Source organism: Arachis stenosperma, chromosome 6, assembly GCF_014773155.1.
Source record: "Arachis stenosperma cultivar V10309 chromosome 6, arast.V10309.gnm1.PFL2, whole genome shotgun sequence".
In the NCBI taxonomy this organism is placed as follows: Eukaryota; Viridiplantae; Streptophyta; class Magnoliopsida; order Fabales; family Fabaceae; genus Arachis; species Arachis stenosperma.
The window spans coordinates 58,210,802-58,282,890 of record NC_080382.1 but is presented as its reverse complement, the minus strand read 5'-3'; the positions used below and the strand labels follow the sequence as shown (position 1 = coordinate 58,282,890).

The 72,089-nt window shown below is 40.0% G+C and overlaps 2 protein-coding genes and 1 non-coding gene across 3 annotated transcripts; 2 read left to right on the top strand and 1 right to left on the bottom strand.

The window, feature by feature from the left end:
• The first annotated feature begins 23,786 nt into the window (after positions 1-23,786).
• Positions 23,787-23,895, top strand: LOC130937891 (small nucleolar RNA R71). Its single transcript, XR_009069084.1, has one exon. It is a non-coding gene; the product is annotated as a small nucleolar RNA R71 (small nucleolar RNA).
• Positions 23,896-35,331: 11,436 nt separating this feature from the next.
• LOC130934085 (uncharacterized) lies at positions 35,332-35,829 on the bottom strand. The gene has a single exon (XM_057863675.1). It carries the CDS (start codon positions 35,827-35,829, stop codon positions 35,332-35,334), a length of 498 nt encoding a protein of 165 aa, XP_057719658.1.
• A 14,134-nt stretch (positions 35,830-49,963) lies between these two features.
• On the top strand, positions 49,964-50,893 carry LOC130934084 (uncharacterized). The gene is made up of 2 exons (XM_057863673.1): positions 49,964-50,287; positions 50,459-50,893. The coding sequence occupies exons 1-2, from the start codon at positions 49,964-49,966 to the stop codon at positions 50,891-50,893; spliced, it is 759 nt and encodes a 252-aa protein (XP_057719656.1).
• The last annotated feature ends 21,196 nt before the right edge of the window (positions 50,894-72,089 follow it).

Here is a 72,089-nt window from a genome sequence, read left to right as displayed (position 1 = left end):
CTTTCCGGTTCTTTCATTTCTTCATGAGTTCTCCAACTTTTCATGCTTCTTTCTTCATTCCCTTGATCCAATCTTTGCCTCCTAAACCTTAAATCACTTAACAAACATCAAGCCATCTAATGGAACCAAGGGGATTAAGTTTAGCTATTTTAAGACCTAGAAAGCATGTTTTCACTCTTAAGCACAATTAAAGGAGAAGTTATAAAACCCTATTTCAATGGATAAATGTGGGTAAAAGATGATAAAATCCCCTAAATCAAGCACAAGATAAACCCTACAAATGGGGTTTATCACGGATCCCTGAGACTCCTCTTGAAATCTTCGTAGTAACACAGAGGTGAATCCAGGAGAAGAGTGCAAGCCCATAACCATGGAGGTAGAGGCCGAATCTGAGGAGAATGGTAAGGCATTGAGCACCAGTGAAGAAGGTTTAACTGGGTGTTCAACGCCCAATCTGGCAGCAAGCCTGACGCTAAACGCCATGAGGAATCCCTCACTGGCGTTCAACACCGATCTGGGCAGCAGAGCTGCCATTGAACGCCAGCCAGGAAGCACTGGCTGGGCGTTTAATGCCCAACAAGCAGTCATCTTGGCATTCAACGCTATCCAGGGAGAGCTGGATGGGCTTCAATGCCCAAACAGGCAGGCTTTCTGGCGCTGAACGCTACTGAGAAACCCCTCATTGGGCGTTCGACGCCCAACTAGCCTGGGAAGTTGGCATTGAATGCTAGGAAGGACATCCCTGCTGGGCGTTCTATGCCCCAAAGCATAGAGGGACTGGCGTTTAACGCTAGTAAGGGTGGACAACAGGGGTTCAATGCCAGAAAGCTATCAGAGCTGGCGTTGAACACCAGTAAAGCACACCCTCTGAGTGCTCAAAACCCACTCAAGAACCCTCTATCCCAGAACCAAAAGAAACCATAAAGACCTTGAGGTCCTTTGCATGCACTTTTGCAGTGCTTGAGTTATGATGACTACTCATCCCTCTGATGAGGAGGACACTAGGGAAGAGCAAGTTTCTCGATACCTAAGAGCTCTTATGAAGCTGAATGCCATGTTATTTGGTACAAAGCCTCTAGAGGAAGAACCTCCACTGCTCAGTAAAGAACTCCATGCTTTGGTTCAGCAAAGGCTACCTCATAAGCTTGCAGATCCTGGACGCTTTTTGATCCCTTGTACCATAGGCACTATGACCTTTGACAAGGCTCTGTGTGACCTAAGGTCAAGTATCAACCTCATGCCACTCTCTGTAATGGAGAAGTCAGGGATCCTTGAGGTGCAAGCTACAAACATCTCATTAGAAGACCTTTCCTAGACACTGCCAATGCTATCATTAATGTGGCTAAGAGAACTGACCCTACAATTAGGGAGGACCACATCTTATTCATCATGTCTCATCCCAATTCTCCCTCAAAGAAAGAGAGATAACTGTGCAACACCTAGTGTTCCAACCTTCTCTTTCTGTGCTGAGCTTTATAGAGCCCCCAAACATTAATTCTAAGTTTGGTGTTGGACAGTGAAGATCGGATTTCCTATTGGTAAAGAAATATAAAAATATGATCGTGTTGTAAATATAGCTTCTAAACAAACAGAAAATCCTTTCTTACAAATGTTTGGTTGTCACAAGTAACAACCAAATAAAATTTATAAACCGAAGTATTCAAACCTCGGGTCGTCTTCTCAAGAAATTGCAGGAAGTATGATTTATTATTGGTTATGGAAAACAGTGTTTTTGGGTTTTTAAAGGGTTTGAATAAGAGAAAATAGATTGCAGGAATTAATAATCAATAGCAAAGAAAAACTCTTGGCGAAGTATGAAAACTGGAAGTCCTATCCTAGTTATCCTTATCAATGGTGATAAGAATTATATTTTTGCTCCCACTCAGTCAACCTCTAACTATGAAGGTAAGTCAAGTGGCTAAATTAATTTAACACCTAAAGTCCTAGTCAACTCCTGAGGAAAGACTAGAGTTATAGGAATCTAAATCAATCAGCAAAGATATCAATTATCAATCACGATGAGTTTCAAAACTCAAGTTTCTAATTAATCAACCAAAGCCAATGGTAAAAATCTAAATTATAAATAAGGAAAAGCAATCATGAGTCTGAAATACCTCGAATTATATTATTTAAGAAAATCCGAACATGAAAAGTTCATAAACAAATAAAAGAGAAAAATAACTAAAAAGAACATTGAACCTAAGATGAAGAAGAAATATTCTTAATCCTAATAAAATCCTAATCCTAATCCTAAGAGAGAGGAGAGACCTCTCTCTCTAAAAACTACATCTAAAATTATGAAAAGTATATTGTATCCTCTCCCTGATGAATGAATGGATTCTCCCACTTTATAGCCTCTAATCTGTGCTTTCTGGGCCAAAAACTGGGTCAGAAATAGCCCAAAAATTGCCCCCAGCATTTTCTGGTACGTACAGGTCACAGAAAAGTGACGCGGAAGCGTCGTCCACGCGTTTGCGTGGATTGAAATTTTGCAGATGCGACGCGGGCGTGTCATTCACACGTTCGCGTCATCTAACTTTGGGGAAACTAGAACCATCTTATTTTGGACCTCTATAGCTCAAGTTATGACAATTTGATGCGAAGAGGTCAGGCTGGACAGCTTAGCAATTTCTTCAACTTCTTGTATTCCTTCCACTTTTGCATGCTTCCTTTCCATCCTCTCAGCATTCCTGCCCTGTAATCTCTGAAAACACTTAACACACATATCACGACATCGGATGGTAATAAGAGAGGATTAAACATAGCAAATTTAAAGCCCAAAGAAGCATATTTCAATCATAGCATAAAATTTGGAAGGAAAAGTAAAACATGCGAATAGTATGAATAAGTGGGTAAAGAGTTGGTAAAAACCCACTCATTGAGCACAAGATAAACCATGAAATAGTAGTTTATCAACCTCCCCCACTTAAACATTAGCATGTTCTCATGCTAAGCTGAAGAGAAGCTATCAAGGAGTGAAGAGGAATGATAGAGAGTATGCAAGGCAACCTATCTATGCGGGTGCAACTACATGCAAATGTTTCTACCTACTTGGCTAAAAGCAATAAGTTCTCCAAGACAAATATGAATCAATTCCACTAATTCAAATCACACAATAAAAGACAAGTAAACTTGTAAGAGATAGCTAATGAAAGCAGGAACATAGATCAAGCATTGAACCCTCACTGGTAGTGTATATCACTTTTAACTCTCAAGTGTATAGGGTAATTCACTCTACTCTTCTCTAATCATGGTTTCTAAACTTTATTCTTCATCTAACCATCAACAAATATTTAGCATACCAATGCAAACATCATGAGGGCTTTTCAGGGTTGTAATGGGGCTGAGGTAAAGGTAAGGATGTATATATAAGCTAAGTGAGCTAACAAAGTGAATCATTGATTAGTCTAAGATCTCACCTAACATACACACTTTATATTTTCAAAGTTCTTTACCTAGCTACCCAAATTTTCCCACTTTTGTATTACATGCTCATGTATCAAACTTATTTTGAATTTTGCCCCATGTGCATTGATTCTTTTTATTTGCATTTGGGATAATTTTTTTGTATCCCCTTATTTAATTACTTAATAATAATTTTTTTATCAATGCACATGGTGATTTAATTATTTTGATTTCACATGAGCATGCTTCCCAAACCTTGAAATAACTTATTCAATTTAATTCTCTTTTTTCCTATAATCCCTTGTTCCCATAAAATTCCCCATACTTAAATTATACACAATATCTATCTTAAGCTAACCAAGGATTCAACTTGGGATTTTTAATTTGTTTTTCTGCTTAAGGCTAGTAATGTGGTTATAAAATGAAGAGGGGATTAAAAAGCTCAAAGTGGCTAACAAGGGTGACATAAAGAGTAGGCTTATTTGGGATAAGTGAGCAGAAATACAATAATGGCCTCAATCATATGCAAGCATGTAAATATACTAAACAATGGACATATAGACTGGAACAAATCTAGATTGCAGTTATAGAGAAGGAAACACACAAGAATAAAATTTATGGTTAAATAATGTAACCATGTATTTAGGCTCAAAGTTTTCACGGGTTGTGTGTTCTTTAGCTCAAAAACCATGTTTCATTACAACTTCCAAACAATTTAACACATAGAAAATTTTAATTTTTTTTAATTTAAATTAGTAAAAATTTTTCAAAATAGGGTCTTAAAAAAAAACTCATTACTTTAACCAAGCAGTAGCTAATGCATAAAATCAAAAAATATGTAATGCAACATGCAAATGCAACAATGAACTAACAAAGAAAATGAAACAATGGTGTTGAAAAGAAGAAAATAGCTAACCCATGGAGATCGGTATCGACCTCCCCACACTTAAAGATTGCACCGTCCTTGGTGCATGCTGAGATGTGCGGTGGACGGTACTGTTAAGACCAATGGAGTTGATCTCGAGGTATATAAGCTTATGCTTTTCCCTTTTGCTGTAAGAGAGAGCTAGAATTGGTTGGACTCTCAAGCTAGATAGCCTGAACTCTTGGGATAAGCTGGTCACGGCTTTCTTAGCCAAATTCTTTCCCTCCTCAAAAGCTAAGCAAGCTTAGAGTGGATGTTCAAACCTTCAGGCAGAAATAAGGTGAATCCCTCTATGAATCTTGGGAAAGATACAAGCAACTGACCAAGAAATGTCCTTCTGACATGCTCTCAAATGGACCATCCTGGATATATTCTATGATGGTCTGTCTGAATTGTCTAAGATGTCATTGGACCATTCTGCAGGTGGATCTATTCACCTGAAGAAAAGGCCTGCAGAAGCTCAGGAACTCATTAAAATGGTTGCAAATAACTTTTCATGTACACCTCTGAAAGGATCCTGTGAATAATGGGACGCCTCAAAGGAAGGGAGTTCTTGAATTGATGCTCTGAATGCCATATTGGCTAAGAACAAAATATTGACTCAGCAAGCCAATATGATTTCTTAGAGTCTGATGGTTTGCAAAATACATCCAACGTACTAAAGAAGCATCTTTTGAAGAAGAAGCTTATAATCCTGAGAACCCTGCAATGGCAGAGGTAAATTCATGGGTGAAGCCTATGGAAACACCTATAATCCATCATGGAGAAATTATCCAAAATTCTCATGGAAGGATCAACAAAAGCCTCAACAAGGCTTTAATAATGGTGGAAGAACAGGTTTAGCAATAGCAAGTGATGAGCGGATAATTTATATGCTTTTTGGCATTGTTTTTAGGTAGTTTTTAGTAGGATTTAGTTAGTTTTTAGTAATAATTATTAGTTTTTAAGAAAAATTCACATTTTTGGACTTCACTATGAGTTTTGTATTTTTCCATGATTTCAGGTATTTTCTGGCTAAAATTGAGGGACCTGAGTAAAATATGATTCAGAGGCTGAAAAAGGACTGCAGATGTTGGATTCTGACCTCCCTACACTCGAAGAATTTTTGGAGCTGCAAGAGTCTAAATGGCGCGCTCTCAATTGTGTTGGAAAGTAGACATCCAAGGCTTTCCAGCAATATATAATAGTCTATACTTTGCTCGAGTTTTGACGACGCAAACGGCGTTCAATGCCAGCTTTTTGCCCTATTCAAAAACAGGTTGCAACTGGCGTTTAACTCCAAGAAAAGCCCTATGCACGTGAAAGCTTCATTGCTCAGCCCAAACACACACCAAGTGGGCCCAGAAGTGGATTTCTGCACTATCTATCTTAGCTTACTCATTTTTTTGTAAATCTAGATTACTAGTTGAGTATAAAAACTACTTTTAGAGATTTATTTTGTATCTCATGACATTTTACATCTGAATTTGTACCTTTGATGGCATGAGTCTCTAAACCCCATGGTTGGAGGTGAGGAGCTCTGATGTGTCTCGATGAACTAATGCAATTATTTCTGTTTTCTATTCAATCATGCTTGTTTCTATTCTAAGATATTCATTCGCACTTCAACATGATGAATGTGATGATCCGTGACACTCATCACCATTCTCAACCTATGAACGTGCCTGACAACCACTCCCGTTCTACCTTAGATTAAATGTATGTCTCTTGGGTTCCTGGTTCACGAGTTTGACCGCCTCTCCTGACAATAGAGCATTCAAATTCGTGAGATCAGAGTCTTCGTGGTATAAGCTAGAATCACTTGGCAGCATTTCTGAGATCCAGAAAGTCTAAACCTTGTCTGTGGTATTCCGAGTAGGATCTGGAAGGGATGACTATGACGAGCTTCAAACTCATGAATGCTGGCGCAGTGACAGTGTGCAAAAGGATCAATAGATCCTATTCCAACATTAGTGAGAACTAATAGATGATTAGCCATGTACAAGGACCCTTTTCACTGAGAGGACGGCTGGTATCCATTGACAACGGTGATCCACCAACATACAGCTTGCCATGGAAGGAAACCTGCGTGCGTGAAGAAGAAGATAGTAGGAAAGCAGAAATTCAGAAGACAGAGCATCTCCAAAACTTCAACCTGTTCTCCATTACTGCATAACAAGTATCATTTATTCATGCTCTTCTACTTTTCACAATTAAAACTAAGAACCACTATTGATATCCTGACTAAGATAATAAGATAACCATAGCCTGCTTCAAGCTGGCAATTTCCGTGGGATCGACCCTTACTCACGTAAGGTATTACTTGGGCGACCCAGTGCACTTGCTGGTTAGTTGTGTGAAATTACAAAGTGTGATTGTAATTTTCGTGCACCAAGTTTTTGGCGCCGTTGCCAGGGATTGTTTGAGTTTGAACAACTGACGGTTTATTTTGTTACTTAGATTAGGAAAAAATTGTCTTTTTGGTTTAGAGTATTTTACTTTCTTTTCAAAATTTTTTTTTCAAAAATATTATTTCTTTATTAATTGTTAGCTTTTCATTGAGTAGTTGCATGTTTTAAGTTTGGTGTCCTTTGTGTTTTGTCATCTAAAAAAATATAATAATTAAAACCTTTTTTAAAAATAGTTTTTCTCTATTCAATCCTTGCATTTGTTGAATGTGTATCTTGGGAATACTTGCTCCTTTGAGTCTTCCTTTCTAAAATCTTTTTGAAAATAATTTCTCTTTGTTTAAATCTTGCTTCAATTTTTAAGTTTAAGTGTTTCCTTGTTTTTCTTGTGATTTTCGAAATGTTCAAAAAGATTTTTCAAGAAAATACTTTTTCTTTCATAACTCAGTTGGTTAGAGCGCTGCCTAATGTTTTTGGTATCTTCTTTTTAAAAAATTTTTCTTTGATTAAATCTTGTGTCAAATTTTAAGTTTGGTGTTCTCTTGTTAATTTTTCTTTAGTTTTCGAAAATTTTATTTTGGTTTCTAAAAATTTTAAGTTTGGTGTTCTTTCATTTTATATTCTTGAGTTCTTTGAGTCTTTAACTTTTATTCTTCGTGTTCTTGTGAATCTTCAAAGTGTTCTTGAGTCTTGTATGTGTTTGATCTTAAAATTTTTAAGTTTGGTGTTCCTTGGTGTTTTCCCTCCAAATTTTTGAAAACAAAGAGCATTAGATCTAAAGATTTTAAGTCTTGTGTCCTTTGTGTGTTTTTCTCTCTCTTCATATAATTCAAAATATCTTTTCTCTTTATTTTAATTGAATTCTCAGATTTTACTTTTAAAAATTCAGATTTTTATTTTAAAATTTTTATTCTATCTTATCTTAGTTTTTAAAATTTCAAAATTCAAATCTTTTTCAAAAATCATATATTTTTCAAAACCTTATCTTATCTTTTCTAATCTCAATTTTAAAATCATATCTTTTTCAAATCTTTTATTTTATTATTTTATTTTATCTTCTTACAGGTATCTCTAATTTTAAGACCTCTTTTTCAAAACTTCCTAACCACTTTCTCTCCTTAATTTTTGAAAATCATATCCAAAATTTTTCAAATCTTTTTAATTAATTAATTATTCTAGTTTTCAATTTTCTTTTATTTATTTTTCCAATTTTTGAATTTATTTTAATTTTTATTTATTTTACTTTAAATTCGGTATAAAAAAGAGAGAGAATAGAATTTTTTTATTTACAATTCACATCATCTCTCTTTCTCCTCATGGACCTAAGTGGAAATGAACAGTTCAGAAGGACTCTGGGGTCATATGCTAACCCTACTACTGTTTCATATGGAAGAAGTATCTGTATACCCTCCATCAGAGCTAGTAGTTTTGAGTTAAATCCTCAACCCATTATCATAGTGTAGCGAAATGGCCAATATTTCGGTCTTCCACAGGAAGAACCTACTGAGTTTCTAGCAGAATTCTTACAAATTACTGACACAGTACGTGATAAGGAAGTAGATCAGGATGTCTACAGACTATTACTATTCCATTTGTTGTGAAAGATCAAGCTAAGAGGTGGTTAAATAACCAACCCACAGTGGTGCACGAAATTGTGATCATCAATGGCGCCATCAACATGGTACGCTCAATTGCAATCTCAACTCTTTATCACAACTTCGCACAACTAACTAGCAAGTGCACTGGGTCGTCCAAGTAATAAACCTTATGCGAGTAAGGGTCGATCCCACGGAGATTGTTGGTATGAAGCAAGCTATGGTCATCTTATAAATCTCAGTCAGGCAGATTTAAATGGTTATGGATGATTTATGATAAAGCATAAAATAAGATAGAGATACTTATGTAATTCATTGGTGAGAATTTCAGATAAGCGTATGGAGATGCTTTGTCCCTTCCGTCTCTCTACTTTCCTACTGTCTTCATCCAATCCTTCTTACTCCTTTCCATGGCAAGCTGTATGTTGGGCATCACCATTGTCAATGGCTACAGTCCCTTCCTCTCAGTGAAAATGTTCAACGCGCTCTGTCACAGCACGGCTAATCATCTGTCGGTTCTCAATCAGGTTGGAATAGAATCCAGTGATTCTTTTGCGTCTGTCACTAACGTCCAGCCTTCAGGAGTTGAAACTTGTCACAGTCATTCAATCATTGAATCCTACTCAGAATACCACAGACAAGGTTTAGACCTTCCGGATTCTTTTGAATGCCGCCATCAATTCTAGCTTATACCACGAAGATTCTGATTAAGGAATCCAAGAGATAAACATTCAAGCCTTGTTTGCTTGTAGAATGGGGTTGGTTGTCAGGCACGCGTTCATAGGTGAGATGATGATGAGCGTCACATAATCATCACATTCATCATGTTCTTGGGTGCGAATGAGTATCTTAGAACAAGAATAAGCTGAATTGAATAGAAGAACAATAGTAATTGCATTAATACTCGAGGTACAGCAGAGCTCCACACCTTAATCTATGGTGTGTAGAAACTCCACCGTTGAAAATACATAAGAACAAGGTCTAGGCATGGCCGAATGGCCAACCTCCCAATGATCTAAGAACTAGATGTCCAAAGATGATCCTAAGATCTAAAGTGATCAAAAGATTCAAAGATCTAAAGATGATCCTCAGATCTAAAATGATCAAAAGATGAAAATACAATAGCACAAGGTCCTATTGTAGAGAACTAGTAGCCTAGGGTTTACAGAAATGAGTAAATGACATAAAAATCCACTTCCGGGCCCACTTGGTGTGTGCTTGGGCTGAGCATTGAAGCTTTCATGTGTAGAGACATTTCTTGGAGTTAAACGCCAGCTTTTGTGCCAGTTTGGGCGTTTAACTCCCATTCTTCTGCCAGTTCCGGCGTTTAACGCCGGACAGTTTTGAGCTGATTTGGAACGCCGGTTTGGGACATCAAATCTCGGGTAAAGTATAAACTATTATACATTGCTGGAAAGCCCAGGATGGCTACTTTTCAACGCAATTGAGAGCGCGCCAATTGGGCTTCTGTAACTCCAGAAAATCCACTTCGAGTGCAGGAGGTCAGAATCCAACAGCATCTGCAGTCCTTTTCAGCCTCTGAATCAGATATTTGCTCAGGTCCCTCAATTTCAGCCAAAAAATACCTGAAATCACAGAAAAACACAAACTCATAGTAAAGTCCAGAAAAGTGAATTTTAACTAAAACTAATAAAAATATAATAAACTAACTAAAACATACTAAAAACATACTAGAAACAATGCCAAAAAGCGTATAAATTATCCGCTCATCATAACACCAAACTTAAATTGTTGCTTGTCCCCAAGCAACTGAAAATCAAATAAGATAAAAAGAAGAGAATATGCAGTGAATTCTAAAAACATCTATGAAGATCAGTATTAATTAGATGAGCGGGGCTTTTAGCTTTTGCCTCTGAATAGTTTTAGCATCTCACTCTATCCTTTGAAATTCAAATGATTGGCTTCTATAGGAACTCAGAATCCAGATAGTGTTATTGATTCTCCTAGTTAAGTATGATGATTCTTGAACATAGCTACTTTATGAGTCTTGGCCGTGGACCAAAGCACTCTGTCTTCCAGTATTACCAGCGGATACATACATGCCACAGACACATAATTGGGTGAACCTTTTCAAATTGTGACTCAGCTTTGCTAGAGTCCCCAATTAGAGGTGTCCAGGGTTCTTAAGCACACTCTTTTTGCCTTGGATCACAACTTTATTTTTTTCTTTTTCTTTTTCCTCCTTTTTTTTTTTCGTTTTTCTCTCTTTTTTTGTATTCACTGCTTTTTCTTGCTTCAAGAATCATTTTTATGATTTTTTAGATCCTCAGTAACATGTCTCCTTTTTCATCATTCTTTCAAGAGCCAACATTCATGAACAACAAATTCAAAGGCATATGCACTGTTCAAGCATACATTCAGAAGTCAAAGGCATTGCCACCACATCAAAATAATTAATCTGTTATAAAATTTAAAATTCATGCAATTCTTCTCTTTTTCAATTAAGAACATTTTTCATTTAAGAAAGGTGATGGATTCATAGGACATTCATAACTTTAAGGCATAGATACTAAGACACTAATGATCATAAGACACAAACATAGATAACATAAGCATGATTTTTCGAAAAAGAAAATAAAGAACAAGGAGATTAAAGAACGGGTCCACCTTAGTGATGGCGGCTTGTTCTTCCTCTGAAGATCTTATGGAGTGCTTGAGCTCCTCAATGTCTCTTCCTTGCCTTTGTTGCTCCTCTCTCATGATTCTTTGATCTTCTCTAATTTCATGGAGGAGGATGGAATGTTCTTGGTGCTCCACCCTTAGTTGTCCCATGTTGGAACTCAATTCTCCTAGGGAGGTGTTGATTTGCTCCCAATAGTTTAGTGGAGGAAAGTGCATCCCTTGATGTATCTCAGGGATTTCATGATGAATGGGATCTCTTGTTTGCTCCATCCTTTTCTTAGTGATGGGCTTGTCCTCATCAATGAGGATGTCTCCTTCTATGTCAATTCCAACTGAATAACAGAGGTGACAAATGAGATGAGGAAAGGCTAACCTTGCCAAGGTAGAAGACTTGTCCGCCACCTTATAAAATTCTTGGGCTATAACCTCATGAACTTCTACTTCCTCTCCAATCATGATGCTATGAATCATGATAGCCTGGTCTATAGTAACATCAGACCGGTTGCTAGTGGGAATGATTGAGCGTTGGATAAACTCCAACCATCCCCTAGCCACGGGCTTGAGGTCATGCCTTCTTAGTTGAACCGGCTTCCCTCTTGAATCTCTCTTCCATTGAGCGCCCTCTTCACAATGTCTATGAGGACTTGGTCTAACCTTTGATCAAAGTTGACCCTTCTAGTGTAAGGGTGTTCATCTCTTTGCATTATAGGCAAGTTGAATGCCAACCTTACATTTTCCGGACTAAAATCTAAGCATTTCCCCCGGACCATTGTAAGCCAATTCTTTGGGTTCGGTTCACACTTTGATCATGGTTCTTGGTGATCCATGCATTGGCATAGAACTCTTGAACCATTAAGATTCCGACTTGTTGAATGGGGTTGGTAAGAACTTCCCAACCTCTTCTTCGGATCTCATGTCGGATCTCTGGATATTCACTCTTTTGAGTTTGAAAGGGACCTCGGGGATCACCTTCTTCATGGCCACAACTTCATAGAAGTGGTCTTGATGCACCCTTGAGATGAATCTCTCCATCTCCCATGACTCGGAGGTGGAAGCTTTTGCCTTCCCTTTCCTCTTTCTAGAGGTTTCTCCGGCCTTAGGTGCCATAAATGGTTATGGAAAAATAAAAAGCAATGCTTTTACCACACCAAACTTAGAAGATTTGCTCGTCCTCGAGCAAAAGAAGAAAGAAGATAGTAGAAGAAGAAGAAATAGAGGAGATGGAGGGGTCTTTGTGGTTCGGCCAAGTGGGAGAAATAGTGTATAGGTTGTGTGAAAATGAAGGAGTGAAGAGGGGTTTATATAGGAGTGGAGAGGGGTGTATGGTTCGGCCATGTGTGGGTGGGTTTGGGAGGGAAAGTGGTTTGAATTTGAATGGTAGGGTAGGTGGGGTTTTATGAAGGATGGATGTGAGTGGTGAAGAGAATGGTAGGATTTGATAGGTGAGGGATTTTTGGGGAAGAGGTGTTGAGGTGATTGGTGAAGAAGAGAGAGAGTGGTGGGGTAGGTGGGGATCCTGTGGGGTCCACAGATCCTGAGGTGTCAAGGATAGTTCATCCCTGCACCAAGTGGCCAGCAAAATTGCTCTTTATGCCAATTCTGGCGTTAAACGCCGGGCTGGTGCCCATTTCTGGCGTTTAACGCCAGCTTCTAGCCCTTTCCTGGCATTTAACGCCAGTCTGGTGCCCCTTTCTGGCGTTAACCGCCCAAAATGGTGCCAGACTGGGCGTTAAACGCCCATTTGCTGCCCTTACTGGCGTTTAAACGCCAGCAAGGTTTTCCTCCAGGGTGTGCTATTTTTTTTTCTATTTTCATTCTGTTTTTGCTTTTTTAATTGATTTTGTGACTTTCCATGATCATCAACCTACAGAAAACATAAAATAACAAAGGAAAATAGATAAATATAACATTGGGTTGCCTCCCAACAAGCGCTTCTTTAACGTCAGTAGCTTGACAGTGGGCTCTCATGGAGCCTCACAGATGTTTAGAGCAATGTTGGAACCTCCCAACACCAAACTTAGAGTTTGAATGTGGGGGTTCAACACCAAACTTAGAAGTTGGTTGTGGCCTCCCAACACCAAACTTAGAGTTGACTGTGGGGACTCTGTTTGACTCTGTTTTGAGAGAAGCTCTTCATGCTTCCTCTCCATGGTTACAGAGGGATATCCTTGAGCCTTAAACACAAAGGATTCTTCATTCACTTGAATGATCAATTCTCCTCTGTCCACATCAATCATAGCCTTTGCTGTGGCTAGGAAGGGTCTGCCAAGGATGATGGATTCATCCATGCACTTCCCAGTCTCTAGGACTATGAATCAGCAGGGATGTAATGGTCTTCAACTTTCACCAAAACATCCTCTACAAGTCCATAAGCTTGTTTTCTTGAATTGTCTGCCATCTCTAGTGAGATTCTTGCAACTTGCACCTCAAAGATCCCCAGCTTCTCCATTACAGAGAGAGAGGCATGAGGTTTATGCTTGACCCTAAGTCACACAGAGCCTTCTCAAAGGTTATGGTGCCTATGGTACAAGGTATTGAGAACTTCCCAGGGTCCTGTTTCTTTTTAAGGTAATTTCTGCCTAGACAAGTCATCCAGTTCTTTGGTGAGCAAAGGGGGTTCATCCTCCCAAGTCTCATTACCAAATAACTTGTCATTTAGCTTCATGATTGCTCCAAGGTATTTAGCAACTTGCTCTTCAGTGACATCTTCATCCTCTTCAGAGGAAGAATACTCATCAGAGATCATGAATGGCAGAAGTAAATCCAATGGGATCTCTATGGTCTCATTATGAGCCTCAGATTCCCATGGTTCCTCATTAGGGAACTCATTGGAGCCCAGTGGGCATCCATTGAGGTCTTCCTCAGTGGCGATCACTGCCTCTTCCTCCTCTCCAAGTTCGGCCATGTGGGTCATGTTAATGGCCTTGCATTCTCCTTTTGGATTCTCTTCTGTATTGCTTGGAAGAGTACTAGGAGGGAGTTCAGTAATTTTCTTGCTCAGCTGTCCCACTTGTGCCTCCAAATTCCTAATGGATGACCTTGTTTCAGTTATGAAACTTTGAGTTGTTTTGATTAGATCAGACCATGGTTGCTAAGTCAGAGTGGTTTTGCTTAGAATTCTCTGTCTGTGCTGAGAAGATGATGGAAAAGGCTTGCCATTGCTAAACCTGTTTCTTCCACCATTATTGTTGTTGAAACCTAGTTGAGGTCTCTGTTGATCTTTCCATGAGAGATTTGGATGATTTCTCCATGAAGGATTATAAGTGTTTCCATAGGGTTCTCCCATGTAATTCACCTCTTATATGAAGGCTTCTCAGGATCATAAGCTTCTTCTTCAGATGAAGCATCCTTAGTACTGCATGGTGCAGCTTGCATTCCAGACAGACTTTGAGAAATCAAATTGACTTGCTGAGTCAATATTTTGTTCTGAGCCAATATGGCATTCAGAGTATCAATCTCAAGAACTCCTTTCTTCTGATTCGTCCTATTGTTCACAGGATTCCATTCAGAAGTTTACATGAATTGGTTATTTGCAACCATTTCAATGAGCTCTTGAGCTTCTGCAGGCGTATTCTTCAGATGAAGAGATCCTTCAGTAGAGCTGTCCAATGACATCTTGGACAGTTCAGACAGACCATCTGATGAGCGGATAATTTATACGCTTTTTGGCATTGTTTTTAGGTAGTTTTTAGTAAGTTCAAGCTACTTTTAGGGATGTTTTCATTAGTTTTTATGTTAAATTCATATTTCTAGACTTTACTATGAGTTTGTGTGTTTTTTTGTGATTTCAGGTAATTTCTGGCTGAAATTGAGGGACTTGAGCAAAACTCTGAAAAAAGGCTGACAAAAGGACTGCTGATGCTGTTGGAATCTGACCTCCCTGCACTCAAAATGGAATTCTGGAGCTACCGAACTCCAAATGACGCGCTCTCAATGGTGTTGGAAAGTAGACATCCAGAGCTTTCCAGCAATATATAATAGTCCATACTTCATTCGGAAATTGACGACGTAACTTGGCGTTGAACGCCAAGTACATGCTGCTGTCTGGAGTTAAACGCCAGAAAAACGTCATGATCCGGAGTTGAACGCCCAAAACACGTCATAACTTGAAGTTCAACTCCAATAAAAGCCTCAGCTCGTGGATAGATCAAGCTCAGCCCAAACATACACCAAGTGGGCCCCGGAAGTGGATTTATGCATCAATTACTTACTCATGTAAACCCTAGGAGCTAGTTTATTATAAATAGAACTTTTTACTATCATAATCTCATCCTGGATTGTAATTTGAATTCTGGGATCACGTTTTGGGGGCTGGCCATTCGGCCATGCTTGAACCTTTCACTTATGTATTTTCAACAGTGGAGTTTCTGCACACCATAGATTAAGGGTGTGGAGCTCTGCTGTACCTCAAGTTTCAATACAATTACTATTACTTTCTATTCAATTCTCTTTTATTCTTATTCCAAGATATACGTTGCACTTAACTTTGACGAATGTGATGATCCGTGACACTCATCATCATTCTCACCTATGAACGCGCGTGACTGACAACCACTTCCGTTCTACCTTAGGCCGGGCGCATATCTCTTAGATTCCCCAACAGAATCTTCGTGGTATAAGCTAGATAGATGGCAGCATTCATGGGGATCCAAAAAGTCTAACCTTGTCTGTGGTATTCCGAGTAGGATCCCGGGAATCCGGAAAGTCTAACCTTGTCTGTGGTATTCCGAGTAGGATTCTGGTATTGAATGACTGTGACGAGCTTCAAACTCCTGAAGGCTGGGCGTTAGTGACAGACGCAAAAGAATCAATGGATTCTACTCCAACCTGATTGAGAACCGACAGATGATTAGCCGTGCTGTGACAGAGCATTTGGACCATTTTCACTGAGAGGATGGGATGTAGCTATCAACAAGGGTGATGCCTCCAGACGATTAGCCGTGCAGTGACAGCGCATAGGACCATTTTCCCGAGAGGATTAAAAGTAGCCATTGATGACGGTGATGCCCTACATACAGCTTGCCATGGAAAGGAGTAAGAAGGATTGGAAGAGTGAGTAGTGAAGTAGAGTTTCAAGAGGAGCACAGCATCTCCATACACTTATCTGAAATTCCCACTATTAATTTACATAAGTATTTCTATCCCTTTTTATTTTCCATTTACTATTAATTTTCGAAATCCATAAACCAATTTAATCTGCCTAACTGAGATTTACAAGGTGACCATAGCTTGCTTCATACCAACAATCTCTGTGGGATCGACCCTTACTCGCGTAAGGTTTATTACTTGGACGACCCAGTATACTTGCTGGTTAGTTGAACGGAGTTGTGAATTCAAATAGAGCCAATTATTAAATTTCATACAAGTACAAAAAGCATGTGATCACAATTTCGTCGACCATGTTTTTGGCGCCGTTGCCGGGGATTGTTCTAGTATGGACAACTGACGGTTCATCTTGTTGCTCAGATTAGGTAATTTTCTTTTCAAAAATATTTTTCAAAATTTTTCTTTTCTTTTTCGTTTTTTTAAAAATATTTTCGAAAAAAATTAATAAAAATACAAAAAAATCATAAAATCATAAAAACCAAAAATATTTTGTGTTCTTGTTTGAGTCTTGAGTCAATTTTTAAGTTTGGTGTCAATTGCATGCTTTAAAAATTTTTCTTGCATTTTTCGAAAATTCTATGCATTCATAGTGTTCTTCATGATCTTCAAGTTGTTCTTGACAAATCTTCTTGTTTGATCTTGATGTTTTCTTGTTTTGTGTCTTATATTGTTTTTCATGTGCATCTTTGCATTCATATTTTCCATGCATTAAATATGTTCTTGATGTTCATCATGATCTTCAAAGTGTTCTTGGTGTTCATCTTGACATTCATAGCATTCTTGCATGCATTCATTGTTTTGATCTAAAAATTTCATGCATTGAGTATTTTTTGTTGTTTTTCTCTCTCATAATTAAAAATTCAAAATATCTTTTTCTTAAACTTTTATCTTATCTTTTTATCTTATCCTTCACAAAATTTTATCTTTTTCAAAATTTGATTTCAAAATATCTTATCTAACTTCTTATCTTCTTATCTTTTTCAAATTTGATTTTAATATCTTTTTCAACTAACTATTTGACTTTTTGTTTGTTTCTTATCTTTTTCAAAACCACCTAACTACTTTTCCCTCTTCAATTTTCGAAAATACCTCTCTCTTTTTCAAAAATTCTTTTTAATCAATTAATTGCTTTAATTTTAATTCTATCTTATTTTTTTATTTTCGAAAATACTAACCCCTTTTTTCAAAATTATTTTCGAAATTCTCTTTCTCTTTTCTTATTCTATTTAATTATTTAATTACTAACACTGCTCTTCACCTCTCTTCAGCTAAAAAATCTGAACCCATTCTTCTTCACTCTTCTCCCCTTTCTTTTTCTACTAACATAAAGGAATCTCTATACTGTGACATAGAGGATTCCTCTTTCCTTTCTTGTTTTCTTCTCTTTCATATGAGCAGGAACAGGGAAAAAGGCACTCTTGTTGAAATTGATCCTGAACCTGAAAGGACTCTGAAAAGGAAACTAAGAGAAACTAAATTACAACAATCCAGAAACAACCTTTCAGAAATTTTTGAACAAGAGAAGGAGATGGCAGCCGAAAATAATAATAATGCAAGGAGAATGCTTGGTGACTTCACAAAGCCAACGTCCAAATTTGATGGAAGAAGCATCTCCAATCCTGCCATTGGAGCCAATAATTTTGAGCTTAAGCCTCAACTAGTTGCCTTAATGCAACAAAACTGCAAGTTTTATGGATTTCCATCTGAAGATCCTTATCATTTTTTAACTGAGTTCTTGCAGATCTGTGAGACTGTAAAGACGAATGGAGTTGACCCTGAAGTCTACAGACTCATGCTTTTCCCTTTTGCTGTAAGAGACAGAGCTAGAATATGGTTGGATTCACAACCTAAGGATAGCCTGGACTCCTGGGATAAGCTGGTCACAGCCTTCTTGGATAAATTCTTTCCTCCTCAAAAGCTGAGCAAGCTGAGAGTGGATGTTCAAACCTTCAAACAAAAAGATGGTGAATCCCTCTATGAAGCTTGGGAAAGATACAAGCAGCTGACCAAAAGATGTCCATCTGACATGTTTTCAGAATGGACCATATTAGATATATTCTATTATGGTCTCTCTGAATTTTCGAAAATATCATTGGACCATTCTGCAGGTGGATCTATTCACCTGAAGAAAACGCCTGAAGAGGCTCAAGAACTCATTGACATGGTTGCAAATAACCAGATCATGTACACTTCTGAGAGGAATTCCGTTAATAATGGGACACCTCAGAGGAAAGGAGTTCTTGAAATTGATGCTCTGAATGCTATAATGGCTCAGAACAAAGTGTTGACTCAACAGGTCAACATGATCTCTCAAATATGAATGGATGGCAACATGCATCCAACAGTACTAAAGAGGCAGCTTCTGAAGAAGCCTATGATCCTGAGAACCCTGCCATGGCAGAGGTTAATTACATGGGTGAACCTTATGGAAACACCTATAACCCATCATGGAGAAATCATCCAAATTTCTCCTGGAAGGATCAACAAAAGCCTCAACAAGGCTTTAACAATGGTGGACGCAATAGGTTGGGCAATAGCAAGCCATATCCATCATCTTCTCAGCACAGACAGAGAATTCTGAACAAAATACTTCTAATTTAGCCAATATAGTCTCTGATTTGTCAAAGGCCACTTTCAGTTTCATGAATGAAACAAGATCCTCCATTAGAAATTTGGAGGCACAAGTGGGCCAGCTGAGTAAGAAAGTCATTGAAACTCCTCCCAGTATTCTCCCAAGCATACAGAAGAAAATCCAAAAGGAGAGTGCAAGGCCATTGATGTAATCAACATGGCCGAATGCACAAGGGAGGAGGAGGACGAAAATCCTAGTGAGGAAGACCTCCTGGGACGTCCCTCAAGCAAGAAGGAGTCTCCTATTAAGGATCCAAAGGAATCTGAGGCTCATATAGAGACCATAAAGATTCCATTAAATCTCCTTCTGCCATTCATGAGCTCTGAAGACTATTCTTCCTCTGAAGAGGATGAAGACGTAACTGGAGAGCAAGTTGCTCAATATTTAGGAGCTATCATGAAGCTGAATGCCAAGTTGTTTGGTAATGAGACTTGGGAAAGTGAACCTCCCTTGCTCATTAGTGAACTAGATTCTTGGATTCAGAAAACTCTACCTCAAAAGAAACAAGATCCTGGCAAGTTCTTAATACCTTGTACCATAGGCACCATGACCTTTGCAAAAGCTCTGTGTGATCTAGGGTCAGGGATAATCTTATGCCACTCTCTGCAATGGAGAAGCTGGGGATCATTGAGGTACAACCTGCCTTGTTCTCATTGTAATTGGCAGATAAGTCATTGAGACAAGCTTATGGAATAGTAGAGGATGTGTTAGTAAAGGTTGAAGGCAAACTTTACATCCCTGCTGATTTCATAATCTTAGACACTAGGAAGGAAGATGATGAATGCATCATCCTTGGAAGACCTTTCCTAGCCACAGTAGAAGCTATGATAGATGTCAACAGAGGTGAATTAGCCCTTCAATTGAATGGGACTACCTTGTGTTTAAGGCACATGGCCATCCCTCTGTGACAAAAGAGGGTAAGCATGAAGAGCTTCTCTCAGTTCAGAGTCAAGAAGAGCCCCCACAGTCAAACTCTAAGTTTGGTGTTGGGAGGCCACAACCAAACTCTAAGTTTGGTGTCAAGACCCCATATCCAAACTCTAAGTTTGGTGTTGGGACTATACAACATTGACCTGATCACCTTATGCCTCCATGAGAGCCACTGTCAAGCTATTGACATTAAAGAAGCGCTTGTTGGGAGGCAACCCAATTTTATTTATCTAATTTTTATTTTATTGTTATTTTGTGTTTTATTAGGTACATGATCATGAGGAGTCACGAAAAAATCATAAAAATTAAAAACAGAATCAAAAACAGCAGAAGAAAAAAATCACACCCTGGAGGACGCACAGGCTGGCGTTCAACGCCAGTAAGATGCATCTGGCCGGCATTCAACGCCAGAACAGAGCACCATTCTGGCGCTGAACGCCAGAAACAAGCAACATTCTGGCGCTGAACGCCAGGAATGTGCCTGGAGAAGAAAAACTGGCGCTGAATGCCAGTAACAAGCCTGAAACTGGCGTTTAACGCCAGAAACATGCTTTACATGGGTGTTGAACGTCCAGAATGTGCACCACACGGCGTTTAAACGCCAGAATGGTGTGCAAAGGAATTTTACATGCCTATTTGGTGTAGGGATGGAATTTCTTGACACCTCAGGATCTGTGGACCTCACAGGATCCCCACCTACCTCGCCCTCTCTCTCTCCATTCATGTTCATCCCTTCTGTTTTTCATTCACCACTCACTTCTATCCACTCTTCCCCATAAACCCCACCCACCTTCAAAATTCAAAACTCTTTCCCACCCAAACCCACCCATATAGCCGAATACACACATCCCTCCATCTCCTCCATATCTTTTTGATCTTCTTCATCTTTTTTTTCTTCTCTTGCTCGAGGGCGAGAAATTTTCTAAGTTTAGTTTGGTAAAAGTATAGCTTTTTGCTTTTCCATAACCATTAATGGCACCTAAGGCCAGAGACATCCAAAAAAAAAAGGGAAGACAAAAGCTTCCACCTCTGAGTCATGGGAGATGGAAAGACTCATGTAAAGGGTTTATAGCTCAGTGGTAGAACATGTGGCTGCAAATCAAGAGATCCCTGAGATACCTCAGGGGATAAATTATCCTCCACACAAATATTGGAAGCAACTAGGGTAGGAACACCAAAATTACTAGGAATCATTCAACAGAATCAAGGAAGAGACATAGAGGAGCTCAAAGAGCACCAGTGGACCTTCAAGAAGGCGCCACCCTCACTCAGGTGGATTCATTCCTTGTTCTTATTTCTTTCTGCTTTTCGGTTTTTATGCTGTGTTTATCTATGTTTTGTGTCTCTACTTCATGATCATTAGTAGTTAGTAACTATGTCTTAAAGCTATGAATAAATTCCATTAATCCTTCACCTCTCTTAAAAGAAAAATGTTTTAATTCAAAAGAACAAGAAGTACATGAATTTCGAATTTATCCTTGAATTTAGTTTAATTATATTGATGTGGTGACAATACTTTTGTTTTCTGAATGAATGCTTGAACAGTGCATATGTCTTTTGATCTTGTTGTTTATGAATGTTAAAATTGTTGGCTCTTGAAAGAATGATGAACAAAGAGAAATGTTATTGATGATCTAAAAAAATCATGAAATTGATTCTTGAAGCAAGAAAAAGCAGTGAAAAAGCAAAGGCTTGCGAAAAAAAAATGGCAAAAAAAATAGAAAGAAAAAGAAAAAGCAAGCAGAAAAAGCCAATAGCCCTTAAAACCAAAAGGCAAGGGTAAAAAGGATCCAAGGCTTTGAGCATCAATAGATAGGAGGGCCCAAGGAAATTAAATCCAGGCCTAAGCGGCTAAATCAAGCTGTCCCTAACCATGTGCTTGTGTCATGAAGGTCCAAGTGAAAAGCTTGAGACTGAGTGGTTAAAGTCGTGATCCAAAGCAAAAAGAGTGTGCTTAAGAGCTCTAGACACCACTAACTGGGGACTCTAGCAAAGCTGAGTCACAATCTGAAAAGGTTCACCCAGTTATGTGTTTGTGGCATTTATGTATCCGGTGGTAATACTGGAAAACAAGTGCTTAAGGCCACGGCCAAGACTCATAAGTAGCTGTGTTCAAGAATCAACATGCTTAACTAGGAAATTCAATAACACTATCCGAAATTCTAAGTTCCTAGAGAAGCCAATCATTCTAAACTTCAAAGGAAAAAGTGAGACGCCAAAACTGTTCAGAAGCAAAAGCTACAAGTCCCGCTCATCTAATTATAATTAATATTCATTGATATTCTGAAATTTATAGTATATTCTCTTCTTTTTATCCTAATTGATTTTCAGTTGCTTGGGGACAAGCAACAATTTAAGTTTGGTGTTGTGATGAGCGGATAATTTATACACTTTTTGGCATTGTTTTTAGGTAGTTTTTAGTAAGTTCAAGCTACTTTTAGGGATGTTTTCATTAGTTTTTATGTTAAATTCACATTTCTGGACTTTACTATGAGTTTGTGTGTTTTTCTGTGATTTCAGGTAATTTCTGGCTGAAATTGAGGGACTTGAGCAAAACTCTGAAAAAAGGTTGACAAAAGGACTGCTGATGCTGTTGGAATCTGACCTCCCAGCACTCAAAACGGATTTTCTGGAGCTATAGAACTCCAAATGGCGCGCTCTCAACGGCGTCGGAAATTAGACATCCAGAGCTTTCCAGAAATATATAATAGTCCATACTTCATTTAGAAATTGATGACGTAACTTGGCGTTGAACGCCAAGTACATGCTGCTGTCTGGAGTTAAACGCCAGAAAAACGTCATGATCCGGAGTTGAACGCCCAAAACACGTCATAACTTGAAGTTCAACTCCAATAAAAGCCTCAGCTCGTGGATAGATCAAGCTCAGCCCAAACATACACCAAGTGGGCCCCGGAAGTAGATTATGCATCAATTACTTACTCATGTAAACCCTAGGAGCTAGTTTATTATAAATAGAACTTTTTACTATCATAATCTCATCCTGGATTGTAATTTGAATCCTGTGATCACGTTTTGGGGGCTGGCCATTCGGCCATGCCTGAACCTTTCACTTATGTATTTTCAACAGTGGAGTTTCTGCACACCATAGATTAAGGGTGTGGAGCTCTGCTGTACCTTAAGTTTCAATACAATTACTATTACTTTCTATTCAATTCTCTTTTATACTTATTCCAAGATATACGTTGCACGTAACTTTGATGAATGTGATGATCCATGACACTCATCATCATTCTCACCTATGAACGCGCGTGACTGACAACCACTTCCGTTCTACCTTAGGCCGGGCGCATATCTCTTAGATTCCCCAACAGAATCTTCGTGGTATAAGCTAGATAGATGGCGGCATTCATGGGGATCCGGAAAGTCTAACCTTGTCTGTGGTATTCCGAGTAGGATCCCGGGAATCCGGAAAGTCTAACCTTGTCTATGGTATTCCGAGTAGGATTCCGGTATTGAATGACTGTGACGAGCTTCAAACTCCTGAAGGCTGGGCGTTAGTGACAGACGCAAAAGAATCAATGGATTCTACTCCAACCTGATTGAGAACCGACAGATGATTAGCCATGCTGTGACAGAGCATTTGGACCATTTTCACTGAGAGGATGGGATGTAGCTATCAACAAGGGTGATGCCTCCAGACGATTAGCCGTGCAGTGACAGCGTATAGGACCATTTTCCCGAGAGGATTAAAAGTAGCCATTGATGATGGTGATGCCCTACATACAGCTTGCCATGGAAAGGAGTAAGAAGGATTGGAAGAGTGAGTAGTGAAGTAGAGTTTCAAGAGGAGCACAGCATCTCCATACACTTATCTGAAATTCCCACTATTAATTTACATAAGTATTTCTATCCCTTTTTATTTTCCATTTACTATTAATTTTCGAAATCCATAAACCAATTTAATCTGCCTAACTGAGATTTACAAGGTGACCATAGCTTGCTTCATACCAACAATCTCTGTGGGATCGACCCTTACTCGCGTAAGGTTTATTACTTGGACGACCCAGTACACTTGCTGGTTAGTTGAACGGAGTTGTGAATTCAAATAGAGCCAGTTATTAAATTTCATATAAGTACAAAGAGCATGTGATCACAATTTCGTCGACCACTATCATAGAAGATACCTATGATGCTCCACTCAGAAAGCATGTCAGAGGGACATTTTCTGATCAATTGTTTGTATCTTTCCCAAGCTTCATAGAGGGATTCACCTTCCTTCTGTCTGAAGGTTTGGACTTCCACTCTAACCTTACTCAATTTTTGAGGTGGAAAGAACTTTGCCAAGAAGGCATTGACTAGCTTTTCCCAAGAGTTCAGGCTTTCTTTAGGTTGTGAGTCCAACCATATCCTAGCTCTGTCTCTTACAGCAAAAGAGAATAGCATAAGTCTGTAGACCTCAGGGTCAACTCCATTAGTCTTGACAGTGTCACAGATTTGCAAGAATTCAGCTAAAAACTGATGAGGATCTTCCAATGGAAGTCCATGGAACTTGCAATTCTGTTGCATTAGAGAAACTAATTGAGGCTTAAGCTCAAAGTTGTTTGCTCCAATGGCAGGGATAGAGATGCTTCTCCCATAAAAGTCGGGAGTAGGTGCCGCAAAGTCACCCAGCACCTTCCTTGCATTGTTGGCATTGTTGTTATTTTCGGCTGCCATGTCTTCTTCTTGTTTGAAGATTTCTGTTAGGTCCTCTACAGAGAGTTGTGCTTTAGCTTCTCTTAGCTTTCGCTTCAAGGTCCTTTCAGGTTCAGGGTCAGCCTCAACAAGAATGCTTTTGTCTTTGCTCCTGCTCATATGAAAGAGAAGAGAACAAGAAAATATAGAATCCTCTATGTCACAGTATAGAGATTCCTTGAGGTGTTAGAGGAATAGAAAAATAGAAGGAAGAGGTAGAAGAATTCGAACTTATCAAGAAAGATGGAGTTCGAATTGTGCATTGAGGAGGAGTGTTAGTCCATAAATAGAAGGATGTGAGAAGAGGGGAAGAAATTTTTGAAAATTAGAGTGAATTAAAAAAGTAATTGATTTTTGAAAACTAAGATTGGAAAAAAAATAATTTTTCAAAAGATTTTGAAATTAGAAATCAAAAGATATGATTGAAAACTGTTCCGAGGGTTTGCCTGAAACGTGTAGCTCGGTCGTCTGGAGAGGCCCGAGGTGGGGGTTCAGTGACCCGAGCTTGATATGCAGAATGGTTGGTGGTGGTACCTGCAATGACACTCCGATGCTTAAGTTAGCATGGGTCCAAGCAGATATGTGTAGACTTGGAATGAATGCCATACCTGGGTGCTCCAGTGTATTTATAGTAGTTGGCGGTGATCTCCCTGGATAAGATATTCTTATCTTATCTTATCTTTGGGAGTTTTATCTCTATCTTTGTGGAACCGCCTTTCCTAGGCCTTTTCGGCCTTTAGGTTTTGGGCTTCGTTCCTTTTTGATGGACCTTCCTTGTTTATTGTCCGAGGTCCGACCTTTAGGTGTGAGTTTTAGGACAAGGTCGGACCTCTTATGGATTTGCCGGGTTGGAGGACCTCGGTCAAGGTATGAACAGTGCCCCTGCCCGAGTTCGTCCTTTTTTGGGAGGTCGTGCTCGGGCATAGTAGTTTTTTTCAAAATTTCAAAAAATGGCCGTTTCTGCATTTATTGCATTTTACCGTTTTTCCTCGATTTCCGTTCGGGCTCTGTGAAGGCTTTATTTATTTGCTCCCTTTCCTCTTTTCTGCGTTTTGTCTTTCTTATGTTTTTGCGAGCACTGCTTCTTCTTTCTCTTTGTTCTGCTTTCCCGAATCTTTCTGTGTGTCTTTCCGGGGTTTCCTCTGTGCCGTCGTTTCGTTCTCCTTGCTTCGGAGCTCTTCGTCTTCGTTCTTCTTCCAGGTTTGTTCCCATGTTTCTCTTTTCTTGTGATCATATACTTCTGTTCTTTGTGTGGCTCTTGTTTGTTTCTTTTTCTTTATGCCTGGGTTGCCCCAAAAAGAGGCGCCGCCATTGCTGTTGTTTTGATATGGGGGGGGCTCTTTTTTGTTCTCTGGTGTTTTTGTTCCTTGCTTTGCTGAATGGGTTTTCGCTGTCTTCTTTATGTGATTTTTGCTTGCTGTTGTATTCTTCTTTGTAGGTAAGAATTTTATGTCTCGAAAGGTTCTTCAAGCGATGTCGACTAAAATTCCATGTGGTCTTGATTGGGTAGACCCTCTTCCTCTAAGAGTCCCTTCTGTGGTAGATTCTGAGTATTTAGCTAGGTTCCGTAGGCATTGTAGCATATGTGAAAATAGAGAGTCTGAGAGGGATTATGAACTAGTAGCCCCAGATTCCGAGGAGAGAGTGTGCTTCCCGCCCCTAGATAGTTCCGAGAAGCTCTTCTTTTATGCTTATGATTGTTTTTTCTCTAAGCTGAGTGTCCGACTTCCCTTTACCGATCTGGAGTCCGAGGTGTTATGGTCTTGTAATCTAGCTCCTACGCAGCTCCATCCAAATTCTTGGGCATTTTTAAAGCTGTTTCAACTTTTGTGTCAATTTTTGGGCGTTGCTCCCTCTATTTCTCTTTTTTCCTATTTGTTTGTGTTGACGAAGCCGGGGTCGAGTGGAGGAAAGGTATCTTGGGTCTCTTTTAGGGCTAACCAGGGGAGGAAGTTTTGTACCCTGTATGATGAGTCTTTTCATGATTTTAAGAACTTTTATTTCAAGGTCCGGGCTACTGGAGACGTCCGACCTTTCTTTCTAGATGAGAGTGGGGAGCCTTCTTTTCCTCTTTGTTGGCAGGAGAATGTAGTGTCTACTAAGTATACCTTTGAGAGTCTAGATGAGGTAGAGCAGGATTTTGTGGGTGTGGTAAACAGTTTATGGGGTCGGGCACCTCACTTGGACACGAAGAAAATGTTGGGAGATCCAAGCCTTCTCCGTTCCGAGTTAGGTAGTTCCCGACCTCTCCGAGATTCATCTTTTTTAGTATTTTGGCTTTGCTTGTTTTGGTGGAATTTCTGTTGTGGTAATCCTCTTCTTTTATTTCTGCAGAGATGTCTTCTCAGGCGGATTCCATGAAGTACCTTCGTCGGACGAAGAAGTCCGTGGCTGCTCGAAATATCGAGGGTGGGGAGGCTTCTGCCCAATCTTCTCCAAAGAAGACTACTGTGGGTGTCACTACTCGGTCGAAGACTATTCCGACTCCCCAGTTTCGTCCTATAAATCAGGATCCTCCGACCTCTGGACCCGGTAACTCTTCCCCTCCTTCGTCCTCGGGTCCTCCTCCCAAGAAGCAGAAGACCTCTCAAGAGCTTGCGGGTTTTAATGATAAGGATTTTGATGCTCTTGGTTGGGTTGAACAGCATATTCTCCCTCAGACTTTTATTTCTACTGATGATGTGTCTATGGAGCACCATTTTCAGTATATGGCGCGGAGCTGTGTCCGGATGGCTAGTCTTCATGCCGCTATTGCCCGGGAGTTCAAGAAATCCCCCATTGGTGCGACCAGTTCCCGACTTGAGAAGGCTCAGTCTGAGTTCAAGAGGATTAGTGAACTGAAGGCTGCTAGGATTTCTGAGCTGGAAGCATCTTTGGAGAAGGAGAAAGCTAAAGCTACCGCGGCTGTGGCGGCAGCGAATGCATCTGAGGAGATGGCGAAGGCGGCGAAGGAGAGTTATACTCGAACATATGCCGAGCTTGTGGAGACAAAGGAGAGGTTGCAATCCGCTCAGGATGATTTTTACGAGTTAGAAGGACACGTGGCTAAGGGTATGGATGCTATGTTTGAGAATTTGAAGGCTCAGGTCCGGGTTCTTGCTCCTGACCTGGATCTGAGTTTATTCAGTACAGATAATGTTGTTGTGGAGGGAAAGATTGTTCCTGCTCCCAACGAGGATGAGGTTCCGGTGTCTGACCCCAAAGTTCCGGTTGCGAACCCGGCTTTACCTTTGGCCGAGGAGGAATCTGGTGTGGAGGTTTTGAACCGAGATGACGGTGCTGTTAAGGCTGTCCCGATTTCTATGGTTCTTCCTCCGCAACCTTCTACCGACGTGGAGTCCGGAAAGGATCTTGATTCCCTGTAATCCTTTTGTCTTTGGTTTTTTGCCCGGCCTGTGGGCTCTTTTTTGGATGGTTCCTGTTGAATGCTTTGAACACCTTTTTGCTATTAGCTACTTGTAGTAACTTTTTAGCTTATTATGCGGTGTTTGTTCGCGTTTTGACTTTTAGCTCCGCTTTATGCTTTTTAGTTGTTTTTGGATAACAACCTTTTAGCTAGCGCTTTTTCTGTGAAACTTTGTTTTTTCCTTTTGATTTCGTTTTTTCGCTTGTACTTTTTAGTTGTTTTTGTATAGCAACTTTTTAGTAAGCGTTTTCGAAATCTTTGTTTTCGCCGTTTTAAGGCTTCTTCTCGGATCCGAGCTCTTTCTCGGACCTCGGGTGGGGCGGTCGAGTACTTCCCTTTGTTGGGTCCGACCTTGTCGTTGGTCGGCCTTTTAAGTTATTTTTGTAATCTCTTTTTATTTGGCTCTTTGAGCCTTTTCAGAGTTGCTTTATAACTTCTCACATTAATTTGAACCTCGTCGCTTTATCTTTGCCGACCTTGTGTGGTCTTTTGGCAATGATTTTTTGCATTTTGCCGAGCATAAATTAATGCGCCTTGAAGGGGTACTTTTCAGGATTTGTTTCATCACGAGGAAGAAGAAAAGAAAATAGAAAAAATTTGATTAGTATTTAAAAAAGAAAGAATATTTACAGAGTGTTTACCCTCGACTAGGTCGGGTGCCTTACTTGACCGGGTGTCTCATTAAAAAACCCTTGTAGGGAAAAAGAGTACACCTCGGGTTATCTTTTTTCTAGCTGTAGTATCGTCTTAGATTACAGGCGTGCCAGGCCCTGGGCAACTCATTGCCTTCTAGGTCAGATATTTTGTAATAGCCTGTTCCTAAGACTTCTGTTACCTTGTAGGGCCCTTTCCAATTTGCAGCTAGCTTTCCTTCTCCCGACTTTTGTGTTCCGATGTCATTTCGGATTAGAATCAGGTCGTGAATGGAGAAGCTTCGTTTTATTACTTTCTGATTGTATCTGAGGGCCGTTCGTCGTTTTAAGGCTTCTTCTCGGATCCGAGCTCTTTCTCGGACCTCGGGGAGGAGGTTGATGGGAAATTTTTGGTTGAGGAATGAATCTCTCCCAAAAACAACACCAATCTAACCGGCAAGTGCACCGGGTCGCATCAAGTAATAAAAACTCACGGGTGTGAGGTCGATCCCACAGGGATTGAAGGATTGAGCAATTTTAGTTTAGTGGTTGAATTAGTCAAGCGAATCAAGATTTGGTTGATTGATTGATGATTTGCAGAATTTAAATTGCTTTGAAAGTAAAGGGAATGGGGAATTGGCATGAAATTAAAGGAAATAGAAATTAAAGTGATGAATCTTAAGAAGCAAGAAATTAAATGGCAGAAACTTAAAGAGCAAGTAATGTAAATTGCAAAAATCTTAAATGGCAAGAATTGTAAATGACTTGAAATGTAAAGGGGATTGGGACTTGGATTTGCAAAAATTAAACAAAGAGAATTTAAATTGCATTAAACAGAAGAGTAACTGGGGAATGGGTGAAACAGATTCGAAACAGGAAATTAAATGAACAATTAAAGCAAGAAGCAGAGAATTGAAATGGGAAATTGGATCTCAGGTCTCAGAGACTAGAAAACTGAGTCTAGATCTCAATGCCTTCCTAGATCCAACAAGAACAATATCACAGGAATTGTAAATTGCAAGAGAATTAAATGAGAAAGCAAGTAGCAGAAAATTGAAAGAGGAAATTCAATAACAGTGAAAATCAAAAGAGAGATCCAAGGTGAGATTGAAACAGAATTCCTTCAATTCTCCAACCCAAGATCCAAGACAAGTATAATTGAAATTGAAAGCAATTAAACTAAGAAATTCAAAAGCACTCAAGCTCCCAAAACAGAAAAGAAAGCTATCTAAAACTTTCTAAAAAGAAGCCCTCCGAATAAATTGAATCTAAGCCTATTTATACACTTTCTTCAATTGATCTTCAAGCCTTGAATTTGGGCTTTTGCTCTTGGTGGATTTGGGTTGAAAGAGGCCTTGGTTGATTGCTCTTGAAGTTTGGAGAAGAACCCAAGTGAACCAATTGAACCGGAATTGAGTTTTGCAAATTTAGATTCAAAGTTAGCCTCAAAGTTAGGGGGCTAACTTCAAAGCTAACTTTTTCTAGCAGCAAAACCAATTTGCTGCACTTCACGTTGGGGCCAATGTTAGGGGGCTAACTTTGACCCTAACGTTGGCCTTGCTTTGAGTTGGAGTGGCGCCAACGTTAGCCTCCAAGTTAGGGGGCTAACGTTGGCGCAAACGTTGGCCACCCTGGAGGGAATTACTCATGCCAACGTTAGCCTCCAAGTTAGGGGGCTAACGTTGGCGCTAACGTGAAGCACCCTGGGGGAGAGATCTCATGCCAACGTTAGCCTCCAAGTTAGGGGGCTAACGTTGGCGCAAACGTGGCACACTCCTGGGAGCAATTTCTCATGCCAACGTTAGCCTCCAAGTTAGGGGGCTAACGTTGGCGCAAACGTGGCACACCCTGGGAGAAATTTTTAGCTTCCAACGTTAGCCTCCAAGTTAGGGGGCTAACGTTGAGGCTAACTTCAAGTCCAAAAGTTTGTGCCAACGTTTGGGGGCTAACTTCAACTCCAACTTCATTTGTTCCTGGTTCAATTTCACTTGATTCATTGTCTTCTCTTAGCTTCTAGTCATTCCTTCTCACTTCAATCCTTTTCCAAGCTTTCTTCACCTATCATAAATCAACCAAACACATCAAAGCTTTGCTTGAAATCATGAGATGATCATTCTATCTTAATATGCATCAATTATGTCATCAAATCTCATGAAAAAGCATTAATTCACATATGGTTGATTCAATCAAAGGAAGCATGAAAATCTACCTAAATTGGCTTGCTTAAGCCTCAAGAAAGTGCATAATTCAAGTGAAAACAAAAGAAAAAGACTAGTGAAACTAGGCTAAGATGACTTGTCATCACAACACCAAACTTAAAGCTTGCTTGTCCCCAAGCAAGAAATGAATTATTAGGAAGAAAGAGTGAATTGGAAAGAGATGTTCATGCTAGCAGAAAGTTATTGGTAGTTCATGGGGTTTTGTGTGGATATGCAATACTCACTTCTTATTGATTCTTAGGCCTAGAAAGTCTCCTTCAAGCTTCAAGTAACCTACTGCTATGACCTCTCATTATTCCTTTATCCTTGGCTATTACTTTGTTCAAAGCTTTATTTGAGTGTCATGTGTAGCAAGTTCATTTTCTTTTCTGTATACTTGACACATTATTCACCATGGACACTTGGCTCACCTTTCCTCTTAAACATTGATGCCCAGCACCTTTTTGGTTACTAAATGCCTTGTAGTTAGGTTGCTCTTGATAGTGGATTTTCAGCTGATGATCCCGGATTAGTTAATCCAAGTCACCGAGTGTTGAAGCACTCCAAAGAGCTTAGTAGTCCAAGCAGATCCTAATACATAGACACCACAGGCATATATTTTTAAGGTTCAAGCTATTGGTGTCCAGCTTTGTTCCTTTTTTGTTTTCTTTGGTTCTGCCATCTTTTGGCTGTTTCTTTTCTTTCTTTCTTTTTGTTTTTCTTTTGAACCAAGGATTTTCTTTATTGAGATTCATAGACAGTAAGTTACTCTATACTTAGAAAAAGACATCCTAGCCCTTTATTCACTAAAAGTGAGTTTTTATACAATCACACACATACCACCACTTACTATTATTTTACTTCTTTCTAACAGAGAATTATCTCATTTCACAATCAAACATTTCTTTTATTGAATTAAAGATGCAGGGGAACAGAACATGCTCTTAGTTAAGTGAAAGTAAACACACAAGCATACACTTAGACTAGCTTACTTATTGTAGAGACCAATTCCTCTTGTATTAAAAGAACACATTAGCAAGACATACTAGAACTCCTAAATTAAAACATTTCTCAATAGCAAGAAGCAAGTGTAAATACAACCTGTTAGTTTGCAGCTTGTTTGTTCTTCCTTCTGTTGTGCCCCTTTTTAGTCATAATGCACAATGTCTTCAAATGGTGGCTAATTTCCTGCATACTCATCAAAAGTTGCTTGCTTCTCAAGCCTTTAGGTAGCTGGTTAGTATGCAAAGATTGGTTATGGCCTCTTGAACTTACTTTGGTGTGCGAACACCAAACTTAGTCCCTTGCCACTATTTCCCATGCATCAGATTAACCATATGTGGAATCCTTTTTTGTCTTTGCCAAAAAGTGGTAAAACTAAAGACTAGAAAACAAACAATGGCTGAATAGTTTATCTGATTGCTCGGAGCTAGCAAATCTTTATGCAGGGAGTTAGAATGTGCTTTTAAATGAGATTTTGGTGGGACACCAAACTTAAAATCTTTCATTCTCACTTAAATTGTTTTGGTGTGCAACACCAAACTTAGCTCCTTGCACTACATATAAAACTACTCAACCTTTTTTATTGAAATAGTTAGGAAAGAAAACTACCTCAGGTTGGGTTGCCTCCCAACAAGCGCTCTTTTATTGTCATTAGCTTGACATCTTCTGTTCTTGCTTCAAGGAGGATTTAGGCTCTGAACCTCTGCTTCTTTGTTCCATTGCCCTCCTAGGTATAGCTTTGCTCTATGTCCATTTGCTGTAAACCGATTCTTTGTTGCTTCATCTAGCAATTCAATACTCCCATAAGGAAAGACCTTAGTCACCAAGTATGGGCCTGTCCATTTAGACTTAAGCTTGCCAGGGAATATCTTGAGCCGTGAGTTATACAAGAGAACTTGTTGTCCAGGTTTGAACTCTTTCTTCAAAATTTTCCTGTCATGCCATCTTTTAGCTTTTTCTTTGTATATCTTGGCATTTTCATAGGCTTCTAGCCTAAACTCATCCAGCTCATTCAGCTGCAACAATCTTTTTTCTCCTGCTGCTACAGAATCCAGATTTAGAAGTTTGGTGGCCCAAAAGGCTTTGTGCTCAAGCTCTACAGGGAGATGACAAGATTTGCCATATAGCAATTGGAATGGGGATTTCCCAATGGGAGTTTTGAAGGCTGTTCGGTATGCCCAAAGTGCATCCTCCAACTTCCTAGCCCAATCCTTTCTTGTGCTACCAACTGTCTTTTCTAGGATTTTCTTCAGTTCCCTGTTTGCTAATTCTGCCTGTCCATTAGTTTGAGGATGATATGGTGTGGCTACCTTATGAATAACTTCATATTTGTGGAGAAGTTTCTCCATTTGTCTATTGCAAAAATGACCACCACCATCACTGATGAGACCCTTAGGTACTCCAAATCTAGTAAAGATGTGCTTCTTTAGGAATTGAAGAACGATTTGTGCATCACAGGTAGTTGTGGCTATGGCTTCCACCCATTTTGAAACATATTCCACTGCTACCAAGATATATTTGAATGAATAAGAAGGGGGAAAGGGTCCCATGAAATCAATGCCCCATAGATCAAACAATTCTACCTCCAGAATGAAGTTCTGTGGCATCTCATTCCTTTTTGTTAATCCTCCTGCTCTTTGGTATTCATTACATTGGTGGACAAACTCCCTGGCATCTTTGAAGATGGTTGGCCAATAGAACCCACTTTGTAGTATCTTTGCTGCTGTTCTTTCCGGACCAAAGTGTCCGCCGTATGTAGAGCCATGGCAATGCCATAATATGTCTTGCATTTCACCCTCAGGGACACATCTTCTAATTATTCCATCAGAACATCTTTTGAACAAATAAGGTTCATCCCACAAGAATTTCCTTGCTTCATTGATCAGCTTCTTCACTTGTTGCTTAGTGAATTCTTGAGGTATCTTCCTTCCCACTTTGTAGTTAGCTATATCGGCAAACCATGGTGTTTGTTGGATCAGCATAAGATGTTCATCTGGGAAGCTTTCATTCACAGGTAATGAAGCCTTTTGGATTGTTTCTGGTGGCAGCCTTGACAAATGGTCGGCAACTAGATTTTCGGTGCCTTTCCTGTCCCTTACCTCAATGTCAAATTCTTGTAAGAGTAGGATCCATCTGATGAGTCTTGGTTTGGCATCCTGTTTTGACATCAAATACTTGAGAGCAGCATGATCAGTATAAACCACAATTTTAGATCCTATCAAGTATGATCTAAACTTATCAAATGCATAGACTACAGCCAACAATTCCTTCTCTGTTGTAGTGTAATTTTTTTGAGCTTTATTCAATACTTTACTTGCATAATATATGACATGATGCAAGTTTCCCTTCTTCTGTCCAAGTACAGCACCAATGGCAATCTCACTTGCATCACACATGAGTTCAAATGGCAAATTCCAATCCGGAGGTGTGATGATTGGTGCTGTTGTGAGTTTCTGTTTTAAAGTTTCAAAAGCATGCTGGCACTCTTTATCAAAAACAAAAGGTTGATCAATCATCAAAAGGTTGCTCAAAGGTTTGGCTATTTTAGAAAAATCTTTGATAAACCTTCTATAAAATCCTGCATGCCCCAAGAAACTTCTAACAGATTTCACATTAATTGGTGGAGGGAGTTTTTCTATTATCTCAACCTTTGCCTTATCAACCTCTATCCCTTTTCTTGAAACTTTATGACCAAGAACAATCCCCTCAGGTACCATGAAATGGCACTTCTCCCAGTTTAAAACCAAATTAGTTTCTTGGCATCGTTTCAAGACAAGAGTTAGATGGTTTAAGCAAGTATTGAAACTATCACCAAAGACAGAGAAGTCATCCATGAAAACCTCTAAAAATTTTTCAACCATATCTGAGAAAATGGAAAGCATACACCTTTGAAAAGTGGCTGGAGCATTGCATAATCCGAATGGCATTCTTCTATAAGCAAAGACTCCAACAGGGCATGTGAATGAAGTCTTCTCTTGGTCTTTTGGATCCACCACTATCTGATTATACCCAGAATAGCCATCAAGGAAGCAATAATAAGCATGGCCGGCCAACCTTTCAAGCATTTGATCAATGAAGGGAAGTGGGAAGTGATCTTTGCGTGTGGCATCATTCAACCTCCTATAGTCAATACACATTCTCCACCCTGTCACAGTTCTGGTGGGAATGAGTTCACTCTTCTCATTAATGATGACTGTCATCCCACCTTTCTTTGGTACCACTTGAACTGGGCTTATCCATGGGCTATCAGAGATGGGATATATGATTCCTGCATTCCATAGTTTCATTACTTCCTTCTGGACAACTTCCTTCATTGCAGGATTGAGTCTTCTTTGAGGTTGGATTACTGCTTTGGAATTGTCTTCCAAAAGAATCTTATGCATGCATACTGTGGGGCTGATGCCTTTCAGGTCATCAATAGTCCATCCCAAGGCATCCTTGTGAGCTCTGAGAACATCAAGAAGCTCTCCTTCTTCTTTCTTTGTCAAAGCCGAATTGATGATTACCGGGAGGCTCTCTGAAGTGCCAAGAAATGCATATTTGAGATGAGAAGGTAATGGCTTCAGCTCTTGCTTTTGCACCTCTTCTTTCTTGCTTGGTTCCACTTCTTTGTTTATGAAAGCCTCAGCCACTTGTTCTTCTATTGTATTTTGATCCCCTTCTTGCTCTTGAGAACTTTCTTCCAGCATTTCTTCCACCAAACTCTCTATCATATCTACTTTTACATAATCCTCTTGCTCAGGGCTATTTTGCATTGACTTGAAAACATTTATGATCATTTGTTCATTATGAACCCTGAAGACCATTTCTCCTTTTCTACATCGATGATGGCTCTTGCTGTGTGTAAGAATGGCCTCCCCAAAATGATTGAGTCACTTCCTTCCTCTTCAGTATCCAAAATCACAAAATCTGCTGGGAAAATAAATTCCCCAATCTTCACCAACAGATTTTCCACAATTCCATTGGGTGTCTTAATGGACCTGTCAGCCATAACTAATGACATCCTGGTGGGTTTAAGCTCTTCTATATCAAGTTTTCTCATCATTGAGAGAGGCATTAAATTGATGCTAGCACCAAGGTCACAGAGAGCTTTGTTGAGAATTGTTTTTCCAATGGTGCATGACACTACAAAACCCCCCGGATCTTTGAGTTTTGGGGGAATACCCCGCTGAATTACAGCACTGCATTCCTCTGTCAGTAATATGGTTTCCTTCTCAAGCCAACTTCTCTTCTTATTGATAAGGTCCTTCAAAAACTTGGCATATAAAGGCATTTGCTCAAGTGCTTCAGCTAGAGGGATATTGATTTCCAGCCTCTTGAAGGTTTCAAGGAATTTGTGGAAATGTTGGTCCTTAACTTCTTTGTTGAATCTCTGAGGATATGGCAATGGAGGTGTGATGCTCTTGTTGATCTGCTGCTGTCCTTGAGTATTTTCCTTTGAGCTATGTGGCTGGTTCTCCTGTTCTTTGAGTCTCTCAGTGCTTTTGGTTGGCACCACAACTTGCTCCTTAGCTTGATCTGCTTTTGTTTGCTCCTCATCCTCTGTTGGTTCTTTGATGCTCTCTTTTTGTTTCTTTGCAGTGTCATTGTTGCTCATCAATATTCTCCCACTTCTCAATTGGATTGCCTTGCATTCCTCCTTGGGATTTGGGATTGTGTCACTGGGCAGTGAGCTTGAAGGTCTCTCAACAGACATTTGCTTAGAGATTTGCCCGATCTGCCTTTCTAGGTTCTTTATGGAGGCCTCATGGTTTTTGTTGGTCATTTCTTGGAGTTTCATCATTTTTTCTATCATGGTTTCCAAGTTGGTGATTCTTTGGGGTTCAGGTGGTGCTTGTGGTGGGTTATGAGCTGTGGTCGGTGGATGATAGGAATTTTGATTAGTGGATTGGTATTGGTTGTGAGTGGGGTAATTGTTTTGAGGTTTTCTATAGGTATTTTGGTTTGTTTGCTGCTGGTTGAAATTTTGATTGTGTCTTGGGTTGTTTTGGTTTGTGTTTCTCTGCCATGGTTGTTGGTGGTTTTGAGTGTCTCCCCATCTGAGATTGGGTGATTCTTCCATGAGGAGTTGTATGTATCACCATAGACTTCATTTGGATTAGAGTGCATGTACTGAACTTGTTCTTGCTGTGGCTCTTCTTGGACTTCTTCATTTTGTCCCCATGTGACTGATGGTTGGCTAGTGTTGACTGCTGCAACTTGAAGGTTGTCAATCCTCTTGGTCATTTGCTCAAATTGTTGTTGAATTTGCTGCTGCATTAATTTGTTTTGAGCCAGGATTGAATCTACTCCTTCTAGCTCCATTACTCCTCTTCTCTGTGATGGTTGGCGACTTCTTTGATGAGCAAAGAAGTATTGGTTGTTGGCCACCATATCAATAAGTTCTTGAGCCTCCTCTGCAGTTTTCATGAGTTGCAAGGAACCTCCAGCTGAGTGATCCAAGGATTCTTGAGACTTCAGTGTTAAGCCTTCATAGAAGTTTTGCAGCTTCTCCCATTCATTGAACATGTTAGAAGGGCATTTTCTGACTAGAGCTTTGTATCTCTCCCATGCCTCATAGATGGGTTCATTCTCCATTTGTGTGAATGTTTGTACCTCGGCCTTCAACCTTATTACCCTCTGTGGTGGATAAAACTTGGCAAGGAACTTGGTTACCAAATCATCCCAATTGTTGATGCTGTCTCTTGGAAATGATTCCAACCATTGGGTAGCCTTATCCCTGAGAGAAAATGGGAATAGCATCAATTTGTAGCTGTCAGGAGGTACTCCATTAGTTTTGACAGTGTTGCATATCCTCAGGAAGGTGGATAAGTGTTGATGTGGGTCTTCAAGTGATCCTCCACTAAAAGAGCAATTATTCTGAACCAAAGTGATGAGTTGTGGCTTAAGTTCAAAATTGTTTGCATTGACATTTGGAGCCAAGATGCTGCTTCCACAATGTCTAGGATTGGCAAAGGTATAGGAAGCCAAAACTCTCCTCTGAGGTGGATTGCCATTGTTGTTCTCTACTCCTCCTGGTGGATTAGTTGAATGTTCCTCCATCTCATGAAATTCTTCTTCTGATTCCTCTTCTCCAACAATATTTTTCCCTCTTTCAGCTCTCCTTAACCTCCTGAGGGTCCTCTCATCTTGTTCATGAAGGTTTAGTATGGTTCTTCGTGTACCTGACATACAAGCATATCATAAGAAATGTACACACCAATGATACTTCAATCTACTGCTAAATTGAAGGTTTAGTTAGTTTAAGCAAAAAGTCAAACAGTTAGTGGGTTAATCAAAAATTAAGAAAAAGTGCTTGATCTAAACAACCACCTCACTTAATCATTGTCAATCTAATCAATCCCCGGCAACGGCGCCAAAAACTTGATGGGAAATTTTTGGTTGAGGAATGAATCTCTCCCAAAAACAACACCAATCTAACCGGCAAGTGCACCGGGTCGCATCAAGTAATAAAAACTCACGGGTGTGAGGTCGATCCCACAGGGATTGAAGGATTGAGCAATTTTAGTTTAGTGGTTGAATTAGTCAAGCGAATCAAGATTTGGTTGATTGATTGATGATTTGCAGAATTTAAATTGCTTTGAAAGTAAAGGGAATGGGGAATTGGCATGAAATTAAAGGAAACAGAAATTAAAGTGATGAATCTTAAGAAGCAAGAAATTAAATGGCAGAAACTTAAAGAGCAAGTAATGTAAATTGCAAAAATCTTAAATGGCAAGAATTGTAAATGACTTGAAATGTAAAGGGGATTGGGACTTGGATTTGCAAAAATTAAACAAAGAGAATTTAAATTGCATTAAACAGAAGAGTAACTGGGGAATGGGTGAAACAGATTCGAAACAGGAAATTAAATGAACAATTAAAGCAAGAAGCAGAGAATTGAAATGGGAAATTGGATCTCAGGTCTCAGAGACTAGAAAACTGAGTCTAGATCTCAATGCCTTCCTAGATCCAACAAGAACAATATCACAGGAATTGTAAATTGCAAGAGAATTAAATGAGAAAGCAAGTAGCAGAAAATTGAAATAGGAAATTCAATAACAGTGAAAATCAAAAGAGAGATCCAAGGTGAGATTGAAACAGAATTCCTTCAATTCTCCAACCCAAGATCCAAGACAAGTATAATTGAAATTGAAAGCAATTAAACTAAGAAATTCAAAAGCACTCAAGCTCCCAAAACAGAAAAGAAAGCTATCTAAAACTTTCTAAAAAGAAGCCCTCCGAATAAATTGAATCTAAGCCTATTTATACACTTTCTTCAATTGATCTTCAAGCCTTGAATTTGGGCTTTTGCTCTTGGTGGATTTGGGTTGAAAGAGGCCTTGGTTGATTGCTCTTGAAGTTTGGAGAAGAACTCAAGTGAACCAATTGAACCGGAATTGAGTTTTGCAAATTTAGATTCAAAGTTAGCCTCAAAGTTAGGGGGCTAACTTCAAAGCTAACTTTTTCTAGCAGCAAAACCAATTTGCTGCACTTCACGTTGGGGCCAACGTTAGGGGGCTAACTTTGACCCTAACGTTGGCCTTGCTTTGAGTTGGAGTGGCGCCAACGTTAGCCTCCAAGTTAGGGGGCTAACGTTGGCGCAAACGTTGGCCACCCTGGAGGGAATTACTCATGCCAACGTTAGCCTCCAAGTTAGGGGGCTAACGTTGGCGCTAACGTGAAGCACCCTGGGGGAGAGATCTCATGCCAACGTTAGCCTCCAAGTTAGGGGGCTAACGTTGGCGCAAACGTGGCACACTCCTGGGAGCAATTTCTCATGCCAACGTTAGCCTCCAAGTTAGGGGGCTAACGTTGGCGCAAACGTGGCACACCCTGGGAGAAATTTTTAGCTTCCAACGTTAGCCTCCAAGTTAGGGGGCTAACGTTGAGGCTAACTTCAAGTCCAAAAGTTTGTGCCAACGTTTGGGGGCTAACTTCAACTCCAACTTCATTTGTTCCTGGTTCAATTTCACTTGATTCATTGTCTTCTCTTAGCTTCTAGTCATTCCTTCTCACTTCAATCCTTTTCCAAGCTTTCTTCACCTATCATAAATCAACCAAACACATCAAAGCTTTGCTTGAAATCATGAGATGATCATTCTATCTTAATATGCATCAATTATGTCATCAAATCTCATGAAAAAGCATTAATTCACATATGGTTGATTCAATCAAAGGAAGCATGAAAATCTACCTAAATTGGCTTGCTTAAGCCTCAAGAAAGTGCATAATTCAAGTGAAAACAAAAGAAAAAGACTAGTGAAACTAGGCTAAGATGACTTGTCATCACAACACCAAACTTAAAGCTTGCTTGTCCCCAAGCAAGAAATGAATTATTAGGAAGAAAGAGTGAATTGGAAAGAGATGTTCATGAAAGGTCGGGTTAGGATTGGTGGCTGCCCGAGGAATTCCTTGAATTCTTGAAAGGCTTTTTCGCACTCCGGGGTCCATGAGAAGGGTTTCCCTTTCCTTAGGAGTGCGTAGAGAGGTAGTGACTTTATTGCTGATCCTGCCAAGAATCTTGATAGGGCGGCTAGCCTTCCATTCAGTTGTTGTACTTCTTTGACACACGTCGGGCTCTTCATATTGAGTATCGTTTGGCATTTGTCCGGGTTTGCTTCGATGCCCCTTTGAGTCAGCATGAAGCCTAAGAACTTTCCGGCTTCTGCGGCGAAGGCGCACTTTGTCGGGTTAAGTCTCATGTTGTGTTTTCTGAGGGTGCCGAAGATACTGGTGAGGTCGGTCAGCAAGTTTCTGTCTTCTTGTGTCTTTACCAGCATGTCGTCGACGTACACCTCCAGCTGTAGTCCGATGTGCTCTGAGAACACTTTGTTCATTAGCCTCTGGTAGGTTGCCCCTGCGTTCTTCAGCCCGAAGGGCATTACTACGTAGCAGTAGTTTGCCCTTGGGGTTATGAACGAGGTCTTTTCTTGGTCGGGTCCGTACATCGGGATTTGATTGTATCCCGAGTATGCGTCCATAAAGGAGAGATATCTATAGCCTGAGGCTGCATCTACCAAGGCGTCGATGTTTGGTAGTGGATATGGGTCTTTGGGGCAGGCTTTGTTGAGATCCGTGTAATCGACGCACATCCTCCATTTTCCGTTGGGCTTTTTTACCAGGACCACGTTTGCGAGCCATAGGGGGTATTTTACTTCCCTAATGAACCCTGCATCTAGCAGTGCTTGTACTTGTTCTTCTATTGCTTGCATGCGCTCGGGTCCGAGCTTCCGGCGTCTTTGTTGGACGGGTCGGGATCCCGGGTAAACTGATAGCTTATGGCACATTAGGTCGGGGCTTATGCTTGGCATGTCGGAGGCTTTCCAGGCGAAGAGGTCGGAATTCTCCCTTAAGAGGGTTATGAGTTCCTCTTTTAGGCCCGTTTCGAGGTTTGCTCCTACGTTTGTTATTTTTTCAGGTGTGTTCCCAATCTGGACTTTTTCGGTCTCTCCCTCTGGTTGTGGCCGAAGATCTTCTCGGGATTGAACTCGTCCGAGTTCTATCGTGTTGACCTCCTTCCCTTTTAGGCTCAGGCTTTCGTTGTAGCATCGCCGCGCTAGTTTTTGGTCGCCTTTTAGGGTAGCGATTCCTTTTGCGGTAGGGAACTTCATACAGAGGTGTGGGGTCGAGACTATAGCTGCCAGTCTGTTTAGGGTTGGTCGCCCAATGAGGGCATTGTATGCTGAAGTGACGTCGACTATAATGTAGTCGACGCTTAATGTTTTAGATTGCTCGCCTCTTCCAAAGGTAGTGTGTAGCGAGATGTATCCTAAGGGATGGATCGGAGTATCCCCTAGTCCAAATAGGTCGGTGGGATAGGCCTTTAGTTCTTTTTCTTCAAGTCCGAGCTTGTCGAAGGCCGTTTTGAACAGGATATCTGCTGAGCTTCCCTGGTCAATCAGGGTTCGATGTAAGTTGGCGTTTGCTAGGATAATGGTGATTACCATTGGATCGTCGTGTCCGGGAGTTATCCCTTGAGCATCTTCTCGGGTAAATGAGATAGTGGGTAATTCGGGCAGGGGACTGTCTTCTCGGACGTGATAGATTTCTTTGAGGTGTCTTTTTCGCGAGGATTTGGATGTTCCTCCGCCTGCAAAACCTCCATTTATCATGTGAACATGTCTTTCAGGGGTTCGCGGGGTTTGTTCGGCCCGATCTTCGTTGTCTCCCCGCCTTCTCTTCCTGGTCTCTTCTCCTTTCTCTGCTATGTATCTGTCGAGTTTTCCTTCTCTGGCTAGCTTTTCTATAACATTTTTTAGGTCGTAGCAGTCGTTAGTAGAATGACCGTAGAGCTTGTGATATTCACAGTATTCGGACCGATCTCTCCCCGCTTTCTTGTGTTTTAGCGGTCGGGGCGGCGGGATCTTTTCGGTGTGGCATACTTCTCGGTAGACGTCTACCAGCGAGACTCGGAGGGGGGTGTAGTTGTGGTACTTCCGTGGCTTGTCCGAGTTGGGTTCTTCTTTCTTCTTCTGTTCCCGATCTCGATCTCGGAGTGGGTAGGTTGATTCCTTCCTAGAAAAGTCTCTTAGCTGGGAGGTTTCCTCCATGTTGATATATTTTTCTGCCCGCTCCTGCACCTCGTATAGGGAGGTCGGGTATCGTTTGGATAGGGATTGGCTAAACGGTCCCTCTTTTAGGCCGTTTGCTAGTCCCATGATGGCTGCTTCAGTGGGCAAGTGTTGTATGTCCAGGCAGGCTTTGTTGAATCGCTCCATGTATTCTCGGAGAGTTTCTTGGTTACCTTGTTTGATCCCGAGTAGACTGGGGGCATGTTTTGTCTTGTCCTTTTGAATAGAGAATCTTGTTAGGAATTTTTTGGTTAAGTCTTCGAAGCTAGTGATTGATCTTGGTGGCAGGTTGTCGAACCACTTCATGGCTGACTTGGTGAGAGTGGTGGGGAAGGCTTTGCACCGAATCGCGTCGGAGGCGTCGACTAGGTACATTCTGCTTCTGAAGTTGCTGAGGTGATGACTTGGATCGGTGGTGCCGTCGTAGAGGTCCATATCGGGTGGTTTAAAGTTTCGCGGTACCTTCTCCTTCATGATCTCTTGCGTGAAGGGATCGTGGTTGCCCTCGGTGGTGGTGCCGCGTTCTGTCCGTTCCTTCAGGTTGGCCTCTATTTTCCGCAGTTTTTCTTCTAATTCTCTGCGCTTTCGAGCTTCCCTTTTCAGATCTTGTTCCGTTTCTTTCTGCTTTTTTATGTCCTCCTCGAGTTGTTTTAGTCGGTTTTGTTGTGCTCGGACTGCTTCTAGAATTTCCGAGCTCTTCTCTTTTTCGGAAATTTGTGGATCTTTGTTTGGGAGTGATGTTTTTGGGCGATTCTGTTTGTTTCCCCCTGGAGTGCGTGGTGATAGAGGTCTGTCCGGTCGTTCTCCGGTGTCAATTTCGTCCTCTTGTTCAGATGCAGCGTGGTCATTGTTGAGAGGGTCGTCCGCCATGGTAGAGAGGTGACTTCCAGGTTCCCCGGCAACGGCGCCAATGTTCCGAGGGTTTGCCTGAAACGTGTAGCTCGGTCGTCTGGAGAGGCCCGAGGTGGGGGGTTCAGTGACCCGAGCTTGATATGCAGAATGGTTGGTGGTGGTACCTGCAATGACACTCCGATGCTTAAGTTAGCATGGGTCCAAGCAGATATGTGTAGACTTGGAATGAATGCCATACCTGGGTGCTCCAGTGTATTTATAGTAGTTGGCGGTGATCTCCCCTGGATAAGATATTCTTATCTTATCTTATCTTTGGGAGTTTTATCTCTATCTTAGTGGAACCGCCTTTCCTAGGCCTTTTCGGCCTTTAGGTTTTGGGCTTCGTTCCTTTTTGATGGACCTTCCTTGTTTATTGTCCGAGGTCCGACCTTTAGGTGTGAGTTTTAGGACAAGGTCGGACCTCTTATGGATTTGCCGGGTTGGAGGACCTCAGTCAGGGTATGAACAAAAACTATTTTGAAAAAGATGTGATTAAGAAGATATGATTGAAAAATTATGGTTTTGAAAAGATATGATTGAGAAGATATGATTTGAAAAACAATTTAAAAAGATTTGATTTTAAAAATTAATGACTTGGCTAACAAGAAAAGATATGATTCAAGCATTAAACCTTTCTCAACTGAAAAGGCAACATACTTGAAATGTTGAATCAAATCATTAATTGTTAGCAAGTATCTTTGAAAAAGAGAGAAATTGATTTTGAAAAATATTTGATTGAAAAGATATGATTTGAAAAAGATTTGATTTTGAAAAATTTTGAAAACTTGAAAAAAAAATTTGAATTGAAAACAAAATCTTCCCTCTTGTGCCATCCTGGCGTTAAACGCCCAGAATGGTATCCATTCTGGCGTTTAACGCCTAAAAAACTGCCCTTTTGGGCATTAAACGCCCAGCCATGCATCCTAGCTGGCGTTTAAACGCCAGTTGTCCTTCCTCACTGGGCGTTTTGAACGCCCAGCTTTTTCTGTGTAATTCCTCTGCTGTATGTTCTGAATCTTCAATTCTCTGTATTATTGACTTGAAAAGACACAAATTAAATTTTTTTTTTGAATTTTTAATGATGAGGAATAATCAAAATGCAACTAAGATCAAATAAACAATGCATGCAAGACACAAACTTAGAAGTTTGTATACTACTGACACTAACAAATTGAGAATGCATATGAGACACAACAAAACACTCAAGACAAGAGAATTTAAAGATCAGAGCAAGGAAATCATCAAGAACAACTTGAAGATCAATGAAGACACATGAATGAATTTGAAAAATGCAAGAAGAAAAAAAACATGCAATTGACACCAAACTTAAAATAAGACACTAGACTCAACAAGAAACATAAAATATTTTTGGTTTTTATGATTTTGTAATTTTTTTGGATTTTTTTCGAAAATTAAATGAAAATAAGGATATCAAAATTCTTAATGAGAATTCCAGGAATCATGCAATGTTAGTCTAAAGCTTCAGTCTAAAGAAATTAGACATGGCTAGCCAAGCTTCAGCAGGACATTACATTCAAGAGCTAAATTGATGAGAATCAATCAGCTTTGGTGATGATAAGAACATCACCTTGAAACACTAGAATTCATTCTTAAGAACTCTGAAAAAATACCTAAGCTAAGCAGCAAGATGAACCGTCAGTTGTCCAAACTCAAACAATCCCCGGCAACGGCGCCAAAAACTTGGTGCACGAAATTGTGATCATCAATGGCGCCATCAACATGGTATGCTCAATTGCAATCTCTACTCTTTATCACAACTTCGCACAACTAACCAGCAAGTGCACTGGGTCGTCCAAGTAATAAACCTTACGCGAGTAAGGATCGATCTCACAGAGATTGTTGGTATGAAGCAAGCTATGGTCATCTTGTAAATCTCAGTCAGGCAGATTAAAATGGTTATGGATGATTTATAAATAAAGCATAAAATAAAGATAGAGATACTTATTTAATTCATTGGTGAGAATTTCAGATAAGCGTATGGAGATGCTTTGTCCTTTCTGTCTCTCTGCTTTCCTACTGTCTTCATCCAATCCTTCTTACTCCTTTCCATGGCAAGCTGTATGTTGGGCATCACCATTGTCAATGGCTACAGTCCCGTCCTCTCAGTGAAAATGTTCAACGTGCTCTGTCACAGCACGGCTAATCATCTGTCGGTTCTCAATCAGGTTGGAATAGAATCCAGTGATTCTTTTGCGTCTGTCACTAATGCCCAGCCTTCAGGAGTTTGAAGCTCGTCACAGTCATTCAATCATTAAATCCTACTCAGAATACCACAGACAAGGTTTAGACCTTCCGGATTCTCTTGAATGCCGCCATAAATTCTAGCTTATACCACGAAGATTCTGATTAAGGAATCCAAGAGATAAACATTCAAGCCTTGTTTGCTTGTAGAACGGGGGTGGTTGTCAGGCACGCGTTCATAGGTGAGAATGATGATGAGCGTCACATAATCATCACATTCATCATGTTATTGGGTGCGAATGAGTATCTTAGAACAAGAATAAGCTGAATTGAATAGAAGAACAATAGTAATTGCATTAATACTTGAGGTACAGCAGAGCTCCACACCTTAATCTATGGTGTGTAGAAACTCCACCGTTGAAAATACATAAGAACAAGGTCTAGGCATGGCCGAATGGCCAGCCTCCCAATGATCTAAGAACTAGACGTCCAAAGATGATCCTAAGATCTAAAGTGATCAAAAGATTCAAAGATCTAAAGATGATCCTCAGATCTAAAATGATCAAAAGATGAAAATACAATAGCACAAGGTCCTATTTGTAGAGAACTAGTAGCCTAGGGTTTACAGAAATGAGTAAATGACATAAAAATCCACTTTCGGGCCCACTTGGTGTGTGCTTGGGCTGAGCATTGAAGCTTTCATGTGTATAGACTTTTCTTGGAGTTAAACGCTGATGCCAGGGCATCTTGGCCAGTTTCACTGACCTTTTCTTTACTGTTTTTAACGTAGTTTCATGCATTTCCTTAGGAAATAAGCTAGTTTTGGGTGGATATTCACTTATACCTTGATTCAAGCATACATTGTGCATTTTACATGATTTCATGAGGATTTTGCATGAGTTTAGTAACAAATTGTATGTTGCATTACCCATGACTTGGACTAGAACTTTGATGCACTCTATTGCTTGATTTCAGGACCAAAGGAAGCAAGGAAGAACCACTTAGCAGTCACGTTAATCTAATTAATGTTACCACTAACGTGGAATGGGAGGTAACTTGCAAAGTTAATGAGAAAAGTGATTTCCAATAATGCTCTCGAAGCCATCATTGCCCACGTTAAGAGTCACGTTAACTAAGTTAACGTGAACTCTAACGTATAGAAAGGGACTTTGAGCCAACGTTAGTGACACTTAACATTATCACTAACATTGGCCAATGATCATAAGTGGCCACGTTAAAGTCCACGTTATCTTAGTTAACGTGGCCTCTAACGTTAAAAGGGGGAAGGAAGCCAACGTTAGTGACACTCAACATTGTCACTAACGTTGGCCTAAGGTGCAATGTACCACGTTAACTTCCACGTTAACTTAGTTAACGTGGGAGCTAACGTAAGAGGCAAGGGTGGTCGACAACGTTAGTGACACCCAACATTATCACTAACGTTGGAAGCAACCACAAAACCCCAAGAAGCCACGTTAACTTCCACGATAACTTAGTTAACGTGGAAGCTAACGTTGATGAGTGAAAAATGAGCCAACGTTAGTGACACTCAACATTGTCACTAACGTTGGGGATGGCTAAGAATGGCCACGTTAGAAGCCACGTTAACTTCGTTAACGTGGGACTCTAACGTGAGACATAGGGGCACACTGGAATGTCACTAACGTTCTCGAAGGTTGGCAAGGCCACATTAGAAGCCACGTTAACCTAGTTAACGTGGGACTCTAACGTGAGACATAGGGGCACACTGGAATGTTAGTGACAATGTTAAGTGTCACTAACGTTCTTCAAGGTTGGCAAGGCCACGTTAGAAGCCACGTTAACCTAGTTAACGTGGGCTCTAACGTGAGGCAAAGGGGTACATTGGAATGTTAGTGACAATGTTGAGTGTCACTAACGTTCTCGAACTCATACTTTCACTAAACGTTAACACCCCTAACGTCCTGAGCTAAAGTCTCTACCCACTTCATACTTTCTCTCTGCAAGTAAAGCCAAGCCCAGATGAAGAAGAGAACTGCTTCAAACTCAAGATGCAAAGGCCCAAGACATGAAGAGCCAACTAGAAGCTAAGAAGAGTAGTATATATAAGAGTAGCTTTGAATTATTTGAGGAGTTCTGGAAGTTGGAAAAACTACTCTCTGTATTTTTACTTTCTCTGCTCTTCTAGTTCCATGATGTATTCTCCATCTTTGTTTTCATTTTCTAGAGCTATGAACAACTAAACCCCTTTCATTGGGTTAGGGAGCTCTGTTGTAAATTGATGGATCAATACTAGTTTTCATTATTCTTCTTCTATCTTTTCTCTTGATTTTACTTGAAAGCTTTTGATCTTCATCCAATTGGGTAGTTATCTTAGAAAAGAAGCTATTCAAACTTGGATCTCTTCGGAACCTTGGAAGAGGAATGAAGAGATCAAGCTAGAAATGCTTTCTCATGCTGGACCAAAATGGGTTTGGATGGATATATGACTATAATCCTCTCAACACCTGATTTGGGAAATGCATGTGGTATAATCAGTGACCACACTTCATCTCTTCTCATGAGCAATTGACCAAGGAATTGGCTATTGATTAAGATTTGAGAGATTGAATTGCAAGAAATTGTAATTCGATCAATTAAGATTTCCAAGGAGATCAATGAGTGCATTGATTGAGGAAGAAATGAAAATGAACTTGATCCGGAGAATTGTAACATCTCCTGAGCCCAATGAACTCCCCATTTCTGATCTTAACCATTCTCTTTAATTTCTGCCATTTACTTTTATGAGCAAATCCCCCATTCCCATTTACAATTCTGCAATTTACTTTCAGTCATTTACTTTCAGTCCTTTAATTCTAGCATTTACTTTTCTGTTATTTACATTCCCGCCATTTTATTTTCTGCAAATCTCAACCCAAATTCTGAATTCGCTCAACTAGAATATTTTTCTAATTAAAGTTGCTTGATCAATCAATCCCTGTGGGATTCGACCTCACTCTATTGTGAGTTTTTACTTGACGACAAATTCGGTACACTTGCCGAAGGAAATTTGTTGAGAGACAGTTTCCACCTGCATCAAGTTTATGGCGCCATTGCCGGGGATTGATTGTGCATCAACAATGATTAAATTAGGAGATCACTAGATTGAGCATTTTTGTTTTGTTTGATTTAATTTTCTGTTTGAGTAATTTACTTTCTGTCTTAGTTAACTTCTTCCCTTCCCCCTCTACTCTTTCGTGTTCTTTGTTATTTACTATTCATTTTGCTAACCCACTAACTGTTTGATAAATTGCATCACTCATAACTAACAGTAATTCTGACAGCAATACTATCTGCACATATTGTTACTTGCTTGTACTTGTTGGTTGTATGACAGGGAGAAGAAGCGGGGCTTCAACTTCCTTCGATTCTGAACCAGAGAGGACCCTTCTTAGATTAAGGAGGGAAGCAAGAGCAAAACATGCAATCGGTGCTGAAGAGGAGGAGGAACACTTTGAACTAAACATGGAAGGCAACATGGAAAACCAACATGAAGAAGAGGCTCATAACTATGGGGGAGGAGGTAGAGCAAATCATGATGGGGAGGATAGAAGAGTGTTAGGCTCTTACATCAATCCAAACCCAGGCAACTGTGGAAGTAGCATCCAAAAGCCAACAATCCATGCTAACAATTTTGAGCTAAAACCTCAGCTCATCACTCTTGTGCAGAATAATTGCTCATTTCGAGGAGGTGCTCAAGAAGATCCGAATCAACACTTGACCACCTTCTTGAGGATTTGTGACACAGTGAAGTCCAATGGAGTCCACCAGGATGTCTATAGGCTGCTCTTGTTCCCTTTTTCACTCAGGGACAAGGCATCCAAATGGCTTGAATCCTTTCCAAAAGAAAGCCTGACAAATTGGGAGGAGGTAGTGAATAAGTTTTTGGCAAGGTTTTACCCCCCTCAAAGGATCAATAGGCTGAGAACTGAAGTGCAGACGTTCAGACAGCAAGATGGGAAGACACTTTATGAAGCTTGGGAAAGGTTCAAAGACCTCACAAGGAGATGTCTACCAGATATGTTCAATGAATGGGTGCAGTTGCACATCTTCTATGAAGGATTGTCATATGAATCAAAGAAGGCAGTAGACCATTCCTCTGGAGGATCATTGAACAAGAAGAAGACCATTGAATAAGCCATAGTTGTCATTGAGACTGTAGCTGAGAATGACTACTTCTATGCTTTCGAAAGAGGGAACACTAGAGGAGTGAATGAGCTAAACAATGTAGATGCTCTGCTGGCTCAAAATAAGCTCATTACCAAGCAGCTAGCTGACCTCACCAAGAAGATGGAGAGGAACCAAGTGGCAGCCATCACCACTTCATCAACAACCCAAGAAGGAATGGATGAAGAGGCAGAGGGTAACCTTGAGCAAGCCAACTACATTGGGAATTCACCTAGACAGAACCATGATCCATACTCCAAGACATACAACCCTGGATGGAGGAACCACCTAAACTTTGGGTGGGGGAATCAGCAAGATCAAAGCCAAGACCAGAGACGTTACAACTCCAACAACAATGCAGCTCATCAACCATTCACACAGAGGACATATCAACACCCCCACAACAACACTTCTCCACACCCATATCAAAACCAAAACAACACCTCTCATCCTTCCACCTCTAATCCCAATCTACCATCAATTGATGATAGACTCTCTAAGCTTGAAACCTTACTTGAAGGAATATGAAAAGACGTCCGAAACAGTAAAGTATTTCGAGAGGAAGTGCAGTCAAACATGCAGAATCAAAATGCTGCCATCAAGAAACTGGAGACACAAATTGGTTATCTATTCAAGCAGCTTTCTAACCACAACCTTTGCAATGATAACAATTCAAGCAAAGAGGAGGAGTGTCAAGCTATAACACTTAGGAGTGGGAAGGAACTTAAGGAACTCTCCCAAAAACCACAAGAAGAAGGTTCAAATGAAAAGGGAGAAGAGCAAGATGAAGTTCAAACTCCTACTTCAAGTCCACAAAAAGAAAAAGGCATGCCAAAACTAAACATCTCAAGAGCTCCATATCCTCAGCAGTTGAAGAAAAAGGAAGATGACAACCAGTTCGTGAGATTCTTGGAAATCTTCAAGAAACTACAAATCAACATACCCTTTGCTGAAGCAATAGAACAAATGCCACTCTATGCCAAGTTCCTGAAGGAGCTGATGACTAAGAAGAGAAGCTAGAAGAACAATGAGACTGTGATACTAACCGAAGAATGTAGTGCTATCATCCAGCACAAACTACCCCAGAAGTTGAAGGATCCTGGGAGCTTTCAGATCCCTTGTATTATAGGGGAAATCACAGTAGAGAAGGCCCTTTGTGACTTAGGAGCCAGCATCAATTTGATGTCAGTAGCAATGATGAGGAATATGAAGATCGAGGAGGCTAAACCAACAAAAATGGCCTTACAACTGGCAGACCGATCGTTCAAGTTCCCTCATGGCATAGTAGAGGATTTGTTGGTGAAAGTAGGAGACTTCATATTCCTGGCAGATTTTGTAGTGTTGGACATGCAGGAGGAAGCCAAGTCCTCCATTATTCTGGGAAGGCCGTTCTTGGCTACTACTGGAGCTATCATTGATGTCCAAAAAGGTGATCTTACCTTGAGATTACACAATGAAAAGATGACATTCAATATGTTCAAGGCCATGAGTTACCCACCAGAATAATTGGGGGAATGCATGAGGATAGACGCACTTGAGGAAGAAGTGCAGGAGTGTTTTGAAGAAGAAGAGCATGAAGAGCCCGAGAGATCAATGGAGGAGGAGTATATATCAAGTGAGGATGTTGCAACAGTAGAGAGTCATGTTCAAGATGCACCAAAGGAAGAGACTGAAAAGTCAGAGGAACCCAAGGTTGAACTCAAAGCATTGCCATCCACTCTCAAATATGCATACCTAGGAGAAAATGAAAACTACCCAGTGATCATAAGCTCATGCCTCAGCCAAGATCAAGAGGATGAACTGCTCAAGGTGCTGCGGGAGCATAAGGACGCCATCGGATGGACCCTTGCTGACTTGAAGGGAATCAGTTTAGCTATATGCATGCATAAAATATTGTTAGAAGATGATGCAAAACCATCCATTCAATCACAAAGAAGGCTGAACCCAATCATGAAGGAAGTGGTACAGAAAGAGGTTATGAAGCTTTGGCAAGGAGGAGTAATATACCCGATCTCAGACAGCCCTTGGGTCAGCCCCGTGCATGTTGTGCCCATGAAGGGAGGAATCACTGTAGTTCCCAATGAGAGGAACAAACTGATACCTACAAGGACCGTCACAGGATGGCGGATGTGCATTGACTATCGGAAACTCAATGAAGCTACACGAAAGGATCATTTCCCTCTCCCATTCATGGATCAGATGTTGGAAAGACTCGTAGGACATGCTTATTACTGTTTTCTTGATGGTTATCCAGGATATAACCAAATAGTGGTTGATCCTAGAGACCAAGAGAAAACTTCCTTTACTTGTCCATATGGAGTGTTTGCCTACAGGCGCATGCCATTTGGGCTATGTAATGCACCTGCGACTTTCCAACGCTGCATGCTTTCTATCTTCTCAGATATGATAGAGAAATTCATTGAAGTTTTTATGGATGATTTCTCGGTATTCGGAGATTCTTTTACTAGTTGCTTGAATCACCTAGCCTTGGTATTGAAAAGATGCCAAGAGACCAATTTGGTCTTGAACTGGGAGAAATGTAACTTTATGGTGACAGGAGGAATAGTTCTTGGCCATAAGATTTCTAACCAAGGAATCGAAGTGGACAGGGCTAAAGTAGAACTTATTGAAAAGCTTCCTCCACCCAGTGATGTCAAGGCAATTAGAAGCTTTTTAGGGCATGCTGGCTTTTACAGAAGATTTATTAAAGATTTTTCAAAAATAGCTAAGCCCTTGAGTAATCTCCTTGTATCAGATACACCATTCATCTTCGATGAAACCTGCATGTTGGCATTCGAGCATTTGAAAGAAAGATTGTCCTCTGCCCCTATCATCTCCCCACCTGATTGGAACTTACCCTTTGAATTGATGTGTGATGCATCTGACTTTACAGTAGGGGCAGTGTTAGGGCAGAGAAAAAATAACTTAGTCCATGTAATATACTATGCTAGCAAGGTCCTCAATGATGCTCAAAGAAATTATACCACTACTGAAAAGGAATTGCTAGCCATAGTTTTTGCGTTTGACAAGTTTAGATCATACCTCATTGGTGCTAAAGTAATTGTTTTTACAAATCACACAGCACTTAAATATTTATTTGCCAAGCAAGAATCAAAACCAAGACTAATAAGGTGGATCTTATTATTGCAGGAGTTTGATATTGAAATCAGAGATAAGAAGGGAGTGGAGAACAAGGTGGCAGATCACCTATCCAGGATTCCTCATGAGGAAGGGGGAACACATGATATGAGTGTGAATGAGCTCTTCCCTGATGAGCAGTTAATGACAGTGCACAAAGCCCCATGGTTTGCAGACATTGCCAATTTCAAGGCAACTGGGGCTCTACCTCTAGGGATCAATAAACATCAAAAGAGGAAGCTCATGAATGATGCAAAATACTTTGTCTGGGATGAGCGTTATCTCTTCAAGAAGTGTTCAGATGGAATCCTTAGAAGATGTGTCTCAGAAGAGGAAGGACGAGAAGTACTATGGAATTGCCACGGCTCATGCTACGGAGGCCACTTTGGAGGGGACAGGACTGCAGCAAAGATGTTACAAAGTGGATTCTTTTGGCCCATCCTTTTCAAGGATGCCAAAGAACTGGTAAGGAGCTGCAATGAATGCCAAAGATCTGGGAACTTGCCTAAAAGAAATGCCATGCCACAGAATTTCATTTTGGAACTGAAAGTATTTGATGTGTGGGGAATAGATTTCATGGGACCATTCCCAACCTCATATGCAAACAAGTACATCTTGGTAGCAGTGGATTATGTGTCCAAATGGGTAGAGGCCATTGCAACCCCAACAAATGACAACAAAGTGGTCATGAACTTCCTCAGGAAGAATATCTTCAGCCGGTTCGGAGTTCCAAGAGCCCTCATCAGTGATGGAGGGAGCCATTTTTGTAACAAACCACTAGAGGCTCTTCTCCTACGATATGGGGTGAAACACAAGGTAGCCACACCTTACCATCCCCAAACAAGTGGACAAACGGAGATATCCAACAAAGAGCTAAAGAGGATTCTGGAAAAGACTGTGGGTGCATCAAGAAAGGATTGGGCGAAGAAGCTGGATGATGCTCTCTGAGCATACAGGACAGCATTCAAAACACCACTGGGAATGTCCCCATATCAACTGGTTTATGAGAAAGCTTGCCATTTACCACTAGAATTGGAACACAAAGCTCTCTGGGCCATCAAGATACTAAACTTTGACAGCATTGCTGCTGGTGCAAAGAGGATCTTGCAGCTGCAAGAGATGGAGGAATTCAGGTCACAAGCCTATGAAAATACTAAGATATATAAAGAGAAGGCAAAGAGGAGACATGACCTGCATCTTGCACCCAGGGATTTCGAAAAGGGGTAGCAAGTACTCCTATACAATTCCAAATTGAGGCTGTTCCCAGGAAAACTCAAATCGAGGTGGTTCGGGCCTTTCATTGTCACAAAAGTCTCACCATATGGACACATCGAAATCATGGATGAAAGGTCAGAGAGGACTTTTACAGTGAATGGACAAAGACTCAAGCATTATCTGGGCAACATGGGGGAAAACCCCAGCGTAAAATATCATCTCAAGTGAAGTAAGGACCCGTTGAGCTAGCGACGATAAAAGAGCGCTTTGTTGGGAGGCAACCCAACCTTAGGTAACTACTTTTTCAGCTGCATTTCAATAAAGATCACAAGTTGTTTCCCCTGCATTGCAAGGAGCTAAGTTTGGTGTTCCACACCAAAACAATTCAAGAGTGAAAGTGCGATTCTAAGTTTGGTGTCCCACCAAAGGATACTAGTCAGAATCACACTACACTCTCAAATCACATTGCTAGCTCTGACCAATCAAGAGAACCACTTGGATATAGATTAGTCTTTAGTTAATTGGTTGCTAACAGCAAGATACGAGGTTCTACGCATGCATGCAAGGTTTTGTAGTAGGCAAGGAACTAAGTTTGGTGTTCACACACCAAAATAAGTTCAGAAATCATAAGCATACATGCAAGCTGACTATTTCTCAAGTGCTTGGGAAACAAGCAACTTCCAATAACCTTGCAGGAAGCTTTTGAGGAGATGATGCACCTTCAACTAAGAAAGTGAGGCATCAAGAACTATGACAATGACAACAAGAGGGCAACTGGATTGGTGTAGCAAACCACCTCCCAAAGGTTGTATTGCTACTTAATTCCATCTACTCATCGTGTTAAAAATTGGAAGTCCGAATGTAGTGTTAATTAATAGTCATGTGTTGATTGGAACCTAGTTTAACTCTGCATTTTAAGTTTTTATTGCTTAGATCTATGATTTCTGGATTAAGTGTCACTGCATCTTTCCCTTATTTACTTGTATGCTTGTCCTTTTGAATCAAATGAAAAAGAGAATAATTGTGTTTTAAAAAGACCAGAGTGGAGTTCATAATATGGAAGTGCATTCATGAGTCTTTGGTGCGATCATAAGTTAGCTAAGTGACGAATAGATTTTTGCCGGTATAGAATTTATCAAGTGATCAATCGTAGTATAGTCTAAACCGACGCGAAATCCATCATCAAACAAATCTACAATCTATATCCGAGAGTACTAGTCTCCCGAGTCGTTCTCCCTTGGAATTGCCAAAGTGTGCATCTTATTGATTTAATAAGCCTTGTTGGAATTTCTTGGAGGTTTTAGCAAAGTAATGAGAAACAAACAATCAATTATCAATAGACTTGGCTTAGGGTTGGCATTAGAAATTCTATCCTTATAGTCCATTCAATGTTGACAACAATTGGGCCTTGCTTCATTTAGTTATCCCCTAAGTATAGAGGAAAATCAAATGACAACAATCAACTTGAGTCACAAGTCCTAGCTCCACCTCATGGGAATCTAGCTTTAGTGCACTCCAAGCCAACTAGCAATCCCTAATTCCAAATCAACTATTGACATAACTATTCAACTTCTTCCAATGACCAAACCCTATGCCAAGTGTAAAAATTCTACTCCATAGCTAGTGTTGACATTTTATCAAACATGTGATGAGCAAAAAAGAAAATCATAGTAAAATGAGAAGAAAAGTAGAATTGAAAGTATTGCAACACAAGGATCTAACAACAAGCCTCAAAGAGTAACAATGGAAATCAAATTCTCAAAGTATGGATGAAATCCAAAATTACAAAGTTGAATTCTAGATCTATGAGAATTGATCAATTACAACTACTACTTGAAATTGGAGAGGAAAATTTATGACATGAACAAAGTGGAGTGAGAATTGTAATGGATCTCACCAAAAAGTCATTGAAAAATTCAGAAATTGGATGAAGATGAACCCTAGTGAAAAGCTTGGAATCTCCCTCTTCTTCTCCTAAAAGTGTGACTAACTCTCCTCCAAGAATATCTAATTCTAGAAAATGAACCAAGTGTGTTTAACCCTTGCTCCTTTGGTCTTCTTAAGCTTTTCCCGCCAAGGCATATCCCCAAAAGTGGGATTCTTAACTACCTCCACGCCTAAGTCACGTGACTTCTAAAAAATCATATTCGCGAATCGGCGCGCACACGCAAGGTACGCGCACGCGCCGTCGAGGCGTCTTGTAAAGTGCGCGGAGGCGTGATGTACGCGTGCGCGTCCATGAAGGTCCTGGCTTAACCGCTACTCAAGCCGGCTCGTGGCTTGGCTCTTAGTCTCGGCTTCACGTTGCTCTATCCGCGCGGACGCGCCAGGTGCGCGCACGCGCCCATGCGGAAATTTCCAAGGCTCAATTCTCATGCTTTTTTCCTTTGCACCCGTCTTCCTTCTCTCTTCCGGTCCATTCCTACTCTATATCCTGAAACCACTTAACACACAAGTCACGGCATCGAATGGCATCAAGAGAAGATTAGAAATGTATCTATTTTAGTGCAAAATAAGCATGTTTTCATTCATGAGGCAAAACTAGGAAAGGAATGCAAACTTTTGTATTTTCCTATAGAAAGTGTGTGGAATCATTGATAAAACCCCTGAAATCAGCACAAGACAAACCCTCAAAATGGGGTTTGTCACTAAGCTGGTTCAACCATAAGGTGGGAAGACAACTATCTGGTCTGAATACTTTGCTTTGAATATACCCATGAGACTAAGTATATAACAAGATCCTAATAAGAGAAAGGGAAAGAACAATGAAAGTGAAAAACAAAAGAAAAAGAGTAAGCAATAATGCTAGGTACCAATGGTTTAGATCTTAAGACATGTGTCTGTGGTGCTCCTGTGTGAGGGATCTACTTGGATGAATAAGCTCTCAGGAGTGCTTTATCACTTGGTAACTTGGGTTAACTAACCCGGGATTATCAGCTGAAAGTCCACTATCAAGAGTAACCCTCACTACAGAGCATTTAGTGACCCAAAGAGGTGCTGGACACCAAGGTCTCAAGAAGGAAAATAAATGAACCAGATGCCTGTGGTGTGTATGTATGGAGGAAAGACTTGAGGGAGTAAGTCCTTAGGGGTGCCTCAACACCTAGCACCTTGAACCAATTGGTTCGGGAGTGTTGGCTGAAAGCTTATCTCAAAGAGTTGCCCCCTTACAGAGCACTTAGCTTGAAGAACACAAATAAGCCCTGGAATGACAATAAAAGGATCAATAAAAGTCTCATGGGATGTAAGCAAAGCCAGTGTTTTTAGGACATGATAAAGGTCTGAAAGCCAGTAATGGAATGAACCTAAGTCGCTATGCATGAAACCACCATAAAATCAGTGACATGACTTCCACAAGAATGACTCATTTCTCTTGGCATTCCATTCATCATTCTCTTGTTCCAGTACTTGCTTAGGGACAAGCAAGCTTTAAGTTTGGTGTTGTGATGCCAGGGCATCTTGGCCAGTTTCACTGACTTTTTCTTTACTGTTGTTAAGGTAGTTTCATGCATTTCCTTAGGAAATAAGCTAGTTTCGGGTGGATATTCACTTATACCTTGATTCAAGCATACATTATGCATTTTACATGATTTCATGAGGATTTTGCATGTGTTTAGTAACAAATTGTATGTTGCATTACCCATGACTTGGACTAGAACTTTGATGCACTCTATTGCTTGATTTCAGGACCAAAGGAAGCAAGGAAGAACCACTTAGCAGTCACGTTAATCTAATTAACGTTACCACTAACGTGGAATGGGAGGTAACTTGCGAAGTTAATGAGAAAAATGATTGCCAATAACGCTCTCGAAGCCATCATTGCCCACGTTAAGAGTCACGTTAACTAAGTTAATGTGAACTCTAACGTGAAGAAGGGGACTTAGAGCCAACGTTAGTGACACTTAACATTATCACTAACGTTGGCCAATGATCATAAGTGGCCACGTTAGAGTCCACGTTAACTTAGTTAACGTGGCCTCTAACGTTTAAAGGGGGAAGGAAGCCAACGTTAGTGACACTCAACATTGTCACTAACGTTGGCCTAAGGTGCAATGTACCACGTTAACTTCCACGTTAACTTGGTTAACGTGGGAGCTAACGTAAGAGGCAAGGGTGGTCGTCAACGTTAGTGACACCCAACATTGTCAATAACGTTGGGGATGGCTAAGAATGGCCACGTTAGAAGCCACGTTAACTTCGTTAACGTGGGACTCTAACGTGAGACATAGGGGCACACTAGAACGTTAGTGACAATGTTAAGTGTCACTAACGTTCTCGAAGGTTGGCAAGGCCACGTTAGAAGCCACGTTAACCTAGTTAACGTGGGACTCTAACGTGAGACATAGGGGCACACTGGAACGTTAGTGACAATGTTAAGTGTCACTAACGTTCTCGAAGGTTGGCAAGGCCACGTTAAAAGCCACGTTAACCTAGTTAATGTGGGCTCTAACGTGAGGCAAAGGAGTACATTGGAACGTTAGTGACAATGTTGAGTGTCACTAATGTTCTCGAACTCATACTTTCACTAAACGTTAACACCCTAACGTCCTGAGCTAAAGTCTCTGCCCACTTCACACTTTCTCTCTGCAAGTAAAGCCAAGCCCAAATGAAGAAGAGAACTGCTTCAAACTCAAGATCCAAAGGCCCAAGACTTGAAGAGCCAACTAGAAGCTGAGAAGAGTAGTATATATAGGAGTAGCTTTGAATTATTTGAGGAGTTCTGGAAGTTGGAAAAACTACTCTCTGTATTTTTACTTTCTCTGCTCTTCTAGTTCCATGATGTATTCTCCATCTTTGTTTTCATTTTCTAGAGCTATGAACAACTAAACCCCTTTCATTGGGTTAGGGAGCTCTGTTGTAAATTGATGGATCAATACTAGTTTTCATTATTCTTCTTCTATCTTTTCTCTTGATTTTACTTGAAAGCTTTCGATCTTCATCCAATTGGGTAGTTATCTTGGAAACGAAGCTATTCAAACTTGGATCTCTTCTGAACCTTGGAAGAGGAATGAAGAGATCAAGCTAGAAATGCTTTCTCATGCTGGACCAAATTAGGTTTGGATGGATATGTGACTATAATCCTCTCAACACCTGATTTGGGAAATGCATGTGTTATAATCAGTGACCACACTTCATCTCTTCTCATGAGCAATTGACCAAGGAATTGGCTATTGATCAAGATTTGAGAGATTGAATTGCAAGAAATTGTAATTAGATCAATTAAGATTGCCAAGGAGATCAATGAGTGCATTGATTGAGGAAGAGATGAAAATGAACTTGATCCGGAGAATTGCAACATCTCCTGAGCCCAATGAACTCCCCATTTCTGATCTTACCCATTCTCTTTAATTTCTGCATTTACTTTTATGAGCAAACACCCCATTCCCATTTACAATTCTGCAATTTACTTTCAGTCATTTACTTTCAGCCCTTCAATTCTAGCATTTACTTTTTTTGTCATTTACATTACCGCCATTTTATTTTCTGCAAATCTCAACCCAAATTCTGAATTCGCTCAACTAGAACATTCTTCTAATTAAAGTTGCTTGATCAATCAATCCCTGTGGGATTCAACCTCACTCTATTGTGAGTTTTTACTTGACGAGAAATTCGGTACACTTGCTGAAGGAAATTTGTTGAGAGACAGTTTCCACTTGCATCAAACGCCAGCTTTTGTGCCAGTTTGGGCGTTTAACACCCATTCTTGTGCCAGTTCCGGCGTTTAACGCCGGGCAGTTTTGAGCTGATTTGGAACGCCGGTTTGAACCATCAAATCTCGGGCAAAGTATGGACTATTATACATTGCTGGAAAGCCCAGGATGTCTACTTTCCAACGCAATTAAGAGCGCGCTAATTGGGTTTCTGTAGCTCGAAAAAATATACTTCGAGTGCAGGGAGGTCAGAATCCAACAGCATCTGCAGTCCTTTTCAGCTTCTGAATCAGATTTTTGCTCAAGTCCCTCAATTTCAGCCAGAAAATACCTGAAATCACAGAAAAATACACAAACTCATAGTAAAGTCCAGAAAAGTGAATTTTAACTAAAAACTAATAAAAATATAATAAAAACTAACTAAAACATACTAAAAACATACTAGAAACACTGTCAAAAAGCGTACAAATTATCCACTCATCACACAGCAAGCATAAGAATATGGAAACAGTTATCAGACAAATTCCTGAATCAATATTTCCCTCCTAAAAGGATGACAAAGCTAAGGGTGGATATCCAAGGCTTTAAACAAGGGGATAATAAATCTCTTTATAATGCTTGGGAGAGGTACAGAGAAATGCTAAGGAAATTCCCCTCTGAAATGTTTTCAGAGTGGGTGCAGTTAGACATCTTCTACTACGGGCTTACAGAAAAAGCTTAGATTTCTCTAGACCACTTAGCTGGTGGATCTATACACATGAGAAAAACATAAAGAGGCTCAAGAGCTCATAGATACGGTTGCCAGAAATTAGCATCTGTACTTAAGTAATGAGTCCTTCATGAAAGAAGAAGCTAAGGCAGTATCCACTGACTTTAGTCCTCAGAAACAAGTTGCTGAACTCAATCAGCAACTATCTTCTATAACAAAACAGTTAGCAGAATTTAAGGAGATGCTACAAGAAACCAGAAATGCTGTTCAGAATATGGAAAGATAATTGAAGCAGACAAAATAGCAGTTATCAAAACAGATAATAGAAGAGAGCCAAGCAGTTCAATTAAGAAGTGGAAAAACATTAAATACCTCAACTCAAAGCAGCAGAAAGCCAAGAAAAGAACAATTGATAGAGGATGAGCAAACTACTACCCAAAATCCCTCTGAGGACAATAAGAGCCCAGAGAGGAATGATTCTGGTGTTCAAATGCCAGAAACGGGTGAAAACTGGCGTTTAACGCCCAGTCCATGTCCAGTTCTGGCGTTTAAACGCCAGAAAAGGGTGGGAATCTGGCATTAAACGCCCATCCATTCCCCAATCCTGGCGTTCAAACGCCAATGAGGGATCAGTCACCTCCAAGTGCTGATAGTAACCCCTCTAAGAAGGCTTCTCCAACCACCTCTGTAGGAAATAAACCTGCAGCAACTAAGGTTGAAGAATACAAAGCCAAGATGCCTTATCCTCAGAAAATCCGCCAAGCAGAACAAGATAAATAATTTGCCCGCTTTGCAGACTATCTGAGGACTCTTGAAATCAAGATTCCGTTTACAGAGGCACTTGAGCAAATACCCTCTTATGCTAAGTTCATGAAAGAGATCTTAAGTCATAAGAAGGATTGGAGAGAAACTGAAAAAGTTGTTTACACTGAAGAATACAGTGCAATCATTCTAAAGAGCTTACCAGAGAAGCTTAAGGATCTTGGGAGCTTTATGATACCATGCACATTAGAGGGTACTTGTACCAAGACAGCTCTATGTGATCTTAGGGCAAGTATCAACCTAATACCTGCATCCACTATCAGAAAGCTTGGCTTGACTGAAGAAGTCAAACTAACCCGAATCTGTCTTCAACGTGCTGATGGCTCCATTAAATACCCATCAGGCGTGATTGAGGACATGATTATCACAGTTGGTCCATTTGCCTTTCCCACTGACTTTGTAGTGCTGGAGATGGAGGAGCACAAGAGTGCAACACTCATTCTAGGAAGACCTTTCCTAGCAACTGGACGAACCCTTATTTATGTCCAAAAAGGGAAAGTGACCCTGAGAGTCAATGAGGATGAGTTTAGGCTGAATGCTGTTGAAGCAATGAAGCATCCAGACACATCAAAGGACTGCATGAGCGCTGATATTATTGACTCCCTGGTAGAGGAGATCAATATGGCTGAGAGTCTCAAATAAGAGCTAGAGGATATCTTTAAAGATGTTCAGCCTGATCTGGAGGAACCAGAGGGAATAATAGAACCTCTGAAAACTCCTCAGGAAAAGGAGAAACCTCCTAAACCCAAGCTCAAACCATTACCACTATCCCTGAAATATGCATTTCTGGGAGAAGGTGACACTTTTCCTGTAATCATAAGCTCTGCTTTAGAGCCACAGGAAATGAAAGCACTGATTCAGGTGCTAAGGACACAAGACAACTCTTGGGTGGTCCATAAGTGATCTTAAGGGCATTAGCCCAGCCAGATGCATGCACAAGATCCTATTGGAGGATAATGCTAAGCGAGCGGTTCAACCACAGAGGTGGCTAAATCCAGCCATGAAGGAGGTGGTGCAGAAAAAGGTCACTAAATTACTCGAGGTTGGGATCATTTATCCCATTTCTGATAGCCCCTGGGTGAGCCCTGTCCATGTTGTACCCGAAAAGGGAGGCATGACAGTGGTTCATAATGAAAAGAATGAATTGGTTCCTACAAGAACAGTTACAGGGTGGCGTATGTGTATTGACTACAGAAGGCTCAATACAGCCACCAGAAAGTATCATTTTCCTTTACCATTCATAGACCAGATGCTCAAAAAACTAGCAGGTCATGACCATTACTGCTTTTTGCATGGCTATTCAGGTTATAACCAAATTGCAGTGGATCCTCAGGATCAAGAGAAAACAGCATTCACATGTCCATCTGGAGTATTTGCCTACAGAAGGATGCCATTTGGTATGTGCAATGCACCTGCAACCTTTCAGAGATGCATGCTCTCTATCTTCTCTGATATGGTGGAAAAATTTCTGGAAGTCTTTTTGGATGACTTCTCAGTATTTGAATACTTATTCAGCTTCTGTCTTGATCATCTAGCACTTGTTCTGAAAAAGTGCCAAGAGACTAACCTGGTTTTAACCTGATAAAAATGTCACTTTATGGAGACTGAAGAAATTGTCCTTGGGCATAAAATTTCGAACAAAGGAATAGAGGTGGATCAAGCTAAAGTAGAGGTAACTGAAAAATTACCTCCACCTACTAATATTAAGGCAATCAGAAGCTTTTTGGGAGATGCAGGATTCTATAGGAGGTTTATAAAAGATTTTTCAAAAATTGCAAAACCTCTGAGCAATCTGCTAGCTGCTGACACACCATTTGTCTTTGACATGGAGTGTCTACATGTGTTTGAGACTCTGAAAGCTAAGTTGGTCACAGCACCTGTCATTTCTACACCAGACTGGACATTACCATTTGAATTAATGTATGATGCCAGTGACCATGTGATAAACCCCATTTTTAGGGTTTATCTTGTGTTGAATTTAGAGGGTTTTGTCAACTTTTCTCCCATTTATTCAATGAAATAGCATGATTTTAGTTATTCTCCTTTAATTGTGCTTGAATGTGAAAACATGTTTTTAGGTCTTAAAATAGCTAAATTTAATTCACCTTGATTCCATTAGATGTCTTGATGTGTTTGTTAAGTGGTTTCAGATTTAGGAGGCAAAGATTGGATCAAGGGAATGAAAAAAAAAGCATGTAGAAATGGAGAACTCATGAAGAAATGAAGGAATCGCAAAAGCTGTCAAGCCCGACCTATTCACACTTAATCGATCATAACTTGAGATACAGAGGTCCAAATGAGACAGTTCTAGTTGCGTTAGAAAGCTAACATCCAGGGCTTCAAAACAATATAAGATTTTTCATAGTTGCATCACGTATAAGGGCGTGTACATGCACTATACACGTATGTACCGATGCTGTATGTGACTTTTTAAAATGCAACTGGTGGCCAGCGAATTCTAAAGCCTTGTGGGCCCAATGTAACTCATTTCTGATGCTATTTAAGCCAAGGGTTAAAGAGGGATGAACAAGCTAGTTATCATTAGTTTAGTTTAGATTAGTTTAGGAGGAAAAGTTAGTTTTAGAGAGAGAAGCTCTCACTTCTCTCTAGGATTAGGTTAGAGGTAGATTAGGATCTCTTAGATCTAGGTTAATTTCATGCTTTGATTTACTTTTCCTTTTGTAATTCTTCTTCTTCTACATCTATTCTCTCTAGTTTAACATTTAGTTCTTGTAATTCTTTACTTTTTTGTTGATGCACTTTTGTTCTTCTGTTTTCCTTTAATGCAATTCATGATTCATGTTTCTTTATTGTTCATTTGATTTATTGTTGTTTAATTCCTTGCAATTGAGTAGTGTAGATTTACTTTCCTTGCAATTTTACTATGCTTTCCTTTTATGCCTTCCAAGTGTTTGATGAAATGCTTTGTTGGATTTTAGAATAGAATTTTATGCTCTTGGCTTGGAGAGGTAACTTAGGAACTCTTGAGTTACTAATGTCCAATTGATTGATGATTGGGAGCCATTGACTCTAGTTCTCACTAATTGGATTAGTAGAGAATGAAGACTTATGGACTTGGATTGATATAGCTCATTTGACTTTCCTTTACTATTAGTTTGAGGTTGATTTAGTGAGATTAATCCTTGTCAATTTTAATATTGTGGTTAATGATTAGGATAGAAATCCTTGACCACCAACCATTGCCAAGATCTTTTTAGCCATTAGTTTACTTTTTTCCATTAGTTTAGTTTTTGCCATTTATCTTTCATGTCTCTTATCAAAACCCCAAAAATAACTCATAACTAATAACAAGACACTTTATTGTAATTCCTAGGGAGAACGACCTGAGGTTTGAATACTTCGGTTATTAATTTTAGGGGTTTGTTACTTGTGACAAACAATCTTTTGTATGAAAAGATTATTGTTGGTTTAGAAACTATACTTGCAACAAGACTTCAATAGTGAAATTCTAAACCGTCAAAAATCCAATCATCAAAATGGCGCCGTTGCCGGGGAGTTGCAATGGTGTTATGTTATTATTTATTGTATATATGTGAATAGTGTGAATAACTTGCTTTTTGGATTGCTTGTTAGTTTTTGCTAGTCTTAGTATTTTGTTTCATTATTTCTTATTAGTTTTTGTTTCTTATTTTCTCTTGCTACCATGAATTCTCATTTTGTCTATGAGTGTGATTACAACTATGTTGTAGGTGATGAGAACTTCAATAAGAATGTGTATCAGGGATGGGACAATTAAAGGTGGGAGGAGCCATATGTATATGATTAATCTTCATGGCAACAACCTCCACCAATGCACTATGAAGAAGAGCCATTCTTTTATGCATATCAATGCAATGGCTATGGTGAACCTCCTTGTGACTTTCAAGAACTACCACCATATGCCTATGAATCATATCCTCAACATGAACCTCAACCACACTCACAAGCCTCTTTTCACCAAACACCTTCACATGACCCCAATCCATATCCACTATACCAACCACCTTTTGAGCCATATGAGCCCTACATGGAACCACCATTCCAAGATTACTACTCCCAAAAACCATCTCAATACACACCATCACATCTTTACCAAGAAGAACCACCTTCCTATTATGAACCGATTCCCCAAGATATTGAACCCTCATATCCATCCCAATCCTCAATGGATGAAATCCTTAGCCTTATACTTCAAGGGCAAGGAGAAATGCAAAGGGAGACACTAGAATTTGTGGCTACTTTGACCAAGGTAGTAAGCACCTTAGCCTCCCAATGCTGGAGTACTCAAAGCACTCCTATGGTCACATGTGGAGAATCAATTGAAAAGTATAGCATGAAGGAAAGATTAGAAACTCCGGTGGAGAATGAGGAATTCCATTTTGTATTAGAGCAATTAGAGGAGCTTATGATCATTGAAGAAGAGGAAGAAGTGATTGAAGACTTAGGAGATGCGGAACCTCCTTGGGAACCTAGAGTTGAAGAGAACCTCTCCAAGGCGATTGAATTTGATGTTGAGGAGGAGAGTGCACAACCTCCAAAACAAAATTTGAATGAAGACTTGAAGAGAATGAAGCAAGAATTGAGTTCCCTTGGTGATGAAGATCATGCATCCAATCTTCTTGGTGAAGAATCCTTTGAATTTGAAGAACCTTCTCCCAATGAATTTGAAAGTGATGTGGAGGTAGATTTCTCTCGTCCTCCAATTTATGACTTGAGTGATGGAGAAGAGTTAGATGAAGTTGATGAACAAAGGATTGAGAATGAAGAAGTTTATGAAGAGGTGGAGATTGACAAGGAAGCAAGCAAGGGAGTAGAGCTTGCTAGCACATTGAAGATACCTCTCCCCAAGCCATCACCATTCATTCTTTCATTCAAGTGGGTAAATTCCTGATACTTGAGCTTTATTATTTCCCTTGAATCTGATTTGATTGAAACGGATGGTCAATTTAGACATATTTGTGGCTTTAAGAGAAAAAGGTGGATGGTTAGTGGTTGGAAAAATCATTCTAGGTTTACTATGGTTACATGTTCAAAGCTTCATAGCAAGAGTTGGTGTAGAACTAGATAGCTTGGATCTAGGAGGATTGTTGGTAACTTTATTGAGAATTCGTCTTACTTGCCACCCGAATGGATTAATAATGATCAACTTCAAGACGAGTGTGAAAATAAGGTGTGGGATCCCAGATTACAAGAAAAGGATCAACTTTGGGAGCCCATGGTTTGTGAAGAACTCCACCCAAGCTTGGAGTTATTAATTTTGAAGAATGGTACTTATTGGAGAACCAAGCATTGGTGGAAGTTCCAAGATGAGTTTAAGCACAAGCCACCTTGAAAGAAGCTCCCCATAAGTCCAACTTAAGGACAATAAATAAAAGTGCTAGGTGGGAGACACCTCACCATGGTAAACTCTTTCCACTCTCTTGTAGATTTGATTAATAAGTGAATTGAGTTGCCATTGTAGGTAGTTTTATCTTCATATAGTTGTTTTAGTAATTGGTTGCTAGTTGCTTGTGGAGCAAACTTTCCTTGCTTATAGTTGAAAACCCTTCAAAAACCAAAAAGATGTTGGTAATTTTGGATTTTTGGTTATTTTGAGTTGTAGGTAGTGTTAGGGAGATTTTTAGCCATTTTTTCGTATTTTTGAAAAAAATTTTCAAAAAAAAAAGGGTCGGAGCGCGCGTACGCGCACAGCGTGCGTGCGTGTCGATCGCGCTACCTGTGCTCATTGTACATTTTCCTGAGAGTTGTGCTAATTTTGCGCAAACATTAAGCTCCTGGCACAACCTAATGCACGCGTATGCACACTGCGCGCATGCGCGCCGATGGCATAATCCGCAATGTGTGCGCCCGCGCACATGCCGCATACGCGTCCATGATCCCAACTGTGCAATGCGCGTGTAAGCACGCATGGTGCTTATGCGCGAATTTGCACACTGTTTTTCTCTTTCCTCCTTTCTCCTTCTTTCTTTTTTTTCTTCTTCTTTCTTTCTCCCTTTCTTCTTCCTCTCTTGAAAAGAAAAATCTTATAAAACAAAAATAAAATAAAATAAAATAAAAATACAAAAAAAATAATAAAATATAAAAAATATAAAAAAATACAAAAAATTTTTTTTCGCTTTTCTCCCATTTTCCTTTATTCCATTTGCTTATTTTCATTCGTTGCATTTTAATTTTATTTTTATAGCTTGTTGTAATTTTCTTTTTTTTAAGTTTCTTATTTTAATAATGGTGTTGAATTCTTATACTCAATTGTTGAGAATCTTCTTGAATTCTTTTGGTGCTCTTGACTTGTTTGATATTAATGGGTGATGAAATTTCTATGACAATGCTTAACCTTTGATGATTCTTGCATCCTTTGTGCATTTGCATGAACTCATATTATCTTTCATGACCCATTCTTTCTTGTTTGAACTTGATGCTCAACATGCTCTTCATGGCATTTCCTCATGCTTTGACTTTACTCTTGCATCAAGTATTAGTTGATTTGACTTTGCTTATATTACTTTCTCATCTACATGTTGTAGCTACTATATAGTTGAGGACCACACTCTTACTTGGCATTAGCCCCCGCTTAAGTTCTATTTGCTTTGATATCTTTGTTATAGGCTTAATTCTTCTTTTCTTTTCTTTCCTTTTAGGTTGGCCACCAAGAAGGAGAACGGAAGCGCTTCGAAATGGGGCAACAAACAAGTCATCCGCACAACCTTTTGAAGGAGCTCATCAATTGTAATAACCCGTCCACCTTGCTCTTCTTTGCATGCACCGAGGACAGTGCAATCTTCAAGTGTAGGGAGGTCATCCGACCAATCTCCATGGGTAACAATTTCCTTTTTCAACACCAATGTTAGCTAGTTGTTGCATTGCATGATAGGTTGCATATTAGTTAGAATTTATACATATCTTTACCATTTCTTTCTTATTAGGACTACTTGGTTAAGGTGATAATTTATTTTCCAAGAAACTATTTTTAGGGCACCCTACCAATTTGAAAGAAAACTTTTTGTTGAACTTGCTTGAAAGGATTTATTTTGGAACATGGTTTTTGAGCTAAGAACACAAGCTAGTGAGTTTTGAGCCTAATGGTATGGTTACATCTTATAACCACTTATTTTTCCTTCTTATGTGCATTATTCTCTTTCTATGATTGTAATCTTTGATTTGTTTGATTCTTTATGTCCATTATTTTGTGTATTCATGCATTTATATGATTGAGGCCATTGTTTCATTAGCTCACTTACCCAAATAGCTTTACCTTTTATCTTCCATTGTTAGCATATTTGAGCCTACGCTTAACCCACTTGTTCTTATTTCAACACATTACAAGCCCTAAAGTGAAAAACAATAAATGCCCTTATTTGGATCTTTGATTAGCTTAGGCTAGGGTGTGTATCATTCAAGTGTGGGAAAACTTGGGACATTGGGTGAATAAAAGGATAGTTTTGTATTATTTGTTGTAAATATTGGGAATTGGGTACATGCTCATGTGTTAATTAAACACAAAACCATATGCATTGATACTTTTGTATATACTTTATTGCGAAAAAGAAAAAAAAATGAGAAAAAAAAAGAAAGAAAAAGAAAACAATATATATGTAGATATCAAAAGGAAAAAAAAGGAAAAAAAATAGAAAGAAAAGAAAAAGAAAAGAAAAGTAATAAAAAGGGGACAAAATGCCCCAAGTGAAGCTCAATAAAATCAATGCATATGTGTGGTGATCAAGAAAAAAAAAATGCATGAGTATAAGAAGAAAAAGTGAAAAATGGGTAGCTAGGTTAGCTTTGAAATTGTATAGGATGTCATAGGTTAGGTGGGAAGTTTAAGCTTATTAAAGATTCAAATTTCAAGTCCACTTGACCAAATATGCATCCTACCTTGACCCTAGCCCCATTACAACCTAAAGAAAAGACCTCATGATACTTGTATGCATGCATTGAATAATTGTTGATTGTTAGATGAAAAATAAATCTTGGAAAGCATGATTAGGGGAGAATAGAGATAATCAACCCCAAACACCGAGCGAATAGAGTGCAAACACTTTTAGTAAGGGTTCGATGCTCAATTCCTTGATTCTCGGCTTTCATGAGCGTTCTTCTTGCAAGTCTACTTGAACTTCATTTTTTTATACATAAATTGGTAGGATTCATGAATCGTCATATGACCTAAGCCCTACCCTTTATACATGCTCTTGGAGGATTGATTTATTTTATATCAAGTAGGTAGAATCATTTTGCATCTAGTTGCATTCATTTAGATAGGATGCATATAGATAGGTTACATTGAATAAATGTTGATACCCTTTGCTTTCTCTTGATTTAAGCATGAGGACATGCTTAGTTTACGTGTGGGGAGGTTGATAAACCCCATTTTTAGGGTTTATCTTGTGTTGAATTTAGAGGGTTTTGTCAACTTTTCTCCCATTTATTCAATGAAATAGCATGGTTTTAGTTATTCTCCTTTAATTGTGCTTGAATGTAAAAACATGCTTTTTAGGTCTTAAAATAGCTAAATTTAATTCACCTTGATTCCATTAGATGCCTTGATATGTTTTTTAAGTGGTTTCAGATTTAGGAGGCAAAGATTTGATCAAGGAAATGAAGAAAAATCATGTAGAAATGGAGAACTCATGAAGAAATGAAGGAATCGCAAAAGCTGTCAAGCCTGACCTCTTCGCACTTAATCGATCATAACTTGAGATACAGAGGTCCAAATGAGGCGGTTCTAGTTGCGTTAGAAATCTAACATCTAGGGCTTCGAAACTATATAAGATTTTTTATAGTTTCATTGGGTATAAGGGCGCGTACATGCACTGTACACATACGCACCGATGTTGCATGTGACTTTTTAAAATGCAACTTGTGGCCAGCGAATTCTAAAGCTTTGTGGGCCCAATCTAACTCATTTCTGATGCTATTTAAGCTAAGGATGGAAGAGGGATGAACAAGCTAGTTATCATTAGTTTAGTTAAGATTAGTTTTGGAGAGAAAGTTAGTTTTAGAGAGAGAAGCTCTCACTTCTCTCTAGGATTAGGTTAGAGGTAGATTAGGATCTCTTAGATCTAGGTTAATTTCATCCTTTGATTTACTTTTCCTTTTGTAATTCTTCTTCTTCTACATCTCTTCTCTCTAGTTTAGCATTTAATTCTTGTAATTCTTTACTTTTATGTTGATGCACTTTTGTTCTTCTATTTTCCTTTAATGCAATTCATGATTCATGTTTCTTTATTGTTCATTTGATTTGTTGTTGTTTAATTCCTTGCTATTGAGTAGTGTAGATTTACTTTTCTTGCAATTTTACTATGCTTTCCTTTTATGCCTTCTAAGTGTTTGATGAAATGCTTGGTTGGATTTTAGAATAGAATTTTATGCTCTTGGCTTGGAGAGGTAACCTAGAAACTCTTGAGTTACTAATGTCCAAGTGATTGATGATTAGGAGCCATTGACTCTAGTTCTCACTAATTGGATTAGTAGAGAATTAAGACTTATGGACTTGGATTGATATAGCTCATTTAACTTTCCTTTACTATTAGTTAGAGGATGATTTAGTGAGATTAATCCTTGCCAATTCTCATATTATGGTTAGTGATTAGGATAGAAATCCTTGACCACCAACCATTGCCAAGATCTTTTTAGCCATTAGTTTACTTTTTGCCATTTATCTTTCATGTCTCTTATCAAAACCCCAAAAATAACTCATAACCAATAACAAGACACTTTATTGTAATTCCTAGGGAGAACGACCCGAAGTTTGAATACTTCGGTTATTAATTTTAGGGATTTGTTACTTGTGACAAACAATCTTTTGTATGAAAGGATTATTGTTGGTTTAGAAATTGTTCATACCCTGACCGGGCTCCTCCAACTCGGCAAATTCATAAAAGGTCCGACCTCGTCCTAAGTCTCACGCCTAAAGGTCGGACCTCGGACAATAGGCAAAGAAGGCCCATCAAAAGGAACGCAGCCTAAAAGCTAAAGGCCGAAAAGGCCTAGGAAAAACGGTTCCGCAAAGATAGGGATAAAACTTCCAAAGATAAGATAAGATAAGAATATCTTATCCAGGGGAGATCACCGCCAACTACTATAAATACACTGGAGCACCCAGGTATGGCATTCATTCCAAATCTACATATATCTGCTTGGACCCATGCTAACTTAAGCATCGGAGTGTCATTGCAGGTACCACCACCAACCGTTCTGCACATCAAAGCTCGGGACACTGAACCCTCCACCTCGGGCCTTTCCAGACGACCGAGCTGCACGTTTCAGGCAAACCCTCGGAACATTGGCGCCGTTGCCGGGGAACCTGGAAGTCATCTCTCTACCATGGCGGACGACCCTCTCAACAATGACCACGCTGCATCTGAACAAGAGGACGAAATTGACACCGGAGAACGACCGGACAGCCCTCTATCACCACACACTCCAGGAGGAAACAAACAGAATCGCCCAAAAACATCACTCCCAAACAAAGATCCACAAAATTCTGAAAAAGAGAAGAGCTCGGAAATTCTAGAAGCAGTCCGAGCACAACAAGACCGACTAAAACAACTCGAAGAGGACGTAAAGAAACAGAAAGAAACTGAACAAGATCTGAGAAGGGAGACTCGAAAGCGCAGAGAATTAGAAGAAAAACTGCGGAAAATAGAGGCCAACCTGAAAGACCGGACGGAATGCGGCACCACCACCGAAGGCAACCATGATCCCTTCACGCAAGAGATCATGAAGGAGAAGGTACCGCGAAACTTCAAACCACCCGATATGGACCTCTACGACGGCACCACCGATCCCAGTCATCACCTCAGCAACTTCAGAAGCAGAATGTACCTAGTCGACGCCTCCGACGCGATTCGGTGCAAAGCCTTCCCCACCACTCTCACTAAGTCAGCCATGAAGTGGTTCGACAACCTGCCACCAAGATCAATCACCAGCTTCGAAGACTTAACCAAAAAATTCCTAACAAGATTCTCTATTCAAAAGGACAAGGCAAAACATGCCCCCAGCCTACTCGGGATCAAACAAGGTAACCAAGAAACTCTCCGAGAATACATGGAGCGATTCAACAAAGCCTGCCTGGACATACAACACTTGCCCACTGAAGCAGCCATCATGGGACTAGCAAACGGCCTAAAAGAGGGACCGTTTAGCCAATCCCTATCCAAACGATACCCGA

What these genes read in the sequence shown, in the direction of transcription:
- LOC130934085 (XM_057863675.1), bottom strand. Translation starts at nt 35,829, where the DNA reads ATGCCTTTATATGCCAAGTTTTTGAAGGACCTTATCAATAAGAAGAGA.
- LOC130934084 (XM_057863673.1), top strand. Translation starts at nt 49,964, where the DNA reads ATGCAGAATCAAAATGCTGCCATCAAGAAACTGGAGACACAAATTGGT. An exon ending in AGGAAGATGACAACCAGTTC is followed by an intron (nt 50,288 to 50,458) that starts GTGAGATTCTTG and finishes GCTATCATCCAG; the next exon opens with CACAAACTACCCCAGAAGTT.